Genomic DNA, 72089 nt, shown 5'->3' with positions numbered 1-72089 from the left:
CACTATCAAAAATGTTAATGACAGTCACAAAATGCTGACACCACTTCCTCACCAACAAGTGCTACCTATCCATAACACAATTACACCTTTCCAAGTGCCCATGTGCACGTATGTTGACATGGAATATGAATTTTAAGTTATTATTAATGTTAATGTTTTGAAAACATTGAGTCTAAGAAGATGATAATTAGAAATAGCTACCAAGAGTTAGTTATCAAACCTAACAAAGATCATCAAAAGAAGAGAGGATAAATATACATCACAAAGAGAGAGAGAGGATTCCACTTCTTGGCTATAGAATGTGTGCTATAGGAAAATATTTTATTTTATTTTTTTAATTGTAGTAGCAAGGGGAGAAAGAGTATTTTTATTTCCATATTGTAGTTTGTCAACATAAAAACATTAAGATCTTTTTTTATCTTTTTGCATTTTCATGGAAAGAATATTTGTGTACCAAAACTTTGAGCGTTGACATTTGTTTCTGATTGAAATTGACATTTGGATCACTTTAGTTCTTTGTGAATGCAACTCTGTCTCATGTGACTACATGAATTGTTATCATTTGAACTTTGATCCACAGTTATTTGTGTGTTTGGAAGTGGCTGATTTGTCTTTGTTCTTGCATTCTTTGTATAATGTAAAGGTTGGATGAATGGACTTTGAGTCACTTGTTTGTCATTTACTTTCAGTCATTTAGTTTTTTCATGTTTATTCCATGTCTATGGATAAGCATTAATGTGCCTTTTGCACTTTCTTCTTAAAAGTATTTCAATTTTAAGTTTTATAATTCATTCTAAATCTTTTACTAGGAGTTGTACCCAAATAATTTAGAGGGCATTTACACATTCCAATCCTAAAGTAACCTAACTCTTAGTAGCATTTGTGCTTCTATTTGGGCATCATAAGTAATTATGTGATGATTTCCTAAAGTCGAAAATCTATTCACTAATAAATTTTTGGCAACTCTGCTAGGGAATACAAAATCAAAGATTAGTGCTAGATTTTTTCCTTAGTTTATATATATATATATATATATATATATATATATATATATATATATATATATATATATATATATATATATATATATATATATATATATATTTATATATGCAGGCTTGGAAACTCTACTAATTCACCACATAGATGAGAAACATTGTGATTAAGAAAAGGCCAAATCATACCCCTATTAAAATAAATTTAATAGATGATAATGTGTTGTACAAATCATGGGATAGGTGCAACAAAAGCATCTCACAGGTTGTTAATGAAATATCAATCTTGAACATGAACATGCAAGAACTCTTTTGTGGAGAAGTCTTTGTGTATGGTGAGGCTGAAAGAAGAACTGATAGTTGATGATAAGGAGCCTCTGGTAGTATCATCTTATTTCATCCCTCACAACTATGTAGTCTTTGATGATCATGATGGTACCCAAGGAAACATAGATAAATGTGCATATGAATTCTTTTTCCCTCTGGATTTAGCAAGTTTTAGATTTGAAATTGATAATTGTCATCATGCTTCAAAAAAAATTATTTGTGAAAGATTTGAAAACAACATGTCACTAGATTTTGAATCTTTTGTTCTTAATGAAACTGCTGAAATAAATTTTCATGTTGTGAAATCGGTGGTCAACCCATTGAAGAATCTAGTCAGTTTGAAAATGAAATTTGTGGTGATGATAAGGTAAAACTACCTTTTGCAAAAGCTTCTCATGCAGAAATTTTTATTAAGGAAAGGGGTTACATATATAACTTCCAACCTATTAGTGACTTGACTGAGATGATAAATGATGCTCTCCTTAGTGAATAAGAAGGAATCATTTGTAGATTTCTATCAGCACTTAGACAAGATGACTCCTCTTGGAATGGTTTAGGTATAAATTCAAAGCAAACTAAAAGTGAGTAGTAATTTGATAAATCTTCCTCCAATTATTTTAAATCAGATTTGGTTGATTTAGAAGGGAAGTTTGATAATGTATTGATGGTAATAAAGGATAGAATACATTGCATGCTTGATGACAGTTTGATCCTTGAAAGAAACAAAGAGAACATATACCTAAGAGTTGATCCTATACTAGATGAAGCATATCTCTATCTACAAAATGACCATGGTATTAAAAGTAATATGAAAAAGGTGAGTCTTGGTGATAGTAATTGTGGATATTGTGCACCTATTCTTGAAGAGGTTTCTACACTTCAACTTTTTTAGCTTGAAATAAAATTTGGCCTGATGGAGGTTGAAGATAAATCCTTGGGAGATAAAGAATGCTATGATTAGTTATGGCTATTTGGGAAGGATAGCTCAATCAGAATTTTTGTGCATTAGCTCGATGTTCAACATTGAAAATATCACTATAGAGTATTACTTTTGGGGTGATTGGCTAAGACACAACCCACTACTTTGAAAAGGCTCATTTTTCTCTTAGCCAGTGGACAATTTCACATGAGTTTTTGTTTTTGATTAGATAAACAGGTTTATAGGGATCCTAAAACCCAATAGTTAAAACATATAAGGCTAATAATAAGCTTGAAAGCCTAGCTAGAAAAGTAAAAGTTCAAAGGCTGATAATAAGCATAAAGCCCAACCAAAAAGTAGAGTTGTAAGAAAAGACCACGAAAAAAGACAAGTAAAACCATGGCCTAAAGCCAGACCAAAAGCCAAAAGACAAAGAAAAACAAAAGAACAAGGGAGAGTTATTCCTCACTCTTTCACTCCAGTTCTTGCACCTGAGCAGCCTCGAAGGCCAGTTGATTCTCCTCTACTTCCAGCTGTTGCGCCCTTTGGTCCCCCTGGTCCTAATCAAGAATGGTGGTGTCCTTTGTGGAGTCATCTTCCCTTCTGGCTTCATCCCTATCTTTTCCTTCCTCATCATCCTGCATTTCTCTATCTTTGATCCAGCTCGTAAGAGAGATGATGTTTTTGTTAATGGAGCTTAACAAAGAGAACATCTAATTCACAAGGTTGTGATTGTAGTTCTCTAGGTTGTGTATCCTTCTTTCTGCTAGACTGAGCCTGTCAGCCAAATTCATCCTCCTGTTAGCATCTATCCATTTCCTTGTTGCCTCAATATGTCTCACCTATTATTTTACCTCCTCCAGCTCATGGAAAAGCCATTTGATTAATCTAAAATTTTCAATCATACTGTTATGAGCATTGTTCAAGAGGTTCGTCCCTATCTCCCTGGCTCTATCCGAAATAGCCACTATCACTGGGTCAATGAGTTCTTTACACAAGTTTTTGTTTCTTCTAGTTCTCATGGTAGGATTTCTTCCTATCTATGTTCATGTTGTAAATATCTTTTTGGTGTGCATAGTGCTAGTTGAATAATACCCAAGCTTTGGGAATGCCACTAGTTTAGGTGGTTTTTTGGTTGGGTTTCCTTGCTTTTGGTTTTTCCTTGTGGTTTCCACCCAATTTATTCCTTTAATGACTTTATTTTCCAATGGTCTTTGGCATTATTTCTTCCCCAAAGATTTCTAGATTTCTATATTTTTGTGGAAAAAAATTTTCCACAATCAGAGCCCATACAAGTCCCATTTAAATATTTTCAAAATTTGAGCTTTCTCCATCTCAATCCATACGTGAGCTTTATATTTTAGTTCATCTTAAGTTTTGAAACCCTTCTAACCAAGTTCAATGTCTTTCAAAGAGGTTCAACATGGTTCAATTATTTCAAAACTATTCAAATTTCACAAGTTCAATAATTTTAGTATAGATGTTTGAAAGTTTGGAGTGAATTTTAGACTAGTTCAAAAATATTTAATTGACACAATTAGGTTCATAAAGAAAAGTACCATTTTAAAATGGTTTGAATCTATTCAATAGTTCAAATAGTATAATAGGTTCAAGAAAACTACCTTGTTCAATGCTTCAAAGGGTTGAAGTAGTGAGATTGAAATGATTTAAGGTTATAGACATTCAATTTTAAATTAATGGAACAATAGAGATGGAATTGAATGTTATATTTTATTTTTAGATCAAAATATGTATTCAGTAAGAATACTCCATTTTCTATGATCAAGATCTATCAACATCAGCTAGTAAAGGTGATGATAATAAGAACACCAAATACTAATGTTAGTATTACTAGTAGTAACAATATTTTGCATAGTTGGGCTTATGAGTAACCAATTTTTGTATGGAAAATACTACAAAATTTACCTTCTTAGAGTATTATTCAATGTTTATGGAATCAAGTAAAATTCCCTCTTAAGAGTATCTCTAAATTATGATTTAAATTCAAGTATGGGCACAAATAATGTTCATAATTTTTAAATGCAACCAACAACCATGAATTTTCTAGTAACAAAAAAATATAGTCACATTGTGGGGGGCATAACTTTTGATCCAACCATTGGATCAAGCTAAATTGTGGATATGTTTGGAAAAATATAATTCTCTAAATCCTCTCCAAATATTTTTATCAAATTCACTACGGATCAAAAGTTATGGGCTTTTGATTACAACAGTATCAAAATTGTCAATGACATTCACAAAATAATGACAACAATTCTTTGCCAACAAGTACTACATGTTCATAACATAATTACACCTCTCCAAGAGCCCATGTGGACATATTTTGACATGTAATATGACTCTTAAGTTATTATTAATGTTAATGTTTGGAAAATATTGAGTTAAAGGAGATGACAATTAGAAATAGCTACCAAGAGTTTTTGTTATCAAAACTAACAAACATCATCAAAAGAAGAGAGGATAAATATGTAAGGTTCCTCCTCGTATGTACTTATCAAATATGAATTCTCTGTTGAAAAAAAAAAAAAAAAAGACAAAAAAAACCATTATAGGTGATTTACAAAGATATGAAGTAATGTTTTATGTTGTGAATGTCCTAATGCAAATTCAGATTAGTTGATACATCCATATTTTAATACTCAGCGATTCGGGAACTACTACATTATCTTGATTGTTTAATGATGACATCGATTATGGTGCCTTGATGATTAGGTTATGTAGTTCAGTATTCTTTAATTGGTGATGTTTATGATGTTAAGTATATGCATGCCTAATGATGATTATTCTAGTATTTTAGTCTGAATTAATGATAACTTATGTTATATTGATTAGGTGATTTCTGATGATTAAATATGAATAGAAATGAATTAAATAGTTAATTATATGAAAGATTCATGTTTTAATTTATGTGACTATCTAGATAAGTTTTGAATATATGTATGTGATTTTCTTTAGCTACTGATGTGTGCAATGAGTGTGCAGGATATTTTAGCCAGGAAATCTAATGGAGAAATGAAACTGAACCCTATGTACCATTTGTGGAAACTAGGGTTGAGTCTAATAAAAGATGCAGACCCTGTTGTTCATATTTTATTTGTACTATAAATTGAATGAATGTATCATTCTGTAAGCATTAAGTGTTAATGTTTTGTAACAGTGATTTTTTAGTGCCCTTGACACTCGTGAATTGTATATGCATTCTAGCATGTTAGTTAGGATTAACCAAATAACCTAAAGATCTAAGTCAGACTAACTTAGTGACCTTTTTGCTAATCAGCTTATTATTGAGATTAATTACCCCTAATCAAGATTAGTGTTTAATTTCCATTTTGAAGGTTGTTAGATAGTCCTAAAAATTCCTAGCTTTTGAAAGGTCCCTAATTAATCCTAAAGGCCTAAAATCATGAAATCTAAGTACCTGAGGGGTATGGGTATGGGTTGGGGGCATTTTCCACCCCCTTAGGCCCTTTTTTTGACTTTTATGGTCACTCAAAAACTCAATTTTTTATTTATTGCGTAAATTGATTGATTTCATCATGGGTTGGATAAATTTAACTCCACTTTGAGGTTAGCCTTAGGTATAGTTGAGTTAGAAGCCTCTAGAACTTTTGAGCAAGTGGGGGAGTTATTACATTTTAGAAGTGGTTGAGTTTAGAATCTTATTTAGAGGCATTTTTTAGAGGGTTTGAGTGTTCACCCAACCTTTAGTGTTAGAGGGATTTTCAAAATTGAAGGGAAGGAGAGGAAAGCAAGCTCATCTCAAACTTGTTCATTTCCATAACCTTTTTTTTTTTTTAAGGTAGGAATACTTTACCTCATTTTGGTTTTCATGTTGTGCTTCATGTTTCAGTTTCATTGTTTATGTATGTATGTGTGTGTGTTGAGTATGTTGGGAGGGATTGAAAATAGGTTTTCTTAAATGTCTTTCCTTTGTGTTTTGTTTTGCATTTCAAATTTTTCTTTTTATGGGTGTTTTGGCATTCCTCACCCTCAGATAGGGTAGAAGTGGCTATTTTCGGGGGATGGTTTTCAGTTGGACTCCAATAGTATAGAGTCTCTTCTCAGGATGAGAAGAGGGAGAGAGGGTAGGGTGTTATGGACCGCTATCTATCAGCACAAACCACATATGAGTTTTTGCATGTAAGAATGGAAGAACAAAAGTTCTTGAGTTATAGCCTCGATAGAGCATTTGTTTTGGTGTTGTGTCTAACGTCTCCTACTAAAAAAATCCACCTTCTCCCTAGTTTGGAGTCAATGTCGAACCTATTGTGAAAAAACTTGGTATGGGAGTGAATGTTTGTTTTTGTCTTCATGATTTGTTTGTTTATTACCTAGTCAAATTTAATTCTCTCCACGACCTTCGTGATGTATTGTAGAAAATGAAATGGATCCCTTGTTAAGGGCCAAGAAGAAAATTCAAATTGTTATTGAAAGTCAGTTATGTTCGGGATTGAAATCCTGTGTAAAAATGTATTTTTAAGTTATTGTTGAAGTGGCAAGGATGTTGAGTTTTCTTACTGGTTCTTTCCTGGTAGAGCCTTTGAATTAGGCAGTTTAATAAAATAAATGAAAAATGACTTAACCACATTGTTGAAAAAAAAGAGTAGTATTCTTGCATATGAATTGTCTAGTATTTCAATTTTTCTTTGCATATGTTTACTTCAAATGTGATGTGATGATGTTTTACCTTATTGTGGCATTATGCACTTTAAAATTTCATTCACTTGATTTAAGTTAATTGGGAAAAAATAATGGTATATAATTAAGTAGTTTGAATTTGAATTACGTCAATTAAATTTGAAGTTACACGAATGAAAATTACAACTCAAAATATCATATTTGGTTAGTACTTAAATTTTGTAATTATACTTGAGTATGAGGTTGTTAAGTAATTCTATTCAAATATTTATGTATTACATTTAATCCTATTATCACTTAAAAAAAATTTTAAAAAAATTACATGTGTTTTGCCCATGTATTTTGGGCATGACAAAATATACATCCCAAAAAGAGAGAGGGGGTTCCACTTCTAGGCTGCAAACTTTTTTTTTTTTGGTAATTGTAGTGGCTAGGTGATAAAGAGTATTTTTATTTCCAAATTGTACTTTGTGAGCATAAAAACATTAAGATCTTTGTTAATGTTTGCATTTTCATGGAAAGAAGATTTGTGTGCCAATACTTTGAGTTTGGACTTTTGTTTTCTAATTTAAATTGATCTTTGAATCAATTTAGTTCTTTATGAATGCAACTTTATCTCATGCGACTACATGCAATATTAGCATTTTTACTTTGATCCATAGTTATTTGTGTGTTTGGAAGCGACTATTTTTTCTTTCTTCTTGCATTCTTTGTATAATGCAAAGGTTGGATGAATGGAATTTGAGCCATTCATTTGTCATTTAGTTTTTTTCCATGCTTATTCCATGTCTATAGATAAGAATTTTTAAGCCTTTTGTGGTTTCCTATTAAAAGCTTTTCAATTTTGAGTTTGATAATTCATTGTAAATCTTTCTGGGGGAGTTATACCTAGATAATTTAGAGTGCACTTACACATCACAATCATGAAGTGACCCAACTCTTAGTAGTGTTTGTGCTTCTTTCTAGGCCCCATGAGTCATTGTTTTGATTTCTTGAAGTGTAAATTTGTTCACTAACAAATTTGTGTCTTGATTACAAAGTTAAATAAGTTGAAGATGTACAGAAGCTATAAGTGATTTACTAAGAGAAGTACAGAGATAGAATGCATGAAAAATAGTTTTTGATGATCCTATTATATCTTCTAGTAGAGATATAATCTAGTGATGCATATTTAGAAAGATCGAGGATAGTTTGATGGCTACATTTTTTTATAGACTATGAGCTGACAGTGCTATTATAATTATGAATTAATTAATTATCTTATTATAATTAATTACGAAAGCCACAAGGCTAACTCAAAGAATAATTTTGAAGATAGGGTATAGAGGAAAGATGTTTTCCTTGTTTATAATTATGTAATGGAAGTGAGAGATGTGAATGTGCTCAAGGAAGTGTGAATTAGATCAAAGTGTTTTGGTGAATGCAAGTAAGTGACCCAAGGTTTTTTTGGATGCAAAGGTCATAATTCGGTATCAAGATCAGAAGGAGCATAGGTCCAGTTGGGAGGACAAAGGAAGAGGAAATACAATTCATTTCTATTATTCTACAAGGATTAATATAGAGATCATTTGGATAGTGGGTTCATTTTTCTTGACCCTAAATCTATTTGGATAGTGGTTCCTTCTACTTTCTAAAATTCTTAATAGGGTTGGCACAACTCCCAATAGGGTTGGAATCTCCTAATAGGGATTAAATGTCTCCTAACAAGGACTAATATATACTGAATGTATTTCATAGACTCCTAATAGGGTCTATCCTTTAACAAGGAACTTGTATATTAGTAAATCATTTTTGTGGGTATCATCCCCACTGGGGTTTTCCCTTTGATCAAGGGTTTCCCTAGTTAATATATATATATTATTATTGTGCATGAGTATCTTGTTATTGTTTCTTATTATAGTGCTCATATGGTTCAGATTTATTAAGGATGTTAATTGTGATAATAGTTATATAAATGATTCAACACCCCCCCCTTCCCCCTCTCAATTATATTGGTGGACTATATATTATAACAAAGGAAGACCTAAAGAAGGTTATACAAAAAATCATGACACCTCAAAGACTAAAGGGCAAGGTGATCATCACCAAAAAGAGTTTAGTACAAACCTCTGTCAAGATATTAACAAGTAGTCCATCAAAGAAGAGAAAGTAGGAAAATGTACAAGCCAAGCTAAATAAGATGAAGCTAATTATTGCACAATAGGAGGAGGAAGATGAAGAAAATAATGAGTCTAATGAGACTAGTAAGCTACTAGTGGTAAATAGACTCCCTCCAACTACTATTGATCAGGTATGTGCAAACCTGATAGAATAAGAACTTATAATGGGACTCAAAGACATTTAGTATGATTCTTTCAATAATTATGATCAATTTAAAATTGAAGGTACAATGATTGATATGATCATCTAATTTAGACACACACTCTTGGAATTAGCAATAGGATTTCCAACAATATTGTACAAAAGAGTGGATGCTAACTGGAAATGGGAATTTTCCACTAGAAACAAAATAAGAGAAACAACATTGGCACAAGTTATGCCAGATTTGGGGAAGACATATATGTCTATAGCCCTTAAATATTTTGTTAAGAAGTTTATGCTAAGAGATAGGGCATATAAAGTTATGAAGGATAAAGATCATGAATTTGATAAAGATAGTATAAGAGTATGGAAAGAAGCATTTGGATTACTTTCTCCAATAGTAGAGTGAGGGAAGGTTAAGATGCTATTGAATTCAAAGATGAATATAAGAAAGAAGTGGCCAAGCTGATAGAATAAATTGAAGGACTTGTTAATGGTTATCAGTAGAAGGACATTATCACAGTTGAAGATGACACTAGCACCCCTCTACCTAATCCTAATATATTGACTAAAGAAGATATTCAAGGATTAATGAAGGACTCAAGAAAACTCTGTAAAAACTTGATTTTACTATAGATATAAGAATATCTAGTGTTTGAAGTCAAGAAGACTGATGATGTTATAGTTGTCCCAGTTATAGAGGCTAAAAGTGTTCAGCAACTTGGTAAGGCATTAATTGTATATTTTACACTAACTTTTATGCTAATTTTGAAAATGAAAATAAACTTTGAGAAAGATCATGCACCAAGATGGTAGAAGTTGAATTAACATAGAAAGAGAAAGAGGCTACTCAAGATCTTATTCAATTGCTAAGTGCAAAGATTGCAAAACCTACACAAGTAACACCTAGGAAATAGGTGATTTCTACACTAGTGTAGTACCCAAAAGAGAGATCCAGTGAGAATGGGAAGAAATTACAATTATCACTACCTAATGATATACCCTCTAGATCTCAAGATGTGACTCATAGAGTAGAGGATGATGATGAGTTAGTGAACATTGATGAGGTAATTACATTACCTAAATATGTTTTGAACAATCTAACACTGCAAAAAATGCAAGAATCGCAAATCTTGTTGAGTCATAAACAAAACAAGAACATCTAAAAAGAGAGTAGAATACAACATAGGTATTACATACTATTAATAATATCTTCTCAAATGCATTTGGAATTATAGATATAAATAAATAGCATAGGATTTTGAATCAGCTTGTATATGTACTATACAAAATTTTGATAAATGACATAGAGACAAAAAAAAGTTATTACAATGGTCTTAATGAACAATGGAGCATAAAATCGTATGGAAAGTCTTGCAAGAACTTGTATAGAGACAAGCCAAGATTTTTGCATCTATTACATAGTTGGGCATAATTTTGAAGACTATCAATTCTTTGTAGTTGAAATTTTGTGGTATAGATTTCTTTACAGCAAATACTCGATAATAATTAGCGCTATTACATGCATAAATGAGAGATAATGTTATCACATTGGGAAAGAACACAATTTCAAGATCATCCTCCTACAATGAATTGACTTTTAGTCAAATGAGGCTATATGAGATCAAGGATAGAGATGCAAAGATAAGAAATAAGTTAGCATTAATTCACTTCATCTTGCCACATATTGAGATAGTTCAAAAGGTAATCTATGTTGCCAAAGGTATTTTGAAGAAAGAGACACATTTTACAAACATTACAAGATTTATTGACCTATCTGTTGAGCAAGAAATTTAATCTCAAATTCCTGAATAAATAGAGGATAGATGGAATAAAGGCTATGCCAATATTGTAGCAAGTCATCAAAAATTCATTGAGATGTTTCAACTCACCCCACAAACCCCAAGTTACATCATTGACAAAAAAAGGGGGGGATATTAATGAGAAAGATGAAATAATGTGAATGGGGAGATAAGCAATAAAGAAGGGGATATGAAGTAGATATCAAGTTGAACAGAATCAATTTTTGGTCTCAAGGGGAGAATAAATTTTTGGGACAAAATGATTTCAATACAAAGTGTTTTTTCCACTAATGTCAAAGGGGGAGATTGTTGATCTCTAAGCCTATGGTTTTGATTAGTGTCCAAAAACTTAATCATTTACAAGTCATTTAGTAGGAAAGATTGCAAGGTCACCACTGTGACCAAGTTATCTAGTAAAGGCCGAGTGCATAAAACTTATATTGAGCAAGATAGTGATTGATGAGCATTTAATAGAGATTGAGAATATATGCAAGCCAAGGAATACAATATTGTAAGGAAACTCAAGTGCAGAAACAACTTCCTACACTAATCTCTTAAGAGAAGTATGGTGCAAATCCTATTAAAATCTTTTACACTTGCAGATTCAATATCATGTAAATAACAATATTTCAGCCCACCAAGCATAAATAAAATAGATAGAGAAAGAAACACATAATACAAATATTTTTTGGTGGGGAAAAACCTTTCAGTAAAACAACCCCACCCCTCTAGAACTTGCACAATGTATTATCTTCAACACAAGGTTACAATACACTTGCAATGCAAGTTCAATAGCGACAACAAAAGACTCCAGTAGCAACTCACACTACCAACAATACACTTTTTCGCATCCCACATCTTCACAACCCTAAAAACACTTATAATATGCACTTCACTTTTAGGGCTACTCCCAAAGGCAACCGTATTAGAGTTTTACCATTCTCCGAGAAAATAGGAACCCCCAAAAAAATTTGGGGGTTACTATTGGGGTAGAGTGTACAGTACTCAAACTTATTAGTTGCCACATGTCTTCAACTATCATTGAATCTTCTTGATATAGCTCTTACGTGTCATAGGAATCCATCATAACCATCTTAGCGATGATCTCCTTATACACAATTCAACATGCCAACACATCAACATTATTTGCAAGAAATACATTTTTACAAAATAAATAATAAGAATAGGAATTATCCAAGGTTGAGACACCTTATTCCTAAAAAATATGAGTCAAACGATATAAAGAAGATTGAGCATACTAAAAATTCAGTAAGAGCTGAGAAATCATATATATAAAAGTCTACTAATAGTATGAAGGTTTATGCATACCCAAGCATTAGAGAATTCAAGTGTTGAGTAATTTAGTTTTGATATGATAGTTTTTAATGGCACAAATACATATGTAAACCATTTTTTCTGACACTTATATGGTATTTTATATTTGTAGAGCCAGATTAGATGTTGTTTACGCCTCATTATACAAGGTATTGATCCCAAGGAAATTAATTCAACCAATCAACAAAATTTATGTAAAAAAAGGTGATGAAGTTTAAGTAATTGACCATGATTTGGAAACTTGACACAACATCTATTTAAGGAGGATTTTGACCCTAGAATTGTATAGAACATAGAGAGATTGCAAGTGTTGTGAATTTTTATCAAGATGTAAATATGCAAGTGAAGGAGTACGAAAAAGTTTTAGAGACTAATCAAGTAGAGAGAAATTAGAGCAGTGAAGGACTAGATAGAGATATTAGATTAGGATAATCAAATCAAAGTCATAGGAAAGAGGAGACCCAGTATCATCTTGCAAAGCATATCAAAGGTCAAGTACTAAATCAATTTTTTTTTTATTGAGACAGGGTAAATATCTGAAAAAATTAGTCCTAACAAACCTATGTAAATCTCCTAATAGATTTCTTACTTCATTATGAGTGTAAATAAAATATTGTAACAAGTTGAGACCTAATAGTCTCTTAATCTTTTAATAGGGTAGACCCCTCAAAAGTAGATCATAACTTATGATCAAATATTGTAACCTTAACAGGTTCACTTTATTTTTTGCAACAGTAAATATTTGCAAGTTTTATCCTTAGCCTAGTTTTACCTTTAGCTTGAAGTGCTTACCAAATCGTTGCATTATATGTTGAACTCTTATGGAAGTGATGCATTTCATTTATGTTCTGAAATTTTATTTTTATTGATAGATATGTGAGATGAATTAGGTGTGAATTTATATTATTGGTTTTGAAGATAAAATTTTAAGTTTTTTATTCAAACCACACCCCCCCCCCCAACCCCACCCAACCTCTTAATATCTTGTTCCCCATATACTTATTCCAACATACATTACACATTACATTAAAATAGTATATCTTTCCATAGTTACAAGTAATTTATCATCTCATCATCTTCATAAATTTAAATATGATGAACATATGATGATGTGCATTTAACCAAGCCATCTTCATCATGTCTTCAACCTTTGCCTCATCTCACTCAACTAGATTCCATCTGTATTAGGAGATACAATCCTAATAGTACCCACTTTCTCAAAATGCTATATGAAAGTGCCTTCACTAGATTATTCATAACTCTATCTAGTCTTCATCTCTTCATATGCAATCTTAAATATAGTTAATATACATACTCTAGAAAATAATTCCAAGTGCACATAAGCTAATCTTCAATCCTTAATCCATGTGAAGAAAAACTTTGTTAGTTGCACTCCATGTCTTCACAAAATAACAAGTATGTTGACATCAATAAAAAACTTTGTCATGAATACAACACATAACCAATGAATCATGTGTCCAACACTACTAGGATACTCTACCATAGGAATACTACTAGTATTCATGCTATCAATCTCTCCCTTTGGCATTGATGGAAACATAGACAAAAAACATCTAAGTTCCATTATTACCAGATATATCTCTTTTGCATCTTCTCCCCCATTCATGCTATCCAAAAATGTAGCCGTGCACAAGGAAGGTGTAAATCTCCCCCATACATCAACATCTTTCAAATCATCTTCATCAATAAAATCCTCTTCATAAATCAATATTAATCTCTCCCTTAAAGGATAATCTTACATGCATTATTCACTCCCAAACATACATATCAAAGGATGTTTTTTATGTACATAGCTCCCCCATTGACATTAATGAAAAAGGTTTCATTGTATGAATTATCAAATTATAACTACAATAAGATAAAGTATTTGAGACACTATTAAATACCAATACCAAGGGTCATTAATAACTCAAATCAAACACAAATAATCCCCCATAGGAGAAGAATAAAGCATCCTGTCTAGATAAAAGAAATAGTGTTATGCTACTACTGGACTGATTCAATCTTTGCATCAACTTCTCAAAAGCAAGTTAGGGCATAACCCCAAGCATATATCTCAAGTACTCAAATGTGTCCTTTGAGAAAGGGTTTGTAAACATGTTTTCTATCTACTCCTTTGTGCTAACATACTCCAATATGTTATATTTATCTATAACTTTTTCTCTCAAAAAGTGATACTTAATAGATATATTATGTTAGAATTGCTTTAGAATAACTGAGAGGGGGGGAGGGAGTGGTTGAATAAATTATTCAAGGTCCAAATGTCCTATTCAAAATTTTCACTAAATGTAGTGAACTCATTCAACCATTCATTCATCCAAGCTTTAACTTATCTAATAAGCAAGTTACTATAAATCAACATGCAAGTATAATACATAAGAAATCAACACATGACACAATGATTTACTTGGAAACCCAACTTGGGAAAAACCACTAGTAACATGCTACTCAATTCTCACCCTTCTAAAGTGATGTCTGTTGAAAGCATGCCCTATTATAGGCTTACAACACACTATTAAATGTGGCCTTGTTAGAGGATTTAACCACCTTGTTAGAAGTGGGCCTAGTTAAAGGACTTTAGAACATTCACTTGTGATGTCACCCTATTAAAGGATTTACAAATGGCTGTTAGGCCAACCTAAGTCCATAGGATTTTCTGATCTAATACAATTTCTAGAGAGTATTAGAAAATCTTGACCTGACTACAACATACAACTTATCTTGTAGATCTCAAATCACTTCTTAGCTCATACCCTTGTCTAGCCTTCAATTTTTGTAGCTGTTGACATCTTGCCCTCCTTTCAAGATTTGTCACCTTAAGTCTCCATACTCAGTGTACTAGTTCAATCATCTCTTCATGACCACTTGTAGAAGCAGAGCCTCTATGCTCTTCCTTCTCCTGGATGTCTTCTTCTTGACACCCTTCTAACAACTTTGTAGACTTGGCTCTTTTGCAGCAACAATATTAGCAGCTCTTTTCTTCTTGGTCTATAACTCCTTAAAAAGAAGTCTTGGAGTTCCTTTTCCCACTAAATTCTTCCATTTTTCAATTTTCAATTCACATGGATTAGGTAGGATTCATTGCATCTAACCCATATTTTGTTTCCTCCAGAAACTTCTTGAATAATCTTTTAAAATTTGCCCAAAAAACATCTTACATAGGATTCTGTGCCAACAACTCATCATCCCTATCTTTCAACTCATTCACAAAATTCAATTCAGCCACTATGTTAGCTTAGATTTGGTGAATGTTCATCTCTTTAAAATAATGCAACAGCTCGACACTGTTGAAATACTGGTGCTCAGCACATACTATGTTACTCGGCATTAACTATGTTTTTTCTGATGCTTGGCACTTGAAGATCACTCAGCACCAACTAAATTTTTTTTTATGCTTGGCACCTGATCTTCATTTGGCACTTGAAGATCACTTGGAAAACTTTAGAAATGTATGGTACATGGCTCCTACTAAGAATTTTCTCGGGTTCAACTAACTCACTCGGCACCCACTATAGATTTTAGTCTAAGCTTTGCAATCTACCTTGTTACAACTTCTTCCTTGAATGTTTTCAAGTGTGACCACCCTCTATATCTTTAAGTATGTCATCAATACATTACTTAACCATTTTCTTAATTGATCCTTGCACTTCATTATAACATTATAACTCAACCTTTCCTTTAGGTGCTCTTGTTACATCTTGTTGATCAAATCCTCTTCATCAATCAACTAAGTAATAGTACTTGGATCTTTTAAGAAAAATATCATCCCTAAAAATAGTAGGTTTGACATCAATGAAAAAACAATGATTTAAAACATTCTTTTACAAAAATCTCCCTCTTTGATCTTTAACAACAATGAGCTTTTCAATCAAATTTCAACCATTCTCCCTCTTTGGCATTGATGGAAAACCAAGCTGATAAACCATCAGACTAAAGCATTCAATCAAATGCTAGCTAGGTTAGAACAATAAGTCAAAAGCCAAAAAGTAAATTGTAACATCACATCTTCTTCTTCTAATTGCTTCATTTCAACTTCTCCCTCTTTCCTATTGTATCCTTGTTCTTTGTCTTTATCCCTTTATATTGTTCATCTTTAGCTATTCTAATCAACCTCTAAAATCTCCCTCTATCTTTATTTCAGTTGTCTACTTCTCCCTTCTTTTTTGATATTTTTATCTTCAATAGTTGTTGTTCAATTGTTTACTTCTCCCTCTTTGACAACAATTCCAAAGACATATTAGTATCTTAATATGTAGATGTAGCTCTTACAGGTTCATTTAATGTCTCCCTTTGTCACCTTGCTTGTGATTAATTTGGAATTTTAGCACTTCTACTACTTTAGGCATGGATCCCAAAGTAAACATCTTCTGTATCAATGTGTAAAATCTTCAAATTTAGCTTATTTGATGCAAGGCATACTTGCTTTTTGGTTCAAGTAGCCTTACTAGGGGTATCACCCCTAACTTACCTCTAAGATATCAGTAATCTATTCTTTTGAGCTAAAATATTCCATCTTCACTTGTTTGTCTTCCACCAGCTCTCTTACATAGTGACACTTGATTGCAATATGCTTAGTTTTAGCATGCATTACTGGATTCTTTGATATATTGATGGTACTTGTATTATCACAATAAAGTGTCATAGGCTCATTTAATTCTTCATTCATACCTTGCAGTAAATGTTTGATCCATACAATATTGGTGTAGTTTATAGTAGCTTCCACATATTCAGCTTCACTAGTGGACTATGAGGTGCAACTTTTCTTTTTGCTTGTCCATGTAATCAATCTCTTTCCTATGAAGAGTGCTCCTCCACTGGTGCTTTTTCTATCATCAATGTTACCTCCCCAATCTGCATCAGTGTAGGATTTTAGTTCAAACTTCTTATTCCTCTTATAGTATAGACCAAAGTCATCAATTCCTTTCAAGTATCTTAGTATTCTCTTCACTACCATTAAGTGATTTTCTCTTGAATTTGCAAAAAATCTTGCTACTATTCCAATAGCTAATGCAATGTCTAGTCTACTATGTACAACATATTGTAGTTTGCCAATCATTGACCTATACAATGTCTGATTTACTTCAGCAAACTCATCGTTCTTGGATAGCTTATGGCTTGTTGCCATTGGTGTGCTGATTGGTTTTGAGTCTTCTAACCCAAATGTTTTGAGTACTTCCTTGAGATATTTGGATCGAGTCACAAATATGCCATGCTTTAATTAATGTACTTGTAATTCAACAAAGAATTTGATTTCTCCAAATATTGACATCTCAAATTCATGCTTCATTTGATCAGCAAAATCTTTGCATAATACATCTTTTCCTCCAAATATTATAGCATCAACAAAGATTTATGATATCAAAATGTCTTTACCTTCCTCAAGTTTGACAAGTTGTTGTTGTCATCTATTCTTTCAAATCCTATCTTCACAAGATACTTGTGCAACCTCTCATACCATGCTCTTGGTGCTTGCTTCAATCCATAAAGTGCTTTGTGTAGCTTGCAGACCATGTCCTTTTTCTTCTTAACAAAAAATCCATTTGGTTGTTCTATGTAGACTTCCTCATCTAGTATACCATTCAAAAAATAAAACTTCACATCCATTTGGTAGACTTTGAAACCTTTGTGTTCAGCATATGCAAGTAATGTTCTTACTCTTTCCATTCTTGCAATAGGGGCAAATGTTTCTCCATAATCCAATCCTTCTTCTTGTGCATAGCCTTTGCAAACTAGTCTGGCTTTGTTTCTTGTTATCTCACCATTCTCATCAAGTTTGTTTCTAAACACCCATTTTGTACCAATCACATTCTTATCAACTGGTCTAGGAACTAAAGACCATGTTTTGTTCTTCTCAATCTAATCTATCTCTTCTTTAATAGCTTTATACCAGTAATCATCTTGTAATGCATCTTTTACTATTTTGGGTTCAACCTTGCTTAGCAAATATGATTCATTCCTGACCGTATTCCTTTTCATTGGTCTAGCATCCTTGTCACCAATTATTTGATCTATAGGGTGATGTCTTCTTACATACTTGGCTAATATGGGTTCAATCCTTCTTTCCATGTTTGATCCTTCAGCTTTAGAGTCATTTCATTCTTCTTCATCTAGCATTTCATCATTCCTTTCTTGCATATTATTTTCTAAATTAGAATGTGCATTTTCTACAATCTATAGCTTAGCTTCTAAATGCATCTCGGCATTCACTGGTTGAGACTTGACAGATACTAAAGTTTGTTACTGATTCCCAACTTGTTTTGCAGCATTTTCTTCAACTGTCATTCCTTCATAGAAGTATACAAAGGATCTATAATCCTCTGTTTTCTTTGAATTATCAACTTGAACTTCTACATGCTCATCAAAATTTACATTTGCACTTTTCACAACTTTTTTAGTATTAACATTCAAACACTTAGATGCCTTACTTTTAGTGGAGTATCCAACTTTTTGCATCAAACTTTCAATTCCTGATATCTTTTAGAATATAGAATTTACGACCAAATACTTTGAAATGTTTAACATTATGTGAATGACCATATGATAATTTAAAAGGTGTTGCATCTATACCTTTCTTGACTTGAACTCTATTTAGTGTGTAGACTACAATACTTACAGCTTCTCTCCAATACTTTAGTGCAACATTTTTCTCCATCATCAAGGTTCTAGCATATTCAATCACTAACCTATTCCTCCTTTCAGCAATACCATTCTGTGGTGGAGTTCTTGGTGCTGACATTTGTCTTTTGATACTTTTATTATTGCAAAATATTTCAAATTCTCTTGATGTGAACTCACCTCCTCTGTCTAACCTTAGGCATTTCAGGTTCTTTCCTATTTCCTTCTCAACTCTAGCTAGATACCACTTGAACATTTGGAATGCATCAAATTTTTTTCTTTAAGAACATAGTAGTCATCATACTAGAATAGTCATCTACAAATAGCATTATGTATCTATCTCCTAGGTAGCTTTGCACTTCTATTGGGCCACATAAGTTTGTATGGACTAAATCTAGTACTTCATTGGAAGTGTATGTTTTTCTTTTGAGACTAGACTTAGTCATCTTCCCTAGTTGAAATTGTGTGCACATTGTGTTTTCAGGTTTCTTCAACTTGGGCAACCCTCTAACTTTCTTTTTCTTGCTAACACTGATTAGATTATCAAAGTTAACATGACACAACCTTTTATGCCACAACCACACATCATCAAGGCTAACAACAAGACATGTTGCATCTTTCGTATCTAGGTAAAATAGATTACTCCTAGGTTGTTCACCCTTTCCTATTAGATTTCCATCAGTGTCATAGATCTTGGTAGTTTTGTTTTCAAATTCAACTTTGCAACCTACATTGCCTAACTGTGATGCACTCAACAAGTTTTAGTTCAATCCTTCAACATAGTATGCATTATCACATGAAATTTTCTCTATAAGTTTGATAGAGCCTTTTCCTTTGATTTGACATGGGGCATCATTACCAAATCTAACACTATTTCCATCATATTGAGTAAAGGTAATTACCTTACTTTTGTCTCCTGTCATGTGATGTGAGCATCCACTATCTATGATCCATTTGTCATTCTTGTTCACATAGGTAACCAATGTTGTTTCTTCATCGTCATCTTTGTCTGATTCATCCTTCATGGCTACATAGACTAATTCATCATCATTTTCATCAGAGTCTTCTTCAACAATGTAGCATCTCTTGCCTCATCTTCTCTCTCTTTTTTGAACTTGTTTCCTTCTTTGTAGTTCTTCTTCTATGGACATCTTGCAGCTATATGACCAACTTCATTGAAATTGAAACATATGATAGGGAGCTTACCTTTGAATTTTCCTTTTCCTCTATGAAATATCCTAGCCAGTAGTGCTTCTAACTATTCCACATCTTCCTCATCTGTGCTACTATCACTAGATGCATGTTTTCCTTTTCTTCTTCTGTTGCTTAATGTGTCCTCTTTAGTATCTTTCATTATCATCTTGGCCTTGAAAGAAAATTCAAGGTTCTCAGGTCTGTAGTTGTCAAACAATAAGTCTTCCAACTATTCCTTCAAAGGTTAGTGTGTTCCCTTGTACACACCTCAGCTTTTGGATGGCTAAAACTCTTAGGGCATAGATAGGGAGTAGAGTTATTAACTATTTGTTGATTGTTGTTTCTTCTTCCAATTGTCCACCTAGACTTATTATTGTACTCACCACTTCTTTCATTCTTGTAGCATACTGAGCAACATTTTCTCCTTCCTCCATCTTCATGTCATCAAACTTTCCTCTTAGGTTTTATCTCTTTACTCTCTAGACATTCTGATCTCCTCCATAGATTTCTAACAAGGTTTTCCATATCTTGAATGTAGTGTCACAGTTTTTGATTTCATCATATTCTACATAGCTAAGTGCAAAGATAATCTCCAAAATTGCTTGGTTATGCTCCTTCCTTTTGTTCAAATTATCTATAGTAAGAGGTCCTACTAGAGTTACATGTTCTATTCCAATTGAGGTTTGTGCATAGTCACCTATTGATCAAAGGTGTGATTTCATCAAACTTTGCCATGCAACAAAGTTGCCTTTTCTGAGCTTGGGAACTTCTCTCTTGGACATCTTAATCTTTCTACTTCTAGTACCTTAAAACTAAAATAGAAGATGGCTCTGATACCAATTTTTAGAATTACTTTAGAATAACTTGGGGGGGGGGGGGGGGGGGTGTGAATCAGTTATTCAAGGTCCAAATTTCCTATTCAAACTTTTCACTAAATGTAGTGAACTCATTCAACCATTCATTCATCCAAGCTTTAACTTATCTAATAAGAAAGTTATTGTAAATCAACATGCAAGTATGACACATAAGAAATCAACACATGACATGATGATTTATGTGGAAACCCAATTTGGGAAAAACCACCAGTAACATACTACTCAATTCTCACCCTTCTAAAGTGATGCCTTTTGAAAGGCCTACCCTATTAAAGGCTTACAACACACTGTTAAATGTGACCTTTTTAGAGGATTTAACCACCCTATTAGAAGTGGGCTTGGTTAAAGCACTTTAGAACATTCACTTAGAATGTCACCCTGTTAAAGGATTTACAAATGGCTACTAGGCCAACCTAAGTCCATAGGATTTTTTGATCTAATACAATTGCTAGAGAGTATTAGAAAATCTTGACTTGACTACAACATACAACTTATCTTACACATCTTAGATCACTTCTCAGCTCATACCCTTGTCTGCCCTTCAATTTTTGCAACTCTTGATAGCTTGCCCTCCTTTCAAGCTTTGTCACCTTGAGTCTCCATACTCATTATACTAGTTCAATCATCTCTTCATGAACACTTGTAGAAGCAGAGCCTCTGTGCTCTTCCTTCTCCTGGATGTCTTCTCCTTGACACCCTTCTAACCACTTTGTAGACTTGTCTCTTTTGCAACAATAGTAGAAGTAGCTCTTTGCTTCTTGGTCTATAACTTCTTAAATAGAAGTCTTGGAGTTCCTTTTCCCACTCGATTCTTCCATTTTTCAATTTTCAATTCACATGGATTAGGTAGGATTCATTGCATTTGTCCCATATTCTATTAACTCCAAAAACTTCTTGAATAATCCTTTAGAATTTGCCCAAAAATGGCTTACGTAGGATTTTATGCCAACAACTCATCATCCTTATCTTCCAACTCATTCACAAAATTCAATGCAGCCACTATGTAGGCTTAGATTTGGTGAATCTTCATCTTTTTAAAATAATGCAGTAGCTTGGCACATACTGTGTTACTCGTCATCAACTGTGTTTTTCTTGATGCTCAGAACCTGAAGATCACTTGGCACCAACTAAAATTTTTTTGATGCTTGACACCTAATCTTCACTTGACACTTGAAGATCACTTGGCACATACTATAAATTTCTATTACTCAGCTCCTACTTAGAATTTTATCGACTTCAACTAACTTTCTTGACACCCACTAAAGATTTTAGTCTAAGCTTTACAATCAACCTTGTTACAACTTCTTCCTCGAATGTTTCCAAGTGTGACCACCCTCTATATCTTTGAGTATGTCATCAATACATTACTTAACAATTGTCTTAACTGATCCTTGCACTTCATTACAACATAACTCAACCTTTCCTTTAGATGCTCTTGTTCCATCTTGTTGATCAAATCCTCTTCATCAATCAACTAAGTTATAGTACTTGGATCTTATAAGCAAAATATCATCCCTACAAATAGTAGTTTTGACATCAATGACAAAACAATGATTAAAAACATTCTTTTACAACAATCTCCCTCTTTGATCTTCAACAACACTGAGCTTTTCAATCAGATTTCCAACATATTCTTTGTCTTTGAATATAAAATTAGAATCGTTGGCATACTCACTATACTTGTTTTATCACAATGTACAATAATAGGCTCTATAAACTCAATCCTAATGTATATTAACATTTCTTTGTCCAAATAATCTAATTATAATTTTTTTTTGCTACATACTCTGCATCTATCATAATATATTAGATATAATAATCTTTCTTGTTTAGCGAAGAAACCAATATTCATCCTAAGAAGAATGCTCCATTATTGGCACTCTTTCTATCATCTACACTTCCTACCTAATCTACACCAATGTATGCACATAAAGTAAAATCATGTGATTTTTCATACCATAATCCATAATCAAGTGTACCTTTCAAATACCTAAAAATTCAATTTACTATTGCATAATGTCTCTTTAGCATCTTAAGATTTCCATAATTCCAATTACATTAGCTATATTAGGTCTAGTATGGGATTCAATACTAGACTATACTTTTTCTTTTCAACAATATGAGATTCATCTTTGGTAGACAATTTATATCCATTTACCATAGGAGTTCTAACTAGTTTGCAACTTTCCAATCGAAATCTCTTTGATCCATCTTTAAGATACTTATCTTGTGATATAAAAATACCACATTTGTTTTGTTTAATATAGAGTCCCAAGAAGTAGTTCATCTAAAAAATCATACTCATTTCAAATTATCTCTTCATCTCCTCTAAAAATTCCTATCTTGCTTCATCATTACCTCAAAAAATTATGTCATCCATAAATACTACAACAATTGGTAATCCCTTGTCATATTTTTTTAGATACAAGTTACTATTAGCATTACCTTTCACAAATCCCAAGTTTTTCAAATGTTTATCCAAACTTGCATACTAGGCTCTAGGTCCTTTATTTCATTCCATATAGTGCTTTTCAATTTGGAAACCATATCATTCTCATCTATCAAAGGAAAACCATCAAGATGCTCAATTTATACCTCTTCTTCAAGATCTCCATGTAGAAAAGATGACATGACATCCATTTGATAAACTTTAAACTTTTTGTTAGATACATATTATAAAAACATTCTTACTCTTCTAATCTAAGAATAGGTGAAAACATTTCTTCAAAATAAATTCCTTCCTTTTGTAACCTTTACATACCAATCTTGTTTTATTCCTTACAACTTCACCCTATGCATTCATCTTGTTTCTAAATACCCATTTAGTTCCAATAACATTCTTATCCTTAGGTCTAGGAACCAATTCCTATGTTTTTTTCTTTTCAATTTTCTCTAGTTCCTCTTCCATATCTTTTATCCAATAACCATCCTTTCAAGCTTCATTGGAATTCTTAGTTTCAACTTGAGAAGTTAAACATAGTTATTCTTATACCTTATGTTTTGTCATCATTCCTTTATCCTTGCTTCCAATGATCTATTTAGTAGGGTGATTCTTTTCCAAATTTCTATTAGGTACCACTGTCTCAACTTTTATTTCTATTGTAGGGTTAGATCTAGGTTCTTCTATATGTTATTCTCTTCGAATTTCAGTATATAAATCAATATCGGGCTCATAAAATAATTCTTTCTTAACATTCTCCCTATTAGTTCTCAGATTACTATCTTCGTCAAAATTATAATCAAGTATTCTTTCCTAAATTCTAAACTTTTCATCAACTTTCACATTAACACTTTCAACAATAGTCTTATAACTCTAATGAAAACATCTATGTCTCTTTCTTTTCAATGAATATCAAAGAAAAATGAACTCATCACTTCCCGAATTAAACTTTCCAATGCCATCATCTATTTCAATGTAGCATTTATTTCCAAAGATTCTAAAATACTTCATAGAAGGTGCATATCCAAACCAAAGTTTAGAATGTGTCTTGCCACTCCCTTTCTTGATTTGAAATATGTTCATAGTGTATTTTATTATATTTATTGATTCCCTCCAAAATCTTTTTGATACGTTGTTTTCAAACATCATCTCTCTTTTTTCCTCTATTGTTGATCTATTTCTCCTTTCTAGTATCCCATTTTGCTTGGGTATTTTAGGGGTTGAAAGTTATCTATACTATTATCCTAAAAAAGAAAATTAAACTCATTTGAATTTAAATGTCCTCCTCTATTAGATCTCAAACATCTAATCTTAAAACAAAATTCATTTTCAACTCTACTCTTAAAAATCTTGAATTTCTCAAAAGATTCATATTTTTCTATAAGAAATGCAACCCACATCATTCTAGTGAAATCATAAATAGAAATCATAAAATACCTTTCACCAGAGAATGTTATAGTATTTGTAGGACCATTCAAATATATGTGGACCATGTCGGATTTTTTGAAAGTGGTAAAAAATTTTCTTAGAAATGAACTTTTCTTCTATTTCATCATTACACATTCTTTACACACCATGTTAGCAGGTTTCACAATCTTTGGTAAATCTCTAACTATAAATGTAATAGTAACCTTCAGAATGCTATCAAAGTTGATATTACAAAATATCTTATTCCATAACCAACTATCATCCACTTTAGCTACTAAACATGTCATCTCAATAGGATTCAACTAAAATACATTACCTTATGTCCTTGTACTAGTATCAATCAACTCACCATTTTTATCTTTGATTATGTAAGTCTTCTCTTGTAAACTAAAACTATTATTCCTTGTCAACTAGTTTTCCAACACTTAAAATATTATGTTTCAAACCATCCACAAAGAAAACATCACCAATGTTAGTATTTCCATCAAGTAATAGATCATTTAGCTTTTATATGATAGGTTGCACTATTTCCAATCCTAACTACTCCTCCATCATCTCTATTGAACTCAACAAACTTATGTACATTTCTAGTTATATGATGGGAACAACCACTATCTATAACCCAAATTGATTTCTTCTTTTCAACTTCTAATAATAATATTTTTTCTTCTCTAGCTTTTTCATTTTTATGATTTTGTTTCTTAATAGAAACAAATCCTATTTCATCCTCCTCATCATCACTTCTAGTCAAGAAGTCTACAATTTTGAAATTAATATCACCATATTCATCAACACAAAAGTAATCCTTAGGTACTCTTAATTTATAATGATTTATAGGCTTAAAATTCTTTATTCTCTTAGGAAAGTCCAAAGAATAATTACCAAGTTCATTTCATGTCCAACATTTAATAAAAAAATTTATCTTTAGGTTGTCTCTTCATAAGTGGTGCATGTCCTTCCTCAATCTTCTTTTCTTCATCATCTCTAGATTGGCTTCTATTGGCATAATCTCCATTTGTACTTGCACTTATTTTCAATATAGGTTTCTCTCTTAGTATGCCAAAAGCAGTTTCTACTCTAAGAAATTCTCCACTTTCTCTCATCCACATTTCAGCTGCCTGTAATCTTCCAAGAATATTTTCTCTTGCAAAATCATATGTGCAGGGAATAACTTGTTTCAATCATCTATGTTGTCATTTTGTATACTAGTGTCAAAGTCTTCAATATTTTCCATACAACTTCATATTCTGTTTTCTCTACTTGAAAAGTCTTAATTCCTATAACAATATCTAATATTCTACCAAAATGACTTCTAATAGATTCCCTTGCATCATCTTGGAATCTTCAAATAAACATGCCCCACTCTTTAATGTAACCTTTTGAGCATGTTTATCAACTTAAAATGTACTTTGTAAAGCATTTTGAATTTCATTAGCAAGTCTTAAAGATTTTACCTAACCAAACCCAATTTCAAGAAGAGATGATAATAGCACTTCTCTAGCAATCATATTAAAAATGAATATATATTTCTATATTGTTTCACATCCCTCAAGATCCTTTTCTTCAATCAAAGTCTTTTTAATTTTTAGTCATTAACTAGTATTCTAGACCCATGCATAGTAGATGTGTCTTCATCTTTTATTTCCAACTATCATCGTTAACTCCATCAAACTTTAAACTCTCTCTTGAAATGAATTTCCATAGATTTCCTTAAGTTATTAAGATTTTCTTTTAAGGACCTAATGCTCTAATACCAATTGTTAGAAAGTAAAATCTCTCAAGATAACTGAAAAGGGGGAGGTGAATCAATTATGCAACTAAAAAAACTCTCAATATCTTCTTTAATTATGAAACATGTAAATAGTCTATGCAACAACCATAGAAAGATAATAATACACAAAAATAATAGATTTTTTTTATCTAGGGAAACCCTTGACTGGAGGGGAAAACTTGATGGGGATGGAACCCACAAAATGATGTACTAATATAAAAGTTCCTTGTGAAATAATGGACCTTATTAAGATTCAATGAAATATAATTAGTACATGTGTTAGTATTTCCATCAAGTAATAGATTGTTTTCCTTTTATATGATAGGCTGCACTATTTCCAATTCTAACTACTCCTCCATCATCTCTATTGAACTCAACAAACTTATACATATTTCTAGTTATATGATGGGAACAACCACTATCTATAAACCAAATTGATTTCTTCTTTTCAACTTCTGATAATAATATTTTTTCTTGTCTAGCTTCTTCATTTTTATGACGTTGTTTCTCATTAGAAACAAATCCTATTTCATCCTCCTCATCATCACTTTTAGTCAAGAAGTCTACAATTTTGAAATTACTATCACCATCTTCATCAACACAAAAGAAATCCTTAGGTACTCTTCATTTATAAGGATTTATAGGCTTGAACTTCTTTATTTTCTTAGGAAAGTCCAAAGAATAATTACCAAGTTCATTTCATGTCCAACATTTGATAAAATTTGTTATCTTTAGGTTGTCTCTTCATAAGTGGTGCATGTCCTTCCTCAATCTTCTTGTCTTCATCATCTCTAGATTGGCTTCTATTGGCATAATCTCCATTTGTACTTGCACTTATTTTCAATATAGGTTTCTCTCTTAGTATGCCAAAAGTAGTTTCTACTCTAAGAAATTCTCCACTTTCTCTCATCCACATTTCAGCTGCCTATAATCTTCCAAGAATATTTTCTCTTGCAAAATCATATGTGTAGGGAATCACTTGTTTCAATCATCTATGTTGTCATTTTTTATACTGGTGTCAAAGTCTTCAATATTTTGCATACAACTTCATATTCTGTTTTCTCTACTTTAAAAGTCTTAATTCCTATAACAATCTCTAATATTCTACCAAAATGACTTCTAATAGATTCTCTTCCATCATCTTGGAATCTTCAAATAAACATGTCCAACTCTTTAATGTAACCTTTTGATCATGTTTATCACCTTAAAATGTACTTTGTAAAGCATTTTGAATTTCATTAGGAAGTCTTAAAGAGTGTACCTAACCAAACTCAATTTCAAGAAGAGATGATAATAGCACTTCTCTAGCAATCATATTGAACATGAATATATATTTCTATATTGTCTCACATCCCTCAAGATCATTTTCTTCAATCAAAGTCTTTTTAATTTTTAGTCATTAACTAGTATTCTAGACCCATGCATAGCAGATTTATCTTCATCTTTTATTTCCAACTATCATAGTTAACTCCATCAAACTTTAAACTATCTCTCTTGAAATGAATTTCCATAGATTTCGTTAAGCTATTAAGATTTTCCTTTAAGTACCTAATGCTCTAATACCAATTGTTAGAAAGTAAAGTCTCTCAAGATAACTAAAAAGGGGGAGGTGAATCAATTATGCAACTAAAACAACTCTTAATATCTTCTTTAATTATGAAACATGTAAATAGACTATGCAACAACCATATAAAGATAATAGTACACAAAAATACTAGATTTTTTAACTAGGGAAACCCTTGACTAGAGGGAAAAACTTGATGGGGATGGTACCCACAAAATTTTGTACTAATATAAAATTTCCTTGTGAAATGATGGAGCTTGTTAAGATTCAATTAAATATAATTAGTACATGTGAGGCTCTATTAGGAGACTTTGAATCCCTATTATGAGATACTAAACCTATTAGGAGTTTTGCCAACCTTGCTAGGAGTTGAATGGAAGACATATGGACCCATTGTCCAAATAACTTAAGTACTATATTTACTAAATAGTACTAGTATACATATTAAAAACTATCCATTAACAACTTATCTTGCCAACCTTACTATGCCTTAAATTCACCATTCTTTGATCTGATCCAAAAGATATTTGTATTCAAACTGTCCTATCATAATAAATATCACACTATCTACACTAGATCTCACTGATCTCATAATCACACCCTACCAGAAGGAAATGGCCTTCCCTTGATACCAACTCCTATAAAAAAATATTGAGTTTTCTTTGAGTATTTTCCAATTCACAATAATAATATAGGACTAACTTAAGATATTATATTACACATTACTTTACAATGTCATATCTTTTAACAATGACAAGCAATCTGTCAACTCATGGTCTTCATAACTTTCCATACAATGAACATATGATCATGTTTGTTTAACCAAGACATCTTCATCATGTCTTCAACATCTATTTTATCTTACTCAACTATATTCCATCTTTGTTAGGAGAAAATATCTAAGTAATAGTTCTCACTTTTCAAAAACATTGTCTGAGAGATGCCTTCACCAAATTCTTCATATTTCCATACACACTCTTAACTATCGCATCTAGACATACTCTAAAACATAATTCAAAGTGTGCATAATAGTCTCTTCAATATTTGAACTACATGAAGAAAATTAGTGTTTGTTTTACTGCCAATCTTCATGGAATAACAAGTATATTGACATCAATGACAAACTATGTCACAAATACAACATATAACAACTTAATCATGTCTCCAACACTACTAGGATACTCCCTATAGGAATTCCATCAACATTCATGCTAAAAATATTCATTTTTACAAATAGTGGATTCATTTAGGGCTATAGTACCCTTAGCTATCATTTTGCATGGTGTGTTGTTTCCAAACTTCATCACTCTTCCATCGCAGGACTTGACCTCATGGAACTTTCTCCTATCATCAAATATGTGGTGCAAGAAACTATTATCTATTATCCATTTTTTTTGGATATTAGTACTAGTTATCATGGCTCTCTCCATCATTTTTTCTATGATATAAATAAAGGATACTTCATCCTTGTCCTCATCATCATCATTCATTGACTCTTCATCAATCACACCTTCAACAATATAGCATCACTTCTCCTTTCCTTCATTGTTTTACCACCTTTTTTTTTCCTTCTAGTTTATCCTCCCTCTTAAGTAGTTAGTCTCCTTTCTAATAGCTTTTGGACATCTAACAACATAATGTCCCATCTTTTTTCTATTAAAGCATTTGAATGGAACCTGACCTTTGTACTTCCCTTTTTCTCTAACCATTCTTTTTGTAAACAGATCCTTTAGCTCTTCTTTACCAACTTCTTTACCATAGAAGGTCTAAATTTCTCTTCTATATCTAAATGTGCTTCCCTCCCTTCCTTTTTTTATTTTAATTAGTTTAATTAAGGCTTTGAATGAAGTTTCAACCTTGGTTGGTTAATTTTTGTTGAAGTTGCTAAGTTCAAATGCAATGAGCTTGCCTACCAAGGCATCAAGAGGTGCCTCCATCTTTTGTATTATTCTCATCTCTTGAATAACTAACACCCTTATGGTGTATTTGGGTTACATGGTTCTCAATATCTTTCTAATGTACTCTTCTTCTTGTAGTATGCTTCTACATGCTCTGACAGTTAGCATTTCATCCTTCACCTGCTTGCCATAGGATTCAATCTCATTGCCTTTTTCTATCCTCGTGTCATCAAAATATCCTCTCAATCTCTTAGCTTAATCCCATGTGACATTGTTTTCCTCAACATAAATGATTTTTAGCTTTTCCCACATCTTGTATACAATCTCTAGATCATCTACATCTTTGTACTAATAGTAGGATATGATGCTTGTTAGATCATCCATTGTGGAAGTGTGGATCTCCTTCTTCTTCAACTAGTCTAGAATGAGTTAACCATCTAATTCAACATATTTGAGCTCTACATGGGTCTAGAAATCATCTCCAAGAGTTCTTAGATGCAAACACAGCTTCCTACACCATGAATTATAGATTTCCTTAAAAATCTTTAATGCATCTCTCTTAAACATTTTTATCCTGGGGACCTAGGCTCTGATACCAATTATTGGTCTAACCATGAGTCACTATACTAATACAGTGGTTGAATAAATATACTCACTACTTAAAATTTTTTATCCATTGTCACATACTACACTTGTCTATGGGTTTTTTTTAACTAAAACTTAACTATTCAAGATAAATAAAAAATAAAGACCATGAAAATAGCAACACATAATACAATATTTATCTCATGGAAACCTAGCTAGAGTAAAAAACACGATGTGTGATTTGATCCTCACAAAGCTTTCACTCTCCTGAAGTGTCTCCAATGAAGAGCTTATCTTTGTTAGAATATTACAAAGACACTATTAGGTGCACTTGGTTAATGGGTTTTAATAAGACCTATCAAATCCTTTCTCTATTAGGAGCAAGTTGGTTAAAGGACTTTAGAAAAAAGTTAATGTGTCACTCTATTAGGGGATTTTGTGTTGATATGTGGTGATAGATAAGGAATATACTGTACACTTTTCATAATTATATGGGCCTATTTTATCATTAATTTTGGGCCAACATATTGTATTTAATTACAACCCTAAAGAAGAAAAAATCTTGTATAATAAAGGCTTAGGGTTAGGGATTTCATAAGGTGTGATGAGATAATTTCTTCTTGTGGTGGTATTGAGCTATAAGGGATTACAAATTGTAATCAAGTTGTAATCACTGGATAGTAATAATATTAGACTCATTGTTTGGTGGACGTAGCCTAGGGATTGGGTGAACTACATTAAATCTTGGTGTCTTGTGTTCTCTTCTATGTGAATTATTATTTTTTGATATTGGTTATATTTGCATGTAATTCTTATTTGTGTTTTGTGGTTAACCATAACATTTTGTACAAAGAATCTATTAGGTTCCACCCTCAATAGGATTTTTTTTTGTAAAGATTAGTAAATGATAGGAATTGATCTAACAAGTAGCTACTACACTTAGCTTTGATAGATTCTTCTTCAGCTCTCTTGACCCATCTAAAACTATGTTATTCCTTATTTTTGCTTTGCAACTTCATATCTTGAACACTTGTATTTTTGGCTCTCATTTCTCTTGCATATGATATACCTTATGCTATTCCACCATACTTTCTTATCCTTAGCATGATAACTCTTTAAAAATGAGCTCTCTCATGTCACTCTCAATCACACCTTGAGATTCCACTTAACTTAGTTGTCCCAACTATTTAGATAATTAATTGGCAATATAACATTTTCTCTTTAAATTCTATCTCCTTTTATACTTTCTTATAGCTTTTTAAAGAATTCCTAATCTCCAAATTCAAATTTTGAATTTCCATCCCTACTAATAGCTTGACTTCTAGTTGCAATAGTGCATTGTTCTTTTCATGTGTAGCATATTCATATAAGAGTCACAGGTGTCATGTTTCTTTGACGACTTTCTCTTTTTGGAAAGAATTCAAATTTTAATTCTTTCAACTATTCCTTGATACATTAACCTATCACCATTAAATACAATGATGATTAAACTCCTACCCTCTTCATGACTTGACATTCACATGTGTCTTTCTCCATGCTTTCCTTGTTGACTTGTTCAAACCATCTTGTATGTCCACTTGGTGATCTTCTATCCTTTCTACTTGGAATCCTTCTACTCATACAAACTTCACTTAGTATACTTTGTCTAAGTGGATTACCTTTGTCATCGCCTCTAATAGGTCCATACTTTTCTCCTCTTAGATCAACCTTGTGGACTAGAGTTGTAAATCAATGTTCTTTTTCATTTGTTTCTCTCAACTAGTCTTATTTCCTTCATGTTCCTTGACATCAATGAAAACACCTTTGATAACTAAGTCTATCAGTTTGTCTATCAATTAGTTATGTCAATAATATCCTACTTTGGCATTGATGGAAACAATTAGATATTTTATCATTCAATATTTTGGTGCCTTGCCTTCACTTTCTTTTCTTCTTTCAACATATCCCCCTGAGATAATGCATCCACATGCTTTGACCATTCTATGGCTCCTCTTACCTTCTTTCTTATGTTCTTCTAACACTTACTCTTTTTATTTTCTATTATTCTTGTACTCCCCCTTTATTTTTTCTTCTTTTGCTTCTCCCAACTTTTCCCCCTTAAATAAAAATCCCAAAAGTGAGCATCCTCTATTCTCCTATGTTCTCTTGAATTTTCCCCTTATGGAGTATTTCTTTTCTCTACTCAATCTAAAATTATATTTATATGTTCTTTGATCATGAATTTTTTCTTTCCTATCTTTTCTTAGTTTAGGTTAGATAGGGGTAAGACCCATAACTTTTCTTTTACATACTAAAAACTATCCTTTTGAAGAGGCTTTGTAGATATATTAGCCATTTTCTCCTTGTTTGGTACATATTCCAACCTAACCTATTTTTCTTGCACTTGCTCCCTTAGAAAATGGTTCTTGATGCATATGTGCTTTCTCTTTGAGTAGATCACTAGATTATTTTATATGTTGATTATACTAGTTTTATTATAGTTGATAAATATTGGTTCCTCCATCTTCTCTTGGATTCCTTCCAGAAATGATTTGGTCCACACAACTTGAAAGCAATTCATTATTGTGGAAACATATTCTTCTTTAGTCATTGATTGTGATATGTAGTTCTTCCCTTTTTGTCATCTACGTTCCTTGCCTAGTTAGTACCAGTAAATGTTCTAAGATAAAATTTTCCCTTCTAAGGATATTATAGGCCATAATCTTCACTTCCCTTTAGATACTTGAAGATCCTCTTTAAAATTACCATGTTTGATTCTTTTGGGGTGGTAGAAGATTTGGCTGTTGGATTTGAGAAAATATGTAAATCAAATCCACAAACCCTCGAATCACCTACATGTAGAAAACCTATCACAAAGAAGAAAAATACAAGAAGAGGCAAGGGTTTGGTTTGAAAATGAGAAAATTGTATTCTCAGATAAAATGTAAATTGTTGTACAATATGATATGCAAATACACTAGGAGAACTTATTTATAAAGGCCTCTAGGAAGCTTCTAAAATGAGGTAGAAAATGCTAGGAGATAAGCATGAAAACTCAACATACATCCACAAAAGGTGGATTATCCTCCACATAGATGAGAGGATAAGTATGACAAGGTAGGAACAAACTCCTATGTCATCAACAAGTTAATATGTAAAAGTATGCTAACTCATAGATGACAACTAATAAATAATGTATCTATCTTAAGTAAACTTAAGTAAAGTGTAAATAATAAAAGCTAAGATGAAATGTAGAATGGGTCCTAGCAACTAGGCCATGTTAGGTACCCATGTACAAATGCAAAGAAATGCAACCTCTAAAAATGAGTAAAGAGGGAAAATTGCACGGGAAAAACCCTCCCCCAAAAAGAGGTAAGTATAAACATGCTAAAAAAAAGAAGGAAGGAAGGTCTTGTTGGGTGTTCATTTTGTACGAGGTCAACAATAGGAATCCATAGTGTAATTCCTGTCTTGAAAAGAAAATCTTTTTAAGGATCCACTCCAAGGTTCAGTGTTTGTCTTGAGACGTACCAAAATCTACTCAGTAGAAGATAAATGTGAGTGTTCACAAGGAGGCCTTTGCTGGTTCTAAAAACCCTTTTATTTTGGAATTGAAGTAAAATCTATTCGTTGTCTCAAAATATCATACCAAAAGAACAATATTTTTTGTATTTTCTATTTTTCAATGAATGCAACTCTAATAATGTAGCTAGTATAAGGTCAAACTCTAATAGGGGGTTAGCAAAGAAAATAAGAAAACTAAAAGAAAATAACATGAAATAAAATAACTTGAAATTGAAATTCTCAAATGGACATAAGCTACAGAACACAACACGCTATGAGTTAAACCTTTGAAGAAATTGATAGGAAACCAATGAAAATAGGAGCAGCACTTCCTAGAATCCACTGATGCAATCATCAATGAAAATCTTTAACAAATTGAATGATGTTTCACTCTTCATCAAATTAAAAGGCCATGAAAAGTGTGCTCATGCAAGACAAAAAGCTATGTAGACACAATCGGGTGATCTCTTCTCAAGCTCGTTACATCAATGGAATTAATATATCTATACCAAACACCAGAACTAAAAGATCGCACAATCAAAAAAAATGCAATAAAACCTTTGGCTCAATCACAATCTCATGAATAAAATCCACAAAATAATGACACATTCAGGCAAGAATAACTACACTCTGAATGCTAGCACCAAAAGCATAAATTTATTGCATAATAATGGCAGCCCCTGTTACATTTTACAATGGGGTATTTATAAGAAATTGTCTCCTCAATTTGTGTTGAGAGTGAGAGATATCTTGATGCAATAAAATGCTTTTAAAACATTAAAAAAAACTAAATATATACAAATTGACAATCTAATTGGTGCTTAGAGGGACTCCATCAATATTTTATTCATTAATTAGATGAATGAGTCCTTTACATGTCAAAAACAATGAAAGCATGAGGGAGAAAGTAGGAGGAAGCCATCAGTTGAAGTAGAAGTGCATGGAGACACCAACAATAGAAGCTGGCCCTTCACTTGATGTGTGTCAGAGTTAACTTGTCATCAAAATGTGCTCCCAATGCATGGAAAGTGCTATTTTTGGAACTAGAAGTCAACTATCGAGACACCTCTGAATTGTGGACCTAAATGAAAATGCTAAACTGCGGACCTGCATAGCTACAGAGCTATAGACCTACATACTTGCGGAGCTGCAGAAGTCAATTAGCCAAAAAATCAAAGTTCTCAAATTTGAAAATGATTTTTGGATTTTGCTCAAATGGGTTTTTAGATCATTTTTTAATACATTCTTTTCCCTTATTTGATGATTTGCACCCTCTTTATAGCCAATTACTTTCATAAACTTGCACTCCCTCGGCTTCTTCAATCAAAAATCTCAAGGCACCTGCATTGAATCTTGTCCCCAATAGCTGCATAAGATGAGGAACCTGATTTTCTTTATGTTCCCAACCTTTGTATCTTTGACCTTTTTCTTCTCTCCACCTGTATAATCCTTCTTGATGAGAAACCAAGTGATCTAGATTATCCAAGACGATCAACTGTTTGCTACTTTTTCATATTTTTTTGCAAATTTTTCTAGGCATTTTTAAATAACCTTTTTGGAGATCTTTTTCTCAAAATTTCAAGTCAGAACCTTCATCGGTCCCTAAAATTGGGCAATCGAAGGCTCCTTGTTTTAGGGACCAAAATTAGATTTTTAGTTCTTCTTTGATGTAAACAGTTCTAATTTTTGAACTACATGTCAAAAGTTATGACCTCAACAAGTTGAGGATACCATTTTTACCTACAAAAAAAGAAAACATTAGTCCGTAGAGTTAACAATGCATAGTAAAGACACACTAGCTACTCAAACAAAATTGGAGGTGAATCTTGCAATCTAGCTGAGTCTAAAATCCTGAAGTCCTAAAATTTGGCTAAGTCTGGATTTTTGAAGCCCTAAAATTTCCTAGAATCTTTACCTTATCTCAGGGAGGTCTAAAACCTATCTCAAAAGATTCATCACATATATTAAAATATATCTTAAGTATAAGAAATTATACGTCAACTTATGCTTAAACAATATATTTTAAACCCCTTTTATGACTACTCAGACAAAATTGAAGGTGAAAGGGCAGCTTGGCAAGCGCACACAGCCTTTGGTGGCATGCGCATGGCCTTTGGGGGCATGCACACTCCCCTTGGTAGCATGTGTGGCCTTTGGGGGTGCATGTATTGCCCTTGGAAGTGTGTGCATGAGCTTTGTGGGTGCGCACGCTACCCTTGGCAGTGCGCATTTGCTTTGTTTTTTTTTTTTGACTTTTCTGACTCTAAAATTCCTAACTAAGATTTCTTCTCCCGACTCCTAAAGTATGAGTCCGAGAGTCAAGAAAAAGGTAGGGGATCCCCATTCCTAGTGAGGAATGGGGCATGTGTTGTGGACACCACAACAGGCCTCAACAAGACCCCCCAAGGGAAACTTTCATAATCTAAAGCATAGACTTGAAATGGCTCAAGACACTCTCTCAAAACCATAAGTACAACTAGGCCCCCCCAAAATGATGGAGCCCTTGTAGAAATGATCAAACCAATGAAACTCTAATGTAGAAGAAACAAGGGCATAGAACAAGGAAACTCCTAAATGAGAGGTAAAACTAGAAGGCCTAACTAATGTTGAAAGGAGAAAACATGAGGATCCTAAATGGGAATCCGCAATGTAGGTGTGCTAATAGTGTCATGAAAGAGGAGATGAATTTCCTTTGTAGAATCTACAATAGGTGCACCTGGATGCTCAATGAATGGAGCTAGAGGTTTAGGTAGAACTAAAGAAGAATCCTACTAAAGAGAAAATCCCTCAACTAGATGTGGTGTGGAAGTCAAAATAGGGATTTCAAGAACAATACAAAGGTTCAAGTATCCTGACTGCACCACATGATGCTTTTGCGAAAGAGAAGAGCCATGATTTGATAATGGATATGGTGGTAAAAATTACAAGAAGGTTTAGAGATGGATGGAAGAATCAACTATCCCAATAGCAATAAGGTGTCCTATTGCACAATCTTGAATGAAGATTGAATCTACCATGAACTCAATTGTCTTCCTTGATCCACTATGTGTAATCTGAGAAATCAAGAGAAGGTTTGCAGATAGAGATGGAACATACAATACATAATTGAATATACCATCTTGGATGTGAACTAAACCTTTCCTATAGATTGGTAGGGCAGTTCTATTCCCCATGAGAATATGAGGAATGAGAGAAGCCTCAATAGTGGAGAAGATACCTTGAGAAGATGTCATATTGTGAGAAGCACTTGAATCCAATATCCAAGGGACCTGTGAAGGGAATGCAATGGATTCCCATAATGCATGACCCTGACCAAAATCCAATGTAGAGGATGAAGATATAGAAGAAGACTGAAAGGAAGACCCCTATGAGGTAGAAGAGGATGGAGAAGAAATAGTGCTCTTCTAAAGAAGAGCTTGTAAATCTGCAATTTGTTTCTCATAGCCATCAAATCTCTTCTAGAAACAATGTGCCTCATCATGAGATCCTTTCTAACAATAGGAATAGGTAGGAGTCTTAGTCTTCTTTTTCTCCTTCATCTTAGAAGAAGAGGATGGACCAATAGAGTGCTAAGAAGAGGAATCTGATATTTGCTTTGGCTTTTGCTCCTATGTATCCTTGGCAAGCAATGCCTATGATGGTGAATCTATAAGTGAATCCATCTAAGTGATCTTAGACTATTTCCATGTCAAATGATCACAAAATGTCTCAAAAGATGGCATTTGATGTCTATTACCCAAGGTATCCATAGTGGAGTAGAAAGTAGAAGAAAAAATCTGATACTCTCCTCACAAATTTGAGAGTATCAAAAAATACACTCAGTATCTATTTTTTTATTCCCACATCCCTAAAAAACTATACACAAAGATTTAAACTTCATCAAGAAGTCATCAATGGTGGGGAAGTTGGTAGGTGTTAAAGAAGTCAACTCTGCATCAAGATCAAGTGCCTGGAACTCATTCACTATACCAAACAAGTTTTGAAACTTGGTCCAAATAGCATGAGGAGTGGTTAAACCATCCAAGTGAAATAGTAAACTATCAAAGATGTTCAGTAAAATCAATCCCATGGCTTCATCTATTTTGTTTCTATGTTGAAGAACCTCAAAAGGGTGCTACAGATTAGGTTGGTTCTCTTCCAGAAATGACCATAAACCTCATGACATGAGAAGCCTAGTCATTTGTGCTTTCTAGGTGTGATAGTTGTGCGGCATTAGCCAGGTCATAGAAGGATCTGACATTGAGAGAAGAAGACGGAAGTAGAAGGTTCTATTCTAAAGTAAACTATAGAAAAAAATGCTCCCCCCCACAATGTATAAAGATATCCCTCAAATAAAAAAGAAACAACTATAGAAAGCACAAAAACTAAGAAAATAACCTGGATTCTAGATGCCAAGAGGGAGGAAACTAAAGCCTCTACTTCAAAACCAAAAATAGATGCTCAATATCACTCCAAATTGATTACAAATCTAGAAAGTAGACAATAAATTATACACTTTTTCAAAAAAAAGCATTGAAATATGTGTCCATATGAGCCTAAATGAAGCCTTTGAAGGTGCAAAAAATGAGATTTTAGAGTTACAAAAAAAATCAAGAACAAAGATGTCAAACTTCCTACACCAATGTGTAGATCACAAAATTTTACCCCAAAACAAAAAAAAGGCTTGAAAAGAAGAGTCTATATGAGGGAGATATCATTTGAAAATCACCTTTGTAGTTATTTTTTCTGAATTGGCACCATTGCACCTCCAAAAAATAAAGAAAAAAGCCCAAAAAATTTTATATCTATTATGTCAAACCCTCTTTCTCCTTTTTCTCCAAATATTGAACAAGCTATAACAGATTTAACTTTAATACCATATTGGATTTGAGCAAATACACAAATCAAATCAACAAGCCCTCGAGTCACCTGCACATAGAAAACCTATCATAGAGAAAAAAAAAGACAAGAAGAGGCAAGGGTTTGGTTTTAAAATAGGAAAATTGTATTCTCAAACAAAATGTAAATTGTTGTACAATATGATATGCAAATACACTAGGAGAACCTATTTATAAAGGCCTCTAGAAAGCTTCTAGAATGAGCTACAAAGTGCTAGGAGAAAAGCATGATAACTCAACATACATCCACAAAAGGTGGATTATCCTCCACGTAGACAAGAGGATAAGTATGACAAGGTAGGAACAAATTCCTATGTTGTCAATAAGTCAATATGTAAAAGTATGCTAACTCCTAGATGATAACTAATAAATAATGCATTCATCCTAAGTAAACTTAAATAAAGTGTAAATAATAATTTACACTAACATTGGCTACTTTCCCAATCACTTCTATGTCTAGTATGTTGTGTACATCATGTACTACACTTTTCCAATCATGGATCAATAAGTTGTTTCATTTACTCTAGGGATTTCATCCTCCTTTAAGATACTAGTTTTTATTCTTCTATCACAAATGTCTTCAACATTTCCTTCACATATTTTTCTTTCCATATGAAGATCCCTTACTTTAGTTGGGATACTTGAAGTTTGATAAAGAATTTGACTTCCCTGTCATGGATATTGTAAATTATTTCTTCATGGACTCAAATATTTCAACAATTAGTTTTTCATCTCCTTCAAATATGATATCATCCCCAAAGATCTCTACAATCAACAAATTTTTTTTTGTTTCTTTCTTTATGTACAATTTGTAGTTGTCATTGGTTCTTATGAACCCAATCTTTATCAAGTATGAGTGAAAACTCTCATACTATGCTCTTGGTGCATATTTCAATCATACATACTTGGTTTTTACCTTGTTCATTCTAAAACCACTTGGATTTCTCAAGGTAAACATCTTTTTCTAACACTCCATTAAAGAATAAAGACTTTATGATCATCTAATATACTTTGAAGTTCTTGAAGGTTGTAAATGCTAGGAGTATTCTAACTCATTCCAATCAAGTCATTGTTGTGAAGGTTTTTCCATAATATATACCTCATTCATGTGCATAGTCCTTTCAAACAATTCTAGACTTGTTTCTCACTACCTCTGAATCCTTGTCCATCTTGTTTTGGAACTCCCATTATGTATGATTGACATTTTTGTCTTCTGGCTAGGCAAACAAGGTCCATGCATCATTTTTTTCTATTTGATCAATTTCATCTTCCATGGCATTTCTCCATTATATGTGCTGTATAATGAATGATTTATTGGAAGATTTTTATAGGATTAGATGGAAAGGGTTAGAAGGATAGAATTGGAACACACCTTGATGAGTGGTAGAGTGATGAAGGAAAGAGATATTCTAGAATTGATGGAAGAATGGCTATGCATTTTGGATTTTATCTAGAAGTCATTATGAATCGTTATTTTGGGAGATAAGGGCCCAAATAGATTTAGAAGTGGATGGATTTTTTTTGGATGGTGAATTTGGGGAAGCCTTGGGAAGCTTGAAGGTCATTTTTTATCTTTCTTTAGTATGCAAGTGTTTTATGACAGACTTTGGAATCAATATAGTTCTTGATTTTTATTTGTTTTGTGATTCTTTGTAATGCATTACTTCAACAATGGATTTAGGAAGCCACATTTTTTTCTATCTATTTTTGTTCAAGGGGTCTTTGTGGCCTTTTTAATTCTTCCTTCTTTTGATAAATATGTTGATTATATTAGACATGATTCTTTGATGGATGTGGATTCTTGGGATTTTTATGCATGTCATCCAAGTTCTTCCCAAGGTATTGAGATTAATGGATGGATATGAATGAAATGGAGGCATTTTATATAGTTGGAAAGTTTTCCAAGATATTTACCTCTTTTACCTTGATTTAGCAAAGGATAGGTAGATGGTGGACCAATAAATGGAGGAATATATGGGCCTAAGATGGATGGAACAGATGAATGGGGTGCTATACATTTGGATTTTGATTTGGAAGAGAAACCAATACCTTTAGAATGATCTTTGTAGCTGATGGCATGACCATTTATATTTTCTTTGAGATGAAAGGTTTTTAATATACTTTTTCCATCATGTTTTGACCCTTTGACTTGATAATTCTTTTAACCACTAGGATACTTGCTGCAAGATGCAAGTCCATTTTGAGGTGGATATGATATGGAAGAAGGAATAGATCATGATTTAGATTATATTGGATGGGAGTGGATGGACCTATCTAAAATGTATGGGGTTCATGAATAACTTGCGTAGATGTGTTGGGATTATGAGGGGAATCAGAAGGAACAATTCCATCTTGCATTGGGATGGGATAAATGAAAGAATTTTTTAGGAGGATAGGGTCTTGTAGAGGGTATGAAGGATTATGTCACTAAGATGATGGAATGGTAGGTTAATGAGGAGGCTCTAGAGAGATGATGATACCTTGTGGTGGACATTAAGGTGAATAGATACTTTAATATTAACTTGAAATGTGATCATTGGAATCCATTTTAAGGGTGGTTTTCTCTTGACTATGAATGGAATCATTTGGAATAATGAATAGGATTTCATGATCTAGCTTAGGAATAGGAAGTGGAATATCCATAAATCTTGGAGAGAAACTTTATTATTGAGATATATGGAGTTCCTATTTAATAGGATGGACATGGCTGGTAGAATCTTCATGGGCCTCTAGAAAGATGGATTCTTGGTAAAAATTTGGATAGTTCTAACAATTATTGGGACCTTAATCTTGACTTTTTTTAGGAATTGTTTCTTCATTCTTTTGATTATCCTCTTGACATGGGGTATGAAAGGTGGATTCTTGGAAGAGTTCAATATTTTTACATAAGGGAGAGGGACTTTGAATGGAACTCTTAGAAATTAGATTATCTTGGAATGGAGCATAAGGTGGCATTAGATCTTAGATAGTTTAAGTGTATAACAGAATTGGGTCATGAAAGGGATTGACCTAGAAATCTATTGTGGATAGCCCTTGGAAGGTTTCATCACTGGATATACCATTTTATGGAAATGTAAAAGTTTTTTCTTTTAACACTTCAAGAAATGGGGGAATGGTGAGAATTATGGAGGCTTCTTGAAGGAAAAGTTCATCATGGGAGGTATGTATCATTATTTTGAATTACACATACCTCCCATTTTAGATACTTTAAGATCCTCTTTATGACTACCATGTGTGACTCTTTTGGGTTGGAAAAACATTTGGCTACTATCCCAACCACTTCTTCTATCTCTGGTATGTTGTGTACAACATGCACTACATTTTTCCAATCATGGATCAATAAGCTATCTCATTCACTTCAAGCCTTTAAGAGCTTGTAACTAGTCACCATTAGTGTTCCTACAAGTTTTTATTCTTCTATCCTTATTTTTTTTTAACATTTCCTTCACATATTTTGTTTTCCACATGAAGATCCCTTCCTTTAATTGGGATACTTGAAGTTTGATATAAAACTTAATTTCCCCAATCATTGATATTTTTAACTATTTCTCCATGGATTCACCAAATTCAAAACTTAGTTTTTCATCTCCTTCAAATATGATATCATCTGCAAAGATCTCTACAATCAATTTTTTTTTTTTATGTTTCTTTGTTCTTGTACAAGTTGCAGTTGTCATTGGTTTTTATGAAACCAATATTTATCAACTATGAGTGCAGACTCTCATACTATGCTCTTGGTGCCTATTTCAATCCATACATGGCTTTTCTCACTCTATGTACTTGGGTTTTACCTTGTTCATTCTCAAACCCCTCAGATTGCTCAAAGTAAACTTACTTTTCTAAGACTCAATTAAAGAATGTAGACTTCATGTCCATATGATATACTTTAAAGTTCTTGAAGGTTATAAATGCTAGGAGTATTCTAACTCTTTCCAATCTGGTCATTTTTGCAAAGGTTTCTCCATAGTATATACCTCATTCTTGTGCATAGTTTTTGCAAACAATTTTGGACCTGTTTCTAACTACCTCTCCATCCTTGTTCATCTTTTTTTGGAACTCCCATTTTGTACCATTGACATTCTTGTCTTCTAGTTGGGTGGACAAGGTCCCTGCATTCTTTTTACTATTTGATTAATTTCCTCTTCCATCACATTTTTCTATTTTATGTGTTGGATAATGAATGGGTAATTCGAATATTTTTATAGGAATAGATGGAAATGGTTACAAGGTCAAAATTGGAACATGCCTTGAGGAGTGGTAGAGTGATGAAGGAAAGAGATATTTTGGATTTTATGGAAGGGTGGTTATGCATTTTGGATTTGATTAGGAAGTGAATATGAGTTTGTATCTTTTGAGATAAGGACCCAAATAGATTTGAAAGTGGATGGATTTTTTTTGGATGGTAAATTTGGGGAAGCCTTGGGAAGCTTGAAGGTCATTCTTTTCTTTAGTATCCAAGTCTTTTATGAGAGACTTTAGAATCAAAATAGTTTTTTATTTTTATTAGTTTTGTGATTCTTTGGAATGCATTATTTTAACAACGGATTTAGGAAGCCACATTGTCTTTTCTATTTATTTTTGTTCAAAGGGCCTTTTTGGGCTTTTGAATTCTTCTTTCTTTTGATAAAATTGTTGATTATATTGGACATGATGATTATTTGATGGATGTGGATTCTTGAAATTTTGATTTTTATCCTTGTCATCCAAGTTTTCCCCAAGGTATTGAGATTAATGGATGGATATGAATGGTATGGAGGCCTTTCATAAAATTGGAAGGTTCTCCAAGATATATAACTCATTTTACCTTGATTTAGGGAATGGTAGGGAGATGGTGGACTAATGGATGGAGGAATATATGTGTCTAAGATATATGGAAGGGATGAAGGGGGATGCATACATTTGGATTTTGATTTGGAGAAGAAACTATTATGGTTTCACAATGCACTCCCCATTTCTCCTAGAAACGGGGACCCCCTAGTTTTTTAAAATTTTCTCAAACCCCTAGTCTAGAGCTTGATTTATTTTTGGAACTCCACCTAGAGTTAGGGTCAAGCCCTAGTACTCTAACTGAGAAGCCCAAGTGTCAGAATTGATAAATTTGAGTGTTAAATGGTGAATTTTGTACAAAAAGGTGCAATAGCACACCTAGTACATATGCGTACCTATCCAAGGAGTGAAAGTGTACGCTTTACTTCTTTGGAAATGATCACCTATGCACCTATGTAGGTGCACACCTACAAAGGGTGGGCTCTATCCTAGGCCTATAAAAGCCCAAGATCCCCTCTCCTTCTCTTGTTATACTCCTAGCTACTTCCAACACCACACATTTCACACCTCCAAATGTGTGCCTCCACTAACCTACACACATCCAAACAAAAAAATCATCAAAGGTGCACACATGTGCACCTATTCAAGGTGCACATGTGCGCACCTTTATTTGTGCTAAAAACATAAAAAGCATAAATCCTAAACAAAAAGCTTAAAACACCTAAGTGAAAGGTGTGCACATGTCCACCTATCCAAGGCATGCATGTGTGCAACTTTCATACCCTTAACTAGAGACTCCTAAGATAATGGTGTCCATATGTGCACCTTATTAAGGTGTGCATATGCATACCATTTTTTGGATGCTAAACAACCTAAGACTAAGTAAGGGTGTGCACATACACACTAGTAAAATAAACTATGCACTATCAAGGTGCACAAGGTGTGCCAAATTTATTTCTAGAGCTATTAAGGGGGATTTTAAGTGGTTTTACTAGGTTTTGGTGTTCTAGGTTTGATTTTTTGGCAACTAGGGTTTGTTTAGGGTTTAATTTTCACTTCTATGGACTAATGATTTTTTATTTTTTGCAAATAAAATGGGTATCTCATCATCATCTTTTGCTGAAAATATTGCTCCAAAACCCAATGTCTTCAAGTTTCAAGGTACACCAAAGAAATAATATTTTCAAGATGGACATTCAGAGATCAAATATGCTAAGTTGGGACACATAAACTAGAGTGCATTCCTTGTAATCTATAATAATCTTAGAGAAAGGTCCTCGATGGTGTCAACACTTAGTAGATCAAGGCTAGTGAATGCCACATCACACCCTAGATCTATCCAATCTTTTGAGCTCACTATGACTCTAACCAAACACTATGTATCTTAAGAAAGACTTGTCAAAAGTGTCAAAGGGGAGATAGTCTTGGACCTTAGAACTAGAAATATTGAGAAACTATTCCATATCCCTATGACTAATTAGTATGTGAAAACAACTTATTTTCAAGTAGAAAGATGGTATAGGGAGAATGACAAGAAGGCTATAGAGATCATATAATCATCATTTCTTATTGATAGAATGCTACTAGGATGTAGAACTAGAAAGGTAGATATGACTAGGGGATATATGAAGGGTGACATTGGATATGCTATTGTAGTTTTGAATAGAATCATGGATCTAATAGTAGTAATAGATCTTCATATCTGGATGGTCCATTTCATAGAGACTACTAAAACAACCAAAATGCCAATTGAATGGGCCACAATATTGAGTGAAAACTTAGATGAATAGTTGGCAGGATTTGAAGTTTACCCCTAGTTTTAAATGACATCATAGTTGGTGTACTTATTGGTGGCAAGGACAACTAACTATCCAAGACTGTACAAGAAGGGAAGCATGCAAGATGTCAATGCTTGGTCCTATGTGATATATCCTCAATTGGCAAAGAATAATCTCTTAGATCAGAGAAAGGAAGCTATAATAGTGAATGATGCTTTCATATTTACAACCATCCAATTCATAGAGGGTGATTATGCTAAGAGGATGTCAATAGAGGTAGTAGTGAGTATCATAGAGATCAACACCTATTACATCTAGTTTAAAAAATTCACTTGCCTAAGGGTAGCTAGTAAAATGGTGAATCTAAAGAAACTCCCAAGATATCCATTAGATAGGCTCATCTTATTGAAAATTGCTAGGCAACTCACATCTGCATATGATAGAGTGAGAAAACACCATAAGAAGACATGGGTATGGCTAATCACTATAGGTGCATTTGAGGTCAAAAAAAAAAAGGATTTCATGACTTTTGATTCAAAGTGGGATTAATATCCTTTCAAAGATTACAACTTACCTTATCCTTATTTTGACAATACTGGCAGAGTTTAGGATGTGGCAAGAAACTAGTTTGTGCACAAAGATGCCATAGAAGATCATTAGATAAATGTAATAGATGACTCTGATATCTAGATAAGGGATTATTGTAGAATGACTCTATATCTGGCAAGAAGCACCTTAAAAATAAAGGTCCCACTCAAGGGTGTTCAACAAGATAGTCAAGATGTCTTGGATCCCTTGTATAACCGTGATAAGATATACAACAAAACAATTATTAATATAGAGATTGACATGGATGAGAATGTAGGTATAAATCATAGGGAAAGACATATAATTTAGCTGATAAGGGAATGGATCAAAAATCCTTTTAACCTTGACCTAGTTCCACATATTGTTAGCTTTCAAGCCACAAAACATTCAATTAAGGGTAAAGGTGCAAAAGTTATAGTAGCAACTTTCCATGCTTAGTCTCTAGTTAGGTAAAAAATGGTATATCAACTTGACATGGATGTTGGGTACTTTAGATAAGATAAAGGAAAGAATAAGAGGAGAAGACATTCCCCAAAGCAAGCTGATCCCAAAACTAAAGAACCTCAAGATGAAGAGATAGCTCAAACCCAAGATACTTCATAAGTGCCCACATAGGAACAAGAACTAGAGAAAGAAGCACAAGAGGTTCCACCACCTACACAAGAGGAAGAAATTGCTCCTTAAGATACTGGGAAGGCTAAGGTTGGGACTAATATGAAAGGAAAAGAAAGGGGGAAATTACAAAAGAAATTTAATCCCATTCCTTCAGCTCCTTAAACCATCCTTAAGGTGGACAATGAATAAGATAATCTCCCCTTGAGTCAAAGGACTCATTTAACTAGGGATGCTCAAGAAGAGAGAAGGAGAAGCTCAACCATAACATTTCCATCCATTCCTAAGGAACCTATTCAGGTTACCATTTTTAAAGATGAGTAGCTATAGTGGATTGATGCTCAGGAAGGGTAAGAGATAGATATTTTTAATATTTTTAATTTTGATTTTATGCCTATTGGAATAGAAATAGTGGGCGACAAGATATGAGATACATCCATGAACCAACATTTGGGAGAGGATTGGAACAAAATGCCACTTTTACCACAAGGATCTCTTGATACATCACCACCACCATTTCAGGACTTGTCTTTCTTGGAAAAAGGTTCAGTCACTTTTCTCCCTCCTATCATTGAATAATAAGAACAAGTAGTGCATCAAGAATTGTTGAAATAGAGGCTAGTCAATGAAGTTTTGGAGGAGGGATAGATATATAAAGAACCTCAAAAAACTTCTCAAGATACCAATGCAAGAGCTTTGGCTACAACAGATATAAGGACTCCTAATGTAGATCTCTCCCAAAAGGAGAAGACTCTAGAAAAGAGTGATAAGGGTAAAGGGCCAATAGTGCAAACCTCTTGTTTAGCCAAATACATGTCTCCCATGGGCACTACACTAGCCTAGATGAAGAGGGAGGTTATGATTAGGAAAAAGAGGTAGTTGGATATGACTCTTGAGGAGAGTATGGATGAGCTAGTAAAAGAAATCAACAAGCTTGAACCACCTATAGGTGATGTACAACAATTGACCTTCATAATAAAGAATAAAGACTAGGACTTACTTGTCCATATATCCATCCCTCCTCCACATGCAGATACCAAATATTTGACTCCTAAGGACTATCAGATTAAATAAGTCTTGTTAAGAAAGCCCATGGTAGATATGGCTAAAGTAATGATCTCTACGAGTGTCAAGAAGGTGTTGAGGTAGCTAGATGGAAATGATTTTAAATTGGTGATGTTGCACAAATAAAATGAGCTTCTATGAGGATATCAGCATGAAATTATAGGCTCTTTAGACAAAGATCATCTAGAACTTACTCTTTCTATAGCATTGGAGAAAAGGATAAAGAGAATGTACAAGTTGATTCACTTTTTGGAGCATGTAAGCAATAGAATGATAGTTTTGAGTAGAAAGGTGTATAGATAATATAGGCTAATCTAAACCTTTTACATTACATTCATTCTAGTATGGAGAAGTTGGTATCTATAGTGAACTAGGATTTTGGTTTGATGGATGAAGTGAAGACCTAGGCTAAGGACCTTAAATTTTTTTTATAGCAATAAAGGGTTAGAGATATTGAACTCTCGTGGATGTATATATGATAGAATAGTTGGATAAATTAGAAGATTGGATTGAGAAGATAGATGCAAGAAATAAAGTCATGGAAGGACTTCATGAAGATATTTAGAAGTTAAAAGACTAGAATCAAGAGACAATTTTGGAAGCGAAGAGGTATTATGATGGTATTTCCCTTGACATTTTTGAAGATGAGTTGAAAATAAAACTCAAGTCAGTGTAATTAGTGGTAAAATAATTTTGAAGAACTTTTGAGGATGCTTCATTTGATGAAGATATTAGGCAAGCATTTAAGACTGAAGAGGTATTATTAGAATTGGACACTAGACTTGATGATTTTTGCGAAGACTCGAATGGATGTTAGTAATTATTAGTAAATGGTCAAGCATAAATATGAGGCTCTAGATTTTTTAGATGTTACCCAAGTGATAGAGATTATGGAGAAATTCAAGAGCAAATATCCAGACATAGCTCTGGAATAAACTGGAAGAAAACCTAGAAGCTAGAATTTCAATTTTGAAACTTGGGAAATTTTTGGATTTTTTGAACTTGCCACCAAGGTGCATAATGTACACAAGGTGCACTATTCCAAAGGTGTGCTAACAATTTTGAAGAAGTGATAGTGCATCAATAGTTAATTGTTATTTGTTAATCTAGAGCTTTCCATGCACTGGAAACTCATTTTGATAGAAGTTCAACTCCTACAAACACTTAGAGAAGGTTGAGCTTCCATTTTTAGAGATTATAGTGAATCTCAGATCCTCTTATAGCTTCCTTTTTCTTATCTAATTTTTCTTTCTTTGTTTTAAGTCATGTAAAGGCTCATGCACCCATTGATTGATATAAACAATGGTGGAAACCTACTTAGTACCATTTAAAGAGCCAGTTTGTATCTAATTAGATTTGTTTTATTAGTTTAGAAGAATATGTTTTCTTTAAAAAATCTCTCATTCTCAACATGAATTGAGGAGAAAATTTCTTATAAATTCAAAAATGTAACGTCTATTCCTAGCCATTATTTTTATGCAATAATATATGCTATTGGTGCTCTCATTCTAAGCATAGTTATTTTGCTAGAGTGTATTATTTGTGTAAATTTTTTTTCATGATAATAATGGAGCCAATGGTTTTTTTCTATTGATTTAATTGTGCAATCTTTTAGTTCTGGTATTTGCCATGTGTTGACAAATTTTGTTAACATACCAAGTTTGAGAAGAGATCACCCTATTGTTCCTAAAAAGCTTCTTGTCTTGCATAAGTGCACTTTTCATGGCCTTGTGATTTAATGATAAGTGAAACATCTTTTATTTTTTACTAAATTCCCATTAATGATTGCATCAGTGGATTTTCTATTTTCATTAGTTTCCTACTCAAACTTTTCGATGATTTAACTCGCAGATGTGTTGTTACTATAGTTTATGTCCATTAGGAATTTCCCTTTCATGCTACTTTATTTTAACTCTCATTACCTTATCTTCATTATTTTATTTTCTAAAACTTGGTCAAATTAGGAATTCATATAGTTGCATTGTTAGATTGCATTTATTATAAAATAGAAAATAACAAAAATATATCTATTTTGTGCTTACTTTGAAACAACAAGTAGATTGAACATCTTATTTGAAATTGGTCAAAACTAGAAAAAGCCTCCTTGTGAAAAAACATATTTATCTTCAACTAATTAGATTTTAGTAGGTCAGAAGATCGACCAGATCCTTGGAGCTGATCCTAGATTAGATTTTCAAGAGATGAATTTGAAAGGATTCATGTCATTAAGCATCATGCAAAACAACAACTCAATAGAAACCAATAACTGTAGAGCAATCCTTATAGCTAATGGCATGACCATTTGAATTTTCTTTGATACAAATGGGTTTTAATATACTTTTTCCATGGTGTTTTAACACTTTGACTTGATAATTCTTTTAACCACTAGGATACTTGATCCAAGATGTGAGTCTATTTTGAGGTAGATATGATATGGAAGAAACAATAGGATCATGATGTAGATTATATTGGATGGAAGTGGATGCACCTATTTGACATGTATGGGGTTCATGAATAACTTCCATAGATTTTTTGGGATTATGAGGGGAATTAGAAGGAATAATTCCATCTTGCAATGGGATAGGATAAATGAAAGGATATTTTAGGGGGATAGGGTCTTGTAAAGGGTATGGAGGATTATGTCACTAAGATGATGGAATGGTAGGCTCATTAGGAGGATCTAGAGAGATGATGATAACTTGTGGTGGACATGAAGGTGAATGAACACTTTAATCTCCACTTCAAAAGTGATTGTTGGAATCCATTTTAATGGTGGTTTTATCTTGACTATGAATGAAATCATTTGGAATAGTGAATAGGGTTTCATGATCTCACTAAGGAATAGGAAGTGTAATATCCATAAAACTTGGAGAGACACTTTATTATTGAGATATATGGATTTCCTTTTTGATAGGATGGACATGGTTGGTAGAATCTTCACATGACTCCAAAAAATGGGTTCTTGGTAAAAAATTAGATGGTTCTACAAATTATTGGGATCTTAATCTTGGTTTGTTTTAGGAATTGTTTCTTCATGCTTTTGATTATTCTCATTACATGGGGTATGAAAGGTGGATTCTTGGAAGAGTTCAAAATTTTGAAATGAGGGAGAGGACTTTGAATAGAACTCTTAGAAATGGGATTATCTTGGAATGGAGCATAAGGTGACATTAGATCTTAGATAGTTGAAGTGTATAAGAGAATTGTGTCATGAAATAGATTGGCCTAAAATCTATTATGGATAGACCTTGAGAGGTTTCATCACTAGATATACCATTTGATGGAAATGTAAAAGTTTTCTCTTGTACCACTTTCAAAATTGGAGGAATGGTGGGAATTATGTAGGCTTCTTGAAGGAAAAATTCATAATGGGAGGTATGTGCCATTATTGTGATTTCTTTTTATTCTGAATTACACATACCTCCCATCTTAGATATTTGAAGATCCTCTTTACGTCTACCATGTCTGATTCTTTTGGGTTGGTAGAAAATCTGACTACTATCCCAACCACTTCTTCTATGTCTAGAATGTTGTGTACAAAATGTACTAGATTTTTTCAATGATAGATCAATAAGGTGTTTCATTCACTTTAGGGCTTTCATCCTCCTTTAAGAGCTTGTAACTAGTCACCATTGAAGTTCCTGCCAATTTTTACTCTTCTATCAAAAATGTCTTCAATACTTCCTTCACATGTTCTATTTTCCATATGAAGACACCTTCCTTTACTTGGGATACTTGAAGTTTTATAAAGAACTTTATTTCCCTAATAATGGATCCAACAAAGTCAACACTTAGTTTTTCATCCCCTTCAAATATTATATCATCCACAAAGATATCTACAATCAACAAATTTATTTATGTTTCTTTCTTCATTTGAAAGTTGTATTGGTTCTTGGTTCTTATGAACCCAATCTTTATGAATTATGTGTGCAATCTTTCATACTATATGCTCTTGGTGCCTATTTCAATCCATACATGGATTTTCTCACTCTATGTACTTGGTTTTTACCTTTTTCATTCTCAAACCCCTCAGATTACTCAAGTTACACTTCCTTTTCTAAGACTCCATTAAAGAATGTAGACTTCATGTCCATATGATATACCTTGAAGTTCTTGGAGGCTATAAATACTAGGAGTACTCTAACTCTTTCCAATCTGGTGGTTTTTGTGAAGGTTTCCCCATAGTATATATCTCATTCCTGTGCATAATCTTTGCAAACAATTATGGCCTTCTTTATGACTACCTCTCCATCTTTTTTCATTTCATTTTGGAACTCCCATTTTTTACCATTGATATTCATGTCATCTGGTTGGGCAGACAAGGTCCATGCATCCTTTCTTACTATTTGATTGATTTCCTCTTCTGTGGAATTTCTCTATTAAATGTGTTGGATAATGAATGGGATATTGGAATTTTTTTGTAGCATTATATGGAAATGGCTATAAGTTCAACATTGGAACACACCTTGAGGAGAGGTAGAGTGATGAAGGAAAGATATATTTTGGATTTTATGGAAGAATGTCTATGCATTTCGGATTTGATCAGGAAGTCAATATGAATTTTTATTTTGGGAGATAAGGACCCAAATAGATTTGGAAGTGGATGGATTTTTTTGAGATGGTAAATTTGTGGAAGCCTTGGGAAGCTTGTCATTTTTAATCTTTCTTTAGTAAGCAAGTCTTTTATGAGAGACTTCAAAATCAACATAGTTCTTGACTTTTATTTTTTTTGATATTGGACATGATGATTATTTGATGGATATGGATTCTTGGGATTTTGATTTTTATGCTTGTTATCCAAGTTCTTATGAAGGTATTGAGATTAAAGGATGGACATGAATGATATGGAGGCCTTTTATATAGTTGGAAGTTTCTCTAAGATATGTACCTTTTTTAACCTTTATATAGGGAAGGATTGGTATATGGTGTACTAATGGATGGAGGAATATATGGGACTAAGATGGATGGAAGAGATGAAGGGGGAGGTATACATTTGGATTTCAATTTGAAAGAGAAACCAATACCTTTAGAATGATCTTTATAGCTAATGGTGTGACTATTTGAATTTTATTTGATATGAAAGGGTTTTAATATACTTTTTTCATGGTCTTTGAACCCTTTGACTTGATAATTTGTTTAACCACTAGGACACTTGCTACAAGATGTGAGTCCATTTTGAGGTGGATATTATATGGAAGAAACAATAGGGTCATGATCTAGATTATATTGGATGGAAGTTGATGAAACTATTTGAAATGTATGGGGTTCATGAATAACTTTTATAGATGTGTTGGGATTATAAGGGGAATCAGAAGGAATAATGTCATCTTGAAATGGGATAGGATAAATGAAAGGAGTTTTTAGTAAGATAGGGTCTTGGAGGATTATGTCACTAAGATGATGGAATGGCAGGCTCATGAGGAGGACCTAGAGAGATGATGACAACTTGTGGTGGACATGAAGGTGAATGGATACTTTAATCTTGACTTGGAAGGTAATCATTGGAATCCATTTTAAGTGTGGTTTTCTCTTGACTATGAATAGAATCATTTGGAATAATGAATAGGATTTCATGATTTTGATTAGGAATAGAAAGTGGAATGCCCATAAAACTTAAAGAGACACTTTATTATTGAGATTTATGGGGATGCTTTTTGATAGGATGGACATGGTTGGTAGAATCTTCATGGGATTCCAAAAAGATGGGTTCTTTGTAAAAAATTGGATAGTTGTAGCGATTATTTTGATCTTAATCTTTATTTGTTTCAAGAATTGTTTCTACATTTCTTTATTGTCCTCTTGACATGGGGCATGAAAGGTGGATTCTTGTAAGAGTTCAATGTTTTGACATGAGGGAGAGGGACTTTGAATGGAACTCTCAGAAAAGAGATTATCTTGGAATGGAGCATAAGGAATCATTGGATCTTAGATAGTTGAAGTGTATAAGAGAATTGTGTCATGAAAGGGATTGGCCTAGAAATATATTGTGAATATCCCTTGGGAGGTTTCATCACTTACTATACCATATGATGGAAATGTAAAAGTTTATTCTTGTAATAATTTAGGATATGGAGGAATGGTGGGAATTATGGAAGCTTGTTGAAGAAAAAATTCATCATGGGAGGTATGTGTCATCACTAATGGAAAGAGGAAGCAATTCTTTAGCCTCATAATATACATTCCCATGAATTTGAAGGATACCATTAACAATTTAGAATTTATTTTGTTGAGCACCACATGCATCATTTACCAGGTAAATAACATCTAATGTCATTCCTTTGGAGCCCATACACATTTTATATATATATATATATATATATATATATAGGTTTTTATATTCTCTGATTTACTTTTTCATAGGGCATACTCTATAATTATTATTTCTAGGGTTTAATAAAATCATATAGAATCTAGGGCTTACTTTTCTCTATAATGCAAGTTATCTTATTTCTGTGGGAGAATGGCTTTTTGATTGAAGCATTTAAATTTTTAAAGTTCTCTATCATAAAATTGAATGTACCAAAGGGATTATTTTTAAAAAAAATTATCCAACTTTTATCACAATATCCAGTTGAATAAGACATGTTTTTTGTTTACAACACTAGCCTTATTTGTTGGAGGAAATTTAAGACCATGGCAGTGTATTTGCTAAATTCCATTTTGTAGAAACCCTCTCAACATGTGGTGAAAGGAGGAAAAGAAACATCCATGTTTTGAAAGACTACTTTGTAATAGTAAAATTTAGGTATACTTCTTATAATACTATATATGTTGACAATTATCTTTAGCCACCAAAGTAAACATTAGTATATTATCACTAGAGTTTAAGCATAGTAGAGTTCTAATGTTAGGGTGACACCTATGCCTATTATGGACTCTTCACCTTGCCCTATGACCATATTTATTTGATACAAATTATCAAATAGTTGGAATGCTTTGTCTATGCTCCCACATTTTGTATATTTTTGTTGAAGGTTGATGTTGATGTTATGCACCAGGAAAAAAAACAATTAGTCAGATTTCTATGTAAACATTATCAATAAATTTCATAATCCATGCAATAATTAATTGGGTCAATAAGTTGCATAATCCATGCAATCTTCCTCTCACCATAGCTTGTCTTCAAACTAGTAAACTAAACTATTGATTCACGTAGTTATTGGTGTTCTCCTACTTAAGGATCTATTTATCCTAACTCCTAACTTTGGTTACATAGTTTATCCCTTTAGTTATCCATGCATCAAAGTGCATGTTGGGTTATTTTACACAGTAGTATTTTTCAAGTATATTTTATATATATATATGAACTATCTTATGCAATTTGAAAAATTTAATGTGAAGATCTGAATTGAAATAATTAGTTATGCTGCAATAAAAGGAATTATTTTTGTGCTCCTAAAATAGAACATTTCTCTGTTAGAAAATAGAGCTTTCTTTTTTTATGTATATTGGTATTGATTTATTTAGTTCTCTTCTAGCTTTTTTTGTTTATGAGTTTCTACATGTACACCAAGGCTATGTCAATTGCAATTCTAGCTTGTCTTACACTATTAAAGCTTTGGTATTCTCAATCTATAACTATTCAGAGTTTATTTGAGCTCTTGATCTATGAAAAAAACCCGTAATTTATAGTTAATTGTTGAATCATTTTTAATTCAAATTTGTGACTAGGTTTTAAGCCAAGAAATCTAAATTAGAATGACTTCTAGCCATCTTAGGCATCTTTATCCAAGATATAGCATGAGAATCTAGAGGATTCAAGCTATTATCATTACCATAATTTCAAATTACTATTAACTTGGTACTTAGCTAATAAATTTGTAAAAGCTTATTTATTTTTCACTAAATTAATGTTGTTTATGTCTCACTTATGTGTTCAATTTTTTTTTATCAGATGACTCAAGTCCTCTCAAAGGCTTTCCAAAAGGCACAATGGAAACTAAGGATGTTGTAATGGAAACTAAGGATGTTGTAGAAACTTGATTAAGGATTTTACCATTTTTGTTTTGGTTTCACTAATAAATGAGATTTTATTGTAGAATCATTAGTGCTATTACTTTTTATGAGACATTTTATCATACACATTTTTTTTTTACTGTAATAATAGAATCTTATCTACAAAAAAATGTGGTCATAGACATGAGCATGCATATAGCTAATGTTGAAGCAACTTTATCTATATATCACTTTGTCTATATTGAAAATCATTGCTTCAGTGGATCTTTGTATAATTAGTCTTCATGACACAATGCCTATAGTATCCATGTGTAATGGAAATAAAATTAGAGGTTTTTAGTGCTAGGCTAATGGTTTCCATAACAAACATCAAGTAAAGAGACAACTCAACCTATAAACCAACTCCCACAAATACCTTTGGTGTCATGCCCAAAAATATGAGGGAAAAACCACACAATTTTTTTTTTTTTTTTTTAAATAATAATAATAAGGTACACTAAAGTTTAAGAGTTGAATTTGCAAGTTCAAGAATAATTTTACTACACTCATATTAAGTTTATAATCTTGAGAAGAAGTACATCGATAAAGTTAAATTTTCGTTATTAAATTGGTATTAACTTTTGATTTTGTTATTACAATAAAGTTACAATGATATTTTGAAATTGTTTAGAAAATAATATAACTTAAATATGACTAGGAAATAAAATAAATCAAATATCAAAATCTACTAATCTAACATTAAATTTACTAAGATTTTAAAATTTTAATACTTAATAACAATATAATAAAAAGAAAAAATATATATATTTACTTACTCAATAAAACTCTTAACTATCAAAAAAAAAAAAAAAACTTAATTACTACCATACTAACACTAAACATATAAATGAATATACTAACAAATAAAACTACATACATCTAACACTTAACACATAACTAACCAATTAATATTCCACTACATAAAAATCTAAACACTAATCATTAATCTTAATTAAATTAAAAAGAAACTTGAAATAAAACTAAACTAAACATTAATTACCAACAAACTTAAAATTTTAAGTAACTAAATTTCCTATGCTACTAACTCCAAAACCCCATCCCATAACCCTAACACCCCTCACTCCTAAGGCTAGCACCAAGCAAGGGTGCGTGGACTATGGATAACCCAAGAAGGGTGGGCGACAATGCATAGTAAATGACATGGGTTAATGCCCTTATCCCATGCGTTGCCAAAGCTTCCACCAAAGATGGGCAAGCTAATCTAGGACCAATGAGTGCTGACCATGCCTGCCATGGTGCAGGCCTATTCCTCCCTCCTACATGTGATCAAACTTCAACAAGATTTAAACAACTTTCCCTTAATCATGTCAAACCACATGATCACCAAAGGCCCTAAAATTCCATGGGAGGTACAAGGGTGATGTCACCCAATAAAAGATATATTGACTTTTTTTTAAAAACTCTCTCAAGCCCATACCAAGAGCTAGTGCCAAGGTAAGGAGGAGTAGTTAATGCAAAAAGTAAAGTTGGTAAGAAAAAGATATTAGTTAGTTTAATATGTTAAGTTTTTTTTTTGTTTTGATTGATATTATTTATTTTATGTTCATTCATCCATTTGATAATTTATTTATATTATTCAACAAGAATATAAAGGGGAATCTTTAAACATTCTCTGTTACCAAAGGGGGAATTAATTTTTTTCCCATACAAAAACTAGAGAGTATTTTTACTCTAAGAATTTTTTATTTTTTTTCTTCTTAAGTGTTAGAATTGCTAATGCTAAAAATTGATAAGGGGGATATAATTTTCTTTTAATTAATCTAATAAGACTTGTTACAATCTAAATAAACTAATAATTTGAATGAACCATTTTAACAACAATGCAAGATTATTTTTTTCTTTTGTTTTCAATAATCACAAAAATGAACCTACGATCACAACATAATTTTCATCTCAACATTTATGAAAATTGAATTTTTCCTAATTGAACATCATCATCATTTCATCTTATTTTTGATATACATCCATGCAACCAAAAAATACAAAAATCTCATGAGAAGGGATATTACTCAATCACTATTTTATTGACAACCTAATTCAAGGCTCCATCGGGAAAGAACTAGGAAGAAAACTAGGCGTCGTTGCCATTACAACAAAGTTTTTAAATACAATTTACATAGGATTCCAATCCCAAAATTACAAAAATAAAATTAAATTTATTTCATGACCCTTATCAAGGGATCCATATCATTTTCTGCAACACATTGCTAAGATCATCGAGGGAACGAAAATTGACTAAGTGACAAAACAACATAACTAGAACTAAATTAGACATTCATATCCATACTAGGTTTTCACAATAGGATTCCACATTAAATAAAAACTAGGGAAAGGTGGATTTTTCCAATAGGAGATGTCAGACACAACACCAAAATAGGTGCCCAATTAGGGCTATAACTCAAGAACTTCCCTTCTTCCATTTTTACATGCCAAAACTCATACCTGGTTTGTGTTGACAAGTAGGGGCCCATAACACCCTACCCTTTCTCCCTCTTCTCGTCCTAAGAAGAGACTCTACACTATTGGATTCCAACTAAATACCTTTCCCAAAATTGGCCACTTCTGCCATATCCAAGGGTGAGTAATGCCAAAACACCCATACAAGAAATCCTCGAAATTCAAGCAAAAGCATGAAAGAAAAACATTCAAGAAAACATGGTTTCAATGCTTCCCAAGCATACCCAACATGTTGGAATATTCAAATATGGAAAGGGTACTTATGAGAGGGGGGGTTAATCATAAGTATCAAACTTTAGCCAATACAATTCTAACTGAAAGTAAATTGGATGCATATCAAATAAACATGTAACAAAACACATGCATCAATAACTCACAACACAGGAATTTTGGTAACCCAGAAACCCTCCAGGAATAAGAAGGTAAAACTGGGGTGGGGATGATACCCACAAAAATTACTGCAGCAATATTGTTCAACCACTTCTGATGGTTTGCCCTGTTAAAGGCTTTACACTGTGTCAATAGTGACCTAATTAGAGGATTTCAAACACTTAACATGAAGTGTTACCCTGTTAAAGGATTTCATCACCTAGTTAAAGGATTTATCGAAATAGCTATTAAGTTAACCTATCACCATAGGATTTTCATTCTAATATAATTGTTAGAGAGTATTAGGTACAATAAACCTGACTGATTACAATCCTTGATTGCTGATTGTAGGCACTTGTTATGCTTTCTCTGATCTGGATCCTTTTTACGATCTGAATAATCCTCACTTCTGAAAATATAACTCCTTGCGAACCCTTGTATGTCTTCTTGCACCTCTTATCTTATTCCTCATTACACTTTACAATGAAGTTTCATCTTCCTTATAAAGACATTTGAAAATTTAGGGTTAGATATGGATCTACGATCCACATTCAATCTTCATTTTCCGTTCAATACTTATCTTTTACTGATTGGTTGCATGCCTTTAGTTTTTTTCTTATTGGCTTCCTGCAAATTGCATAGGAAAAATAAAAGATTTGATCTCATCATTAAATCCTTTGAGATTTACCTTATGTTGGCTGTAAAACTGTTTGCATCATAGTTTGTGCAATTACAAACTCTTATGTTGATATACTGAGTTACTCGGCTCCTGAAGTATTTTTGATACTCGGCACATGTTGTTTCTTGGATAGCTCGACATCTTAACAAAATTTTAGTACTTGACACCTTAAGTAGCTCGGCACTTTATGTTACTCGATACTTGTAACCACTCAGCACTTGTTAACACTCGACACTTGTTAACACTCGGCACCTTGTACTGCTCGGCACTTATACTTCACTTGGTAATTGATCTTACTCGATAACTGATCTTTACTCGGTATCTAATTTTCACTCGGCAGCTAATCTTCACTCAAAATGCATGATGTACTTGGCTTCCAATGCGGAATATGTTTAAGTGTGTTGGCACTCAAGTGTCAAAAACCATTATGAGGTTAACAATCTCCCCCTTTGACATGAGTGACAAAAATACTTAACTGATCTTATAAGTACATTTACTAATCTGATTGGTATGTACATATTGAAAACTTTGATCAAAATTTGTAACTTATAGTTTTACAGTATATACCTCAAAAATTTTGTAACTCCCCCTGAGTTGATTGTGTCTTATCTATATATCAGTGCTCCTCCTTTGTATCTATTCTCGTCATTAATCTGTATCTCCCCATTTTTCTATATAACTCCATTATAATATATTCTCCCCCTTTTTTTATCTCCCCCTTTTTGACACTTATGTCAAAGAATTTTTAAGGGTTAAGACCATATTTGGCCAAGAATGTGCTATTTACCTCCATAATCATTCTAAGAGCTGCATCCCAATTGTTCAAAGCAATTTCTAGTGACTTATGTTGAATGGCAGTCTCGACAACAAGATGAATAAGTCCATCTAGTGTAGAAAGATTTGGATCTTTCTTGAGTACACTTTCAGCATTTACTTGCTCTCTATGGAGTATTTCTAAATGTGGGGTAATGGAGGACTGGAGTTGTATTACTTTGGCCTTGATATTAGCCTCATCTACTGTTAATACAGCTATTTCTTTGTTTGTGTGAAGAGATTGAGCAAAATGCTTCACACTTTGAGCTAGATCACTTGGTAGTTGCATGCTTGAAATGTTTAAGTTTCTTTCCAAGCTCAATTTCTTTTGGCTTGTTTCTTGTGTGAAGTATGAAAAATCACATAACTTTTTGTACAATGAGAATATATTCTCAAGTACCTTCTTCACCTTATCAATAAGCTTTTCCAATTCTACTTGTGAAAGTGTGATTTGTCTTGATATTTTCTCATTCACTCTCCCTTGAAATTTCTTTTCTAACCATTCCATAAGTTTTGCATTGGTTTCTAGGTCTTCATTTGTCACCTGGTCAACAATATCTGTTAATTTCTTTGTGATATGTTTTGACTCATCCGACGATTGCAAACTGAATGCATCCATAAAGATGTCCTTGATCTCATGAAGTGTGTGTTTATGTTTATACTCCTTCCTCAGTATTTCCTATCTTTTCCTTCTATTTAGTGCATCCTGCACTTCATTTATTTGATCAATGGTTATTGATTTTGAGTCATAACTTGGTATGACTATCCCTTCATCTAATTCAGGGTCTCCATAGTGAAGTACCCTTACAACTCTAGTAGTACTTGATGATGGTACAAAAATTTGTAATGGCTGGTGTGAAGGAGTCCCTGAGGTAGGCAAATTTATTAGTGTTTGTATTGCCTCCTATTCTTTAGGGGTTTTTATGGTTTTCTCCTCCTCCTGTCTACCATAATCAATTATTGTTATTTGTGGAAGTGCACCTTGTGTTTGTGCTATAGGATCAAATGTAATAGTCTGTCCTGTTTGTTCTTTTCCTTGTTCTATAGGTGCACTTTTCTTTTGTCTTGCAGCATCAATTTTACTTGTTGGTATTTCAAATTGACTACTAGTAGTTGTGATAGAAGGTGGTTCTTGTGTATTCACCTTATCTTTAACTATATTTTCTACTAGTTTCTGTAATTCATCTATACTGACCAATACTGGATTTGTACACAATATTGCTTGTTGTGTTGATTGGTCAAGAATTCTTTTCAAATCTTCTGCAATTAGTGGATTGATATTCTGACCAGAAGTTTCAAGAACATCAGTAATTGTTATTGTATCTGCAGGTGAGATGGATGCTTGTGGAGGGCTAGGGGATGGCAATTATGTGTCTTGCACACTTTGATCTGGTTGCTCCTCTTGTTCAGCTGTTTCCATTGTATCCTATTTTTGTGTTTCTTCCTCCTCTTCATCTTTCTTTTCTTCTTCTCCTTTTCTCTTTTTCCTCTCTTCTATTGGTATGGCTGCCTCTTCCTTGTATTCTTCCTCAAGAAAATCTTCAATCCTTTTATACAAATTCTTCCACGATTTCATTGTTCTTTGAACAATCTCTTCCACTCTGTTGTGAAGTATAAAGAATGCCCTGTATTTGGGTGTGAACCTGTTGTTATGCCTTTTGACTGCTTTGCTAACTTTTTCTCTAGTCAAATCCGGCAATACACTGGCTAGGGTTGATTCCCTCATCTCCTTCTCCATTTTTAGACAAAATGCCATCTGTTTTCTATAATTTTTGACAAGTCCTTTGGCAATTGGCCATCTAGTTCAAGTGGAGTGTACTTGAACTGTGCCATCATTCCATACATTATTTCTTCTATCTTATTTTGTTCCTCTTTTGTAAATTTACTAAAATCAACTTTATTTAAGTTATTCAAGTCTCCATTTGCAATCTTTTTGCATAAGGTATCAACTGATGAAGTGCTTACCCTTTTTGTTTGCTCTGTTGCTATTTGCTCTTCTTCATCAATGTCAGGTTGAGCCACATACCTTCTTCTTTTCCTTGGATCTTCCTATGATTCCTTGACTTTTTTCTTCTTGGTAACTTCCTCTTTTTTCTTTTGAGTAGAGGCTCTTGTTGATGCTCTTGTTGTTGGCTTTTGAGGTGATGGAGTGACAACTTTCTTCATTTTGGGTTTGGCTGAAGGCTGTTCTGCTGCCTTTCTCTTCTTTGGCTTGGCTTCAGTAGGTGCTTCATTGGCTTCTCCTTCCTCTGCACCTTCCTCCTTGTCTTCTCCGAGACCTTGGGTTAGCTCCATTGGTCCTTGTTCCTGCTCATCTTTATCCTCACTATCATCTTCTTCTTCTTCTGCCTCAACCTCAATATCCTTGCCAAACTTCTTCTTGATCTTCTTGATCAATTTGTCTTTCTTCTTTAGTATGGAAGTAGTTTTTAATTTCATATTTATTTTAGATCTTACCACATCATAAGTGCCAAAATGTGGTGCATTTTTATCTGCTTCCTCTGCCAATAGTGCAGTTATTGTTGTTGATGCTTCATTAATATTGATTTCGTAACCAAATGGCCTTAGCCATCTTACCCTTGGTACTACTAATTGAATGTAAGTGAAATCAATGTCAACTAAGAAACATATATCATTAGTGTGCTTTCCTACTAAGTATGTTGGTATCCTTGACCTTTGCTTCATGGATTTCTTGAAATCCTCAAAATAGCTTGTCATCAAAGTATCAAAATTTTCTCCCATTTGCTCAACATATTCATTTATTTGTGCAATAATGGTTCTATCATTCCTCCATGCTACTTTACCAAAAGAAGGAAATTCATTCTGTACATAAAAGAATATGCAAACTAGGATTGCTCCAAATTTTCATTGTGTGCCCTTTGTTCTTCTTATGGCAGCTAGATTTTCATTTATTTGTTACAATTGCAGTTTTGCAAGATCATGAGTATGATCCTTCTTCACCAATTTGTAACCTACATCTACTACAATACATGGTACACTGTTGAGTCTACTAGATTGATAAAATTTGTGAGCAATGACTCTAACATCAAATTCAACTAGAGGATCTTTTATAGTATGAATTGTCATTCCTCTCTTGTTCCATTGAGCACCAGTATTCTTTTCAATGACCTCCTTTGATTCACTTCTTAGGGTCTTGTACTGGTCTAGGGTTGGGTACCTTGTTACTCTATGTATAATTTCCTTTGTCAATTTAATGGGCATATCTTCTAACCATAAGTTTCTTCCATGGATTCTAGTCAATAAAATTCTAACCCATTCAGTTTTAAATATGGTAGGGAAACTTAAAACTCGGGTCAAACCCTTTCTTTCAATGATTTTAAATTCTTCTTTTAGTACTCCATCTACACACAGTTTATCATAAGCTTGTCTAATTTTCATGTCTCTTAGGGCTCCTATCTTGCAATTGTAGCATTTCCTCACATCTTGAACCATTACAACCTTTGGGGGAATGTGGGAAAGAGCTCCGGCTGGGTCATTTTTATAAGCAACTTTGGGGATAGGGTGGAAATTAGGTTGCTTAACTTCATTTGAAACTAACTAAACTTCAAATGACTCTTTTCCTTCAACTTTCTTTGAACTTGACACCATTTTTGTAAACTAGGGTTTATACAACAAATGGGTATGAAATTACATAGCTAGGCATGGATGAAAATACCTTTAGATCGATGAAAAACATGTTGAATGAGGTTGCAATCTGCTTGAAATACTAGATTCTTGCTATGAAGTCACTCAACTCTCTTTCTTCTCCTTTGCTTCTTAATCGCAATGCAAAAATCTGATTAAGATTGCGATAATATACCCTAATTTCATTGCATTAAATGCTCAACTGCGAACTCAGCTTCTAAAGAAATTTTGACCTAACTTGGCTTCCACTATTCTTCACTTTACTCGGCTTCTATTGGAGTTTTTCAACTCAGCATCGATTATTAGCTCGATTGTTGTTGGGAGCTCAGCATCTATTTTAACTCAACATCCAAAGTCAGCTTGGCATCAACATTTACTTTTGTTTTGACATCTTGTTTCATGTAGATTTATACCTTGCTTGGCTTCTTTGTCTTGGGACTGATGTATGATATAGCTTTGTATATTAGTCCTGTGTACTTCTCATGCTTAGTTTGATGAAGTGTGATCACTTGACCCATTGGGTGAAGTGATCCCTCCAATTGATGTGTTGCACTCATCTTTCTTTATCCAAGTCTTGTTCATTTTCCCCCTTATCTTTTCAATGTCAATCTTTTGTTTTCCTTTGCTATCTTCAATTTTGGGTGCCTTTGATCTTGTAAGACAATTTCTGCTGATATGACCAGTTTTCAAACAACTAAAACATGTAGTTTGATTCAACCATTTTTTGTAGTTCCCTTTGAAATGTGTTCTTATACAGTTTTGTGGTATATGTCCATATTCTTGACAATAATGACAACTATACCTGGTGTTGTAATCCCAATGATAATGACTTCCATTCCCTTCTATTTTTGCTGGTTGATTTGATGTCCACATAGGTTTTTATCTACATTCAAATGCCCTATGTCCATATTTTTTGCAATTATAACAATGTCCTTCAAATCTTTGTGTCCTTGAGACATTGGATCTGCAATTTTGTGTCATATGTCCTTGCATGTTGCACTTGTGACAGAAACTTTTAGGTATGTTTGATTGATTGAATTTTCTACTCCTGCACACATTAGCTGTATGTTCCTTCTTATTACAGAAATGACAAGTGGGTTTTGAACTCTTACCTTTATCACTTCTTTGTTTAGCACTCTTTGATGATTCTCCAACTTCAGTGCTATTGTATCCTAGTCCTAATGTATCATGAGAAGATTTTGGTGATTTCAGCAACTGTTCAAAATACTTGATTGCTTCACTTGATTTGTTGAGATTCTCTGCTACCTCTTTTTCTCTGTTCAATTCATTCTACATCTGTTCATTCTGCATCTTCAGAGTAGAGATCTCAATATCTTTTACATTGAGTTCATGATGAAGGTTCATCATTTGAGCAAGTGTATCCATCTGCATGTTTGAGATCCTTGTCAGTTCAGTACATTTTTCTTCAAGTCTGTTGCAAGATTCCTTTTGTCATTTTCCATCATGACCTTATCATCAACTGCTCTTTTCTTTTGTTCAGTAATTTCACATATCATTATAGCCTATGATTCATGTTCCATCTTGAGAGTTCTTATTTCTTCTGCTTGAATTTTATTTTTCTCCATCAGTTATGCTATTGTTGTATCAAACTCTTTGGTGTCTCCACTGGAAAATATGTTGGTGGTGTCAATCTCCTTATTGTGTATATCATTTTCAGCTATGGCTAGATCCTTCCTCTTTTTTAATGAGTTTCTCAATTTGTTTCTGAATTCCTCCAAGCTATGCAGAGCAAGTTGCACATCTATCACCTGATTTTCAATGATCTTTCCAAGTTTGAAAGCTTCCATCTTTAGATCTTTTCCCTCAAGCTATTACGCTTTTCCTTAAGAGAACCTGGATTGAGCTCTGATACCAATTGTTGGAATATTCAAATATGGAAAGAGTACTTATGAGAGGGGGGGGGGGGGGGGTGAATGATAAGTATCAAACTTTAGCCAATAAAATTTTAACTAAAAGTAAATTGCATGCATATCAAATAAACATGTAACAAAACACATGCATCAATAACTCACAACACAAGAATTTTGGTAACCCAGAAACCCTCCAAGAATAAGAAGGTAAAACTGGGGTGGGGATGATACCCACAAAAATTACTGTAGCAATATTGTTCAACCACTTCTGATGGTTTGCCCTGTTAAAGGCTTGCCCTGTTAAAGGCTTTACACTGTGTCAATAGTGACCTGATTAGAGGATTTCAAACACTTAACATGAAGTGTTACCCTGTTAAAGGATTTCATCACCTAGTTAAAGGATTTATCGAAATAGCTATTAAGCTAACCTATCACCATAGAATTTTCATTCTAATACAATTACTAGAGAGTATTAGGTACAATAAACCTGACTTATTACAATCCTTGATTGCTGATTGCAGGCACTTGTTATGCTTTCTCTGATCTGGATCCTTCTTGTGATCTGAATAATCCTCACTTCTGAAAATATAACTCCTTGCGAACCCTTGTATGTCTTCTTACACCTCTTATCTTATTCCTCATTGCACTTTACAATGAAGTGTCATCTTCCCTATAAAGACATTTGGAAATTTAGGGTTAGGTATGGATCTACGATCCACATTCAATCTTCATTTTCCATTCAATACTTATCTTTTTCTGATTGGTTGCATGCCTTTAGTTTTTTTTCTTATTGGCTGCATGCAAATTGCATAGGAAAAATAAAAGATTCGATCTCATCATTAAATCCTTTGAGATTTACCTAATGTCGGCTGCAAAAACTGTTTGCATCATAGTTTGTTCAATTACAAACTCTTATGTTGATATATTGAGTTACTCGGCTCCCAAAGTATTTCTGATACTCAGCAGATACTATTTCCTAGATAGCTTAGCATCTTAACAAAATTGTATTACTTGGCACCTTAAGTAGCTCGACACTTTATGTTACTTGATACTTGTAACCACTCAGCACTTGTTAATACTCAGCACCTTGTATTGCTCGGCACTTGTTAACACTCGACACCTTGTACTGCTCAACACTTATACTTCACTCGGTAACTGATCTTTACTCGGTAAGTGATCTTTACTCGGTATCTGATTTTCACCCAGCAACTGATCTTCACTCGGCATGCATGATGTACTTGGCTTCCAATTTGGAATATGTTTAAGTGTGTTGGCACTCAAGTGTCAAAAACCATTATGAGGTTAACACAACATACATACAAGCATACCACTAAGCAACACAATAGCATAAGCATGAAACATCATGAGAAACATGAACAACATGAGCAACATGAAAAAAGGAGATGAAGAACTCCTACCTTCACAAAGAGGTTATGGTAAAATGAACAAATTAAGAAGAGCTTTTCCTTCCTTGCCTTCAATCTTCCAAGACTCCTCTCTAAAAGTAGAGATTGGGTAACAACCAAAACTACTCCAAAAAGGGCCTCTAAATAAGATCTAAACTCAACCACCAAAAAGGGCAATAACTTCCCCCACTTACCTAAAAATATAGAATTTTCTAACTCAACCAACCCTAAGGTTAATCTCTAAATGGAATTGAGGTTATTCAACTCATGGTAACAACTTTTAATTTTCGCACTAAGGCAAAAGTAGACTTTTTGAGTGACCTCAAAAGTCAACAAAAGGGACTTAGGGGGTGGAAAATGCCCCCAACCCATACCCATACCCCTTGGGTATAAAGATTTCATGTTTTAAGGCCTTAGTAATTGATTTGGGACCAAACAAGAGCTAAGAATATTTAAGAACATCTAACAACTCCAGAATGCATATTAAGCATTGATTAAGATTAGGGGTAGCTAAACTTGATTAAGAAACAAATTAGCGAAAAGGTCACTAACTTAGTCTGACTTAGGTTCAAAGGTCACACAGTTAACCCTAACTAGCATGCTAGAATGCATATGCAAATTCACAAGTGTTAAGTGACACTATAAGAACACAGTTACAAAACATTAACATTTACTAAGCATAGAAAGATACATTCAAACATCTCACAATACAATTAAGTTACAAACAACAAGGTTTCCATGAATGGCACATAGGGATCAGTTCTATTCCTCCATCGAGTTTCTGGGTTAAAATATCCTGCACGCTCATTGCACACATCAGTAGTCCCATAAAATCACATGCACATATGTATATACGTATCAAGAAATCACATAAATTAAAACATACATCTTTCAAATCAATCAAGGTTTCTTTCATCTGACTCATATTCTTAATCATTAAAATCTCTTAATCAAAGTGTTAATTTTGCATTTACTTACTTCACCAACATACATGTTCATAAAGTGTTAAATGATGAACTCAAATATTTGAAAGTAAACATCACACAACATGGAATAATATAATATGTTCGAAGCATCAAGTAGTGTCTCAACATCTCAAGTCATGAATATCAAAATAATAATGTATCACTATGCTATGATGGGTTGGGGCGAGGCCTCACATCCTCCCCTACTAGGCATGAACTTCCTCTTGGAGTTCATCAAAATGATAAGGGTACTAAGATCACATCCATCTTGCATCCTCCCATGAAGCTTTGACCTCATTGTAACAATCCCACTAGACCCTAACCTGGTCCAGCTCTCAGCCTCAAAGTGCTAGGGTCTGTCAGGCAATAATACGTATAGGCTCAAGTGCTAGCTGTCTGTCTGAATCTAGCTGCAAAGCATCCCAATCTATAATATGAGACTCATCATAAATGTATCCTCTAAGTATTAAAATATGAAACACATCATGGATGCGTGACATGCTAGGTGGAAAAGATAAATAGTATGCAATAGGTCCTATCCTCTCTAGGATCTTGAATGGCCCAACAAATCAAGGTGCCAACTTAGAGCTCTTTTCAAATTGAATCAGACTCTTATGTGATCGCAACCTCAAGAACACTCTATCACTGACCTGATACTCTCGATCTATCCTCTTTGCATTAGCATACTTCTTCTACATATCCTGTGCCTCTCTAAGGCATTGTCTAATCAGGGTCACCTCTTGCTCCATCTCCTTTACTAACTTAGGACCAATAGATACTCAATCCTTGATCCTATCCCAACTCAAGGGCATCCTACACGGTCTTCCATATAAGGCCTCATAAGGAAGCATATCTATGGATAAATGATGCCCATTATTATAGGTAAACTCGAGAAGATCTAGGTTTTCCTCCCATTTGACTTGATGGTCCATCATGTACATCTGTAGCATGTCCTCCAAAACTTGATTCACTTTCTCAGTCTGACCATCAGTTTGAGGATGGTACACTGTACTAAAATTGAGCCTAGTGCCCAAAGCTGCCTATAACTCTCTCCAAAATGAAGAAGTGAACAATTAGTCTCTATCAGAGATGATCTTATGCGGAACACCATGGAGTCTAACAATGTCTTGCAAAAACACCTGAGCTATGTCTCATGTTGTGTATGTAGTATGTACAGGTGAGAAATGGGAAACTTTGGTCAACATGTCAACTATCACCAAAATGGCATCATGGTAGTGAGATGACATGGGGAGACCAATAATGAAACCCATAGATATAACATCTCATTTCCACTTTGCAATCCCTTTCAGCTGAAAAAGCCCACCAACATGATGTTGCTCCACCTTCACTCTCTGACACTCAAGGCATCTCACAACTATGTTAGCAATCTACACCCTCATACCTAGCCAATGATACAACTGCCTCAAATCTACATGCAACTTCTTAACATCGAGGTGCACTGCATAAGGTGCTTTGTGAGCCTCAAGTACAATGAGCTCATGCAAACCCCCAAGGGAAGGTACATACATACATCTTCTATGATGCAAAATCCCATTGAACTCTAAGGAATACTCTAAATACTTCCCTTCCAATGGTTTCTAAGAATGCACTATCTGACTCACTTCTACATAAAGCTCGTCTATGGGTAAGTGTTGTAAGACCCGCTCTCTCAAGTCAGTGCAAGTAGTCACAGATGAAAGCTCATGGCACCTTCTACTTAAGGTATCTGCAACCACATTCTTCTTTCCCTTGATGTAATGAACATCAAAATCATACTCACAAAGAAACTCCTTCCACCTCCTTTGCCTAGCATTAAGGTTTGGCTAAGAAAATATGTACTGTAAGCTCTGGTGGTCGGAATGAAGTTCAAATCTATGACCTAAAAAGAAGTATCACCATCTCAACAAGGCATCAACCACTGCCACAAGTTCTAGGTCATGATTAGGGTAATTGAGTTCATGAGTCTTCAACATCCTAGACTCAAAGGAAATAGGTCATCCATCTTGCATAAGGACTGCCCCTATACCATCTAAAGATGCATTGGTGCACACCACAAAATTTGCAGAAGGATCTGGTATTGCAAGAATCAATGCACTCATGAAGGCTCTCTTGAGCTCTTGAAAAGCTCTATCACACTTCTCTATCCACTTGTACTTCTTCCCCTTTTTTTGAAGAGATGAATCTTGAAATGAAGTATCGATAATATCCTACTAGACCCATAAAGCTCCTCACTTCAGTGACACTGGTGGGTGATGACCAATCCATGATGGCCCTAATCTTTGATGGGTCTACTAAGACACCATCACCTAATATGACATGACCCAAATAATGTATCTTAGGTTTGTAGAATGCACACTTCAAAAAGCTGCCAAACAACTGATTCTCTCTCAGCTTGTGCAATACCTACCTCAGGTGCTCTTCATGCTCTTTCTCATCATGAGAATAGATCATAATATCATCAAGGAAAACAATCAAAAACTTATCCAAAAAGGTATAAAATACTCCATTCATGAGGCTCATGAATATAGCTGAAGCATTCATGAGGCCAAATGGTACCACGGTGAACTTGTAGTGACCATACCTAGTACAAAAAGTAGTTTTGGGGATATCACTATCCATAATCTTCAACTAATGATAACCCAAATTCAGATCAATCTTTAAAAATATTTGGGCACCCTACAACTGGTCAAAGAGATCATCAATTCTAGGAAGAGGATATCAATTCTTGATGGTCACTTTGTTCAATTGTCAATAGTCAATACACAACCTAAGTGACCCATCTTTCTTCTTAACGTAGATCACTGGTGCACCCCAAGGTGACACACTAGGCCGAATATGCCCCTTCTCTAAGAGTTCATCCAACTAAGCCTTTAGTTCACTAAGCTCATGAGTAGTCATCCTATATGGTGCTCTTAAAACTAGCTCAACTCTTGGCACAAGATCTATATGAAAATCCACTGCTCTAGGTGGAGGCATACCAGGAAGCTTTGAAGTAAACACATCTACAAAGTCCTACAGGATTAGAAAATCATTGAGGGATGGCTCCCTCTCTAAATCTTCCTCTCTATCACTAATGGTGATAGCAAACAACTGGCAAGCCTTTGACATGCACCACCTAAGTTGCATAGAAAAAATCATACAAAGGGATACAAGTGTCTTCACTCCAAAGATCTCCCTAGAGATACCATCATGATCCACACATTCCACCCTCTTCTGTCAACAATCCATCTTGGTGCTGTGGCATAAGGCTAATCCATGACAAGAACAACATCATAAGAACCTAGAGGGGTAATGCATAGATCAGACACTATGGACATGTCTCCAATCTACATCTGGAAATTTTGCACCATGGAGCTAACTGATACTCTAGCTCTTGAAGCTAACTCTACTTCCCAACTAACATCTTCTCTAACTGCCACTAGCCTGCAATGCTCCACCAAATATGGAGATATAAAAGAGTCAGTAGCTCCAGAATCAAATAAAACTATAACCATACGGCCCTATATAATACTTTTACCCTCGATAATTGTGTCCTAATGCTCAGCCTAGTAGTTGCCAATAGCTACAAAAACTCTATGGGATCTACCCATGTCACCAACTATTAGCTCTGAAAAAGCCCCTCTCTATCCACTAGATGCTTGTCCCTGCGGACAATCTCTAGCAATATGACCCATGCCACCACAAGTGTAGCATGGTCCTTAGGTATAAGATCATGCACCTTGTGATCTAGACTACTGTGGGCCTCCTGACCTACTAGATCCACTATAATCACCCCTAGAAGACTGTTGAGTCTTCATTAACTATGACTATGGAGCTTGTACCTTTTGATCCTACTTGGGACCCTATGACTGCCACTACTTGGTCTTGGAGCCCTGATAACCCTGAGAAGGTTTTTGCTATTACTGTGGT

Source organism: Cupressus sempervirens, chromosome 2 (assembly GCF_028749045.1).
Source record: "Cupressus sempervirens isolate cs-2001-9-10 chromosome 2, ASM2874904v1, whole genome shotgun sequence".
Taxonomy (NCBI): Eukaryota; Viridiplantae; Streptophyta; class Pinopsida; order Cupressales; family Cupressaceae; genus Cupressus; species Cupressus sempervirens.
Note: the sequence above shows the minus strand (reverse complement) of the source record.